Genomic DNA, 64365 nt, shown 5'->3' on the forward strand with positions numbered 1-64365 from the left:
GTGAACCGTGTTTGGATTCCAGGCGAGTATGGTGCACGCCGAAAAAAATAAATGAAGCTGTTGCGCTCTCTTTCTCGTCGGTTTGTGCTTAACAAAATAAACCCGTGAGTTTATATGTATCGTTCTATTTATTAATGGATTTTATTTTATTTATAAAAGTTGATTTTCATGCTTAATCTAACCGAACAAAACGTTCTCTAGAATCGTCGTCGGACATTCCTGAATATTTCTACGCACTGCGTAATTTATCTTGAGCGTTGATTTGAGTCCACGAAACTAAGTCACACGGGATTCACTTGTCGCAGCAAGTACGTTTTAAATTAAAAACCCAAAAAACTCGTTTCGGAAATTTTTCTTAGGCCTAAATCGCGGTGCTAAATAAACTCGTAACACCAGGGGTGTTACAATGTATTCCCTGAAGAATTACCGGGTATGCCACTAGACCGTGATGTAGAGTTCATCATTGATCTTTTGCCGGGAACAGGACCCATTGCCAAGAGACCCTATCGCATGTTAGTTGATGAACTAGCCGAGCTCAAGAAACAGCTTGATGAGCTCATCTCGAAGGGATATATCAGACCCAGTGCTTCACCCTGGGGATCCCCTATTTTGTTTGTGAAGAAGAAGGATGGCTCAATGAGAATTTGCATTGATTACCAGAACTTGAACGCAGTCACCATCAAGAACAAGTACCCCCTACCAAGGATTGATGATGTGCTTGATCAGCTTCGAGGTGCCAAGTATTTCTCCAAGATTGACTTCAGATCCGGTTATCATCAGATGAAGATTCGAGAGAGTGACATCTCAAAGATAGCTTTCGTGACTAGGTATGGGCAGTTTGAGTTCACCGTGGTGTCCTTTGGACTCACGAATGCTCCCGAATACTTCATGAACATGATGAATAAGGTTTTCATGGATGAACTGGATAAGTTCATGGTAGTATTCATTGATGACATCCTTGTCTATTCATCCACCGCTGAAGAACACGAACATCATCTGAGAACGGTGCTTGAGAAACTAGCCCAACATTAGCTCTATGCAAAGTTCAGTAAATACGAATTTTAGCTACAGGAAGTTGTCTTCTTAGGCCATGTACTATCAACTGAAGGTGTCACAGTTGACCTGGCCAAGATTGAAGCTGTGAAAGAGTGGGATCAACCACGTAATGTGACAGAAGTCAGAAGTTTCTTGGGATTGGCTAGATATTATCGCCGATTCATTGAGAACTTCTCCAAGATAGCCTGTCCAATGACCAACCTTCTGAAGAAGACTAAGGAGTTTGAATGGACGCCCAAGTGCGAGCAAAGCTTCTAGGAATTGAAATAGAAGCTTACCACAACTCCTGTGCTAGCATTGCCTTATATCAGCAAAGATTTCGTGGTCTATTGTGATGCATCCCGTCAAGGACTTGGTTGTGTACTAATGCAAGATGGAAGAGTGATAGCTTATGCTTCTCGACTGTTGAAAGAACATGAGAACCGTTACCCAACTCATGATCTTGAATTAGCAGCAGTTGTGCATGCCTTGAAGATCTGGAGACACTACTTGATAGGCAACAAGTGTGATATCTATACGGATCACAAGAGCTTGAAGTACTTTTTCACTCAAGAAGATATAAATATGAGGCAACGCCGATGGCTAGAATTGATCAAGGATTATGACCTAGAAATTCACTATCATCTGGGAAAAGCTAATGTAGTCGCAGATGCTCTTAGTCGCAAGAGTTACTGTCACACCTTGATCACTGAATCCGTACCACCTGAGCTCAAGGAAGAGATTGAAGATTTCCAGCTTGAGATACTACCGCATGGCTTGTTGAATGAGCTTCGCATACAGTATGATCTCACAGATCGTATCCGTCAAGCTCAGAAAAGTTGTGAAGAGATCGAATATCTCCGTGGTCTGATGAAACTAGGCTACAAGACCAACCACCAAGAAGATGAACAAGGAACCATCTGGTTCAGGCATAGAATCTATGTTCCATCTGACCCAGTACTACGAGAGGAAATTCTGTTAGAAGCTCACGATTCCAAGTACTATATTCACCCTGGAGGTTCAAAGATGTATCAAGACGTGAAGAAACACTTTTGGTGGAAAGGCATGAAGATAGACATTGCAGGACATGTGGCACGTTGTGACACCTACAACAGAGTCAAGGCTGAACATCAAAGGCCTGCAGGATTGCTAAAACCTCTTGACGTTCCTGAGTGGAAATGGGAGAGTATATCCATGGATTTCATAGTTGGATTGCCCCGTTCACAGAAAGGCAATGATTCCATCTAGGTGATTGTTGATCGTTTGACCAAGATTGCTCACTTTGTACTAGTTAAGACCAAGACTGATGCCAAAAAATTAGCAGATCTATATGTTGAGCATATTCTCAGACTGCATGGAGCTCCCTCTAGTATTGTATCTGATCGTGGTCCTCAGTTTGTGTCCCGATTCTAGGAAGCCCTACATAAGTCCATTGGAACCAAACTTGATTTCAGTACTGCTTACCATCCATAGACAGATGGATAGACAGAACGAGTAAATCAGATCTTAGAAGACATGCTTCGCGCTAGTGTACTGAATTATGGCTCTGATTGGGAGAAATGCCTACCCTATGTAGAGGTCTCTTACAACAACAGCTACCAAGCCAGTATCAAGATGTCGCCATTTGAAGCTCTGTATGGTAGACCTTGTAAGACACCTTTGATGTGGCCCCAACCGGGAGAAAGATCATTCTTTGATTCCGCTAAGATTCAAGATGCAGATGAAGGAGTTGCTCAAGTAAGAGAGAATTTGAGAATTGCTTAAAGTCGATACAAGAGCTATGCTAACAAAAGGAGAAGAGAACTTGAGTTCAATGTGGGAGACTTCGTCTATCTCAAAGTATCCCCGCTACGTGGAACTCTCAGATTCCATGTGAAAGGAAAGCTTGCCCCTAGATTTGTTGGCCCATACAAGATTTGCAAGAGGATTGGAAAGCTCGCCTACAAACTTGAGCTACCCGAGGAATTGATGGGTGTACATCTTGTATTCCATGTCTCACAGCTACGCAAGTGTTTGAAAGTGCCCGATGAAGTAGTTCCAACTGATACACTTGACATTCAAGATACACTTGAGTATAAAGAACATCCTATCAGAATTCTAGGCAGAGATACCAAAGAGACCCGAAGCAAGACCATTCCTATGTGCAAGATCCAATGGAGCAATCACACTGAGAGAGAAGCAACATGGGAGAAAGAGTCCGACCTCCGGCTACGATATCCTTACCTCTTCGAAGGGTACGTTACGCTTTAATCTCGGGGACGAGATTCTGTTAAGGGGGTAGGACTATAACAACCCAAAAATCCACACACTAAAAATACCAACTGCAAAATTTTTCTTAGAACTCCCATGTGATGATGAGTGTCATGTATAGTAACCCAACCTAAGAGATGCATTAGGTCTAACCCCAACCCAAGTCAACATATAAGCATGGCATGTCATTAGTTAATTGTGTTTATTTAAATTCTAACAAATAAAGTATTGCATACATTGTTAATTCAAAATGTGATTTGGATTTCCATTTGAGTTATGATATGCTTAACAACTCCAATAAAGTAATAAACCATAAAATAATTAATACTCAAACCAAAGAATAAAGGTTTAAAGAGAAAAACCAATTCTATTTTTGTATAACAAAAACCACACCTATTTTTGTTATACAAAATAGCTAAATAAATTCCTAATAATTTTTATAATAATGTTGTGGGCCTCATATCTAAAACTCCAAGGAATATGGTGCACCAATTTGGAATCCAAATTTAAAAATCAAAATTGAATTCAAATAAAGAAGAAGGAAAATAAAACAGAAAAAGAAAAGGGGAAGAAGAAGGCCTCGCAGGCTCGGCCTGCTCGGCTTCATGGCCCAGCCAGCAACCGGCCAGCCCCGCCAGCGCGCAGCAGCAGGCCGACCCACGAGCTCGTGTCGGCCCAGCAAGCCCGCACGTCGCTCATGCCAACGCGCCTCCCCGCCTTCGCTTGCTGTCACTGCCGCCGGGCCCCACGCATCAGCCGCACGCGTCCACTATGTCGTCTTCCTCCCCCGACCGCTCACGCCGATTCCCCTCTCCGACCGAGCCCCGACAGCACTAGTAGGGGCGGGCCAGGGGGTCATGCCCGGGGCATGGCCCTGTCTCCTTGGCGCCACGCTCACGCAACCACTCGCGGCCGTTGGATGCAAGCTCGCGCCCCCGATCACCCCTTGATCCCCATCCGCCGATCACAAGCCGTCCGCCATTGGAGCCTGGAGCTCTGGCTATAAAAGCCCCAGGTCTAGTTGCCCTAGTACATTCCCATGCCCGCCACCACCTTGCGGCCACCCCCCCTGCACACCCAAGCCAAGAGAGAGAGCCAAGAGAGGGAGAAGGAAGGGAGAGGGAGAAAGAAGGAGGCGCCGATGGAGCACCTCCGAAGCCGCCAGAGCAAGGACGACGCCACGACGCTGCACGGCGTCCGGAGCTGCACGGCCTCGAACCGCCACTGCATCGCCACCCAATCGCCATCGACACCAACGGTGAGCCCCCTCCCGGTCTCTCTCTGCCCACCGCCGGACCTCACCTTGTCGGCCATGGCGCTCCACACCGGGAGCGCGTAGGCCAGGGCCATCTCCGGCCTCTGGGAACACCCGCACCTACGCGCACACCCGCGACCATGCCGTGACCACCCCGCTGGAGCCCCGTAGTGCACCCGCATGCCTCGTCGCCGTCACCATGTTGATGTGGCCGCCGGGGAGCCCCTACCGGCCACCTGGAGACCCGAAGCCCCGCCTTGAGCCCTGGATGCCCTCGCCGCGTCCCCATGGATCCGTAGAAGCTTACACGCTCCACCGGTATGCTTCACCGTGGCCATAGCCACCTCACCGGCGCCGCCGTCGTGCCCGGAAGACTGCCGCCGTGGCCGGCACACCACGGGACCCCGCACGCCGTGTTAACCCCACCAATGAAGACGTCGAGGCTCGGCAGAGCTTCCACCCGCATCAATTGCACACTAGCGCCGCCACGAAGGCTCACCAGCGAGCTCGCCGCCAGCAAGAGCATAGCCACAGAAGAAACAGGGGAAAACTCCCCTCGCCGACCACCCGTGCATGCACCCGGTGCACATGGACCGCGCCTGAGAGAAGAAGGGTGGACTCGGTCCACCGTAGACCTGTCTACGGTCCATGGACCAGCGTCTCTTAGTCCACCGTGAGCCACGCTCATGCCCACAGCCGAAGACCACAGCCCAGTGGAGGCCCACGGCTACGACGTGGCAGCACCACAGCTTGCCACGTGTCTGTCCCGGCTCGGCCTAGATCGGCCCAACCCGAGCCCACCAGAGCCCGTTTGAGACCTGGCCCATGTTGATCATTGACCTGGCTCCACATGTCAGTGGTACAGACACTCTGGACCCACATGTCAGATGCTGACGTCATGCTGACATCACACGGGACCCACACGTCAGAAGCCAACACAGCAAGGGTGACGTCATGCTAACGTCACAATGACATCAGCTGCTGACGTCAACAGCCCTGGCCCCACACGTCAGTGACCCTAACCGTTGACCGTAGACTGTTGACCATTGACTCACCGTTGACTGGCGTTGACTTTGACCGGACCCACATGTCAGTGACCCAAGAGCCCTGGACCCATCTGTCAGAACTGATGACGTTGCTGACGTCATGCTGACATCAGCTGGACCCCACCTGTCAGCTCGGAACCGAGACGCTGTCGTCATGCTGACGTCAGCATGCCACGTGGACCAGTCACTGCGTGACACGTGTCAGCCTAGGATTAATTCAGCCTTTTTCCAATTTCAGAAATGATTTAAACTTCAGAAATTCATAACTAATTCATACGACCTCGGAAAAATACGAAACTAGGACCAAAATTCACCTAAAATCAAGCTCTATGCAATGAACCCATGTTTGAGTGCATTTGGCTCTTTTGAATTTCCATTGCTTCTTTGTGCTATTCTATAGACGTCGCTAACGCGACTATGATGCGATCGATGCAGACTCGGAGGAGAACCAGACAGACGAGGATCGTGAGTACCGTGAGGAGAACGGAGACGACTACACTGAAGGTGCCACATCCCACCCAATCTCGTAGCACCTATTACGCATGGCTAATATAGAACTGCTATTGCTGTACTTTACTGCTATAATCATACAATGATAGGACTTGCATGGTAGTATGCTTACTTGATGGTCTTTACCTTGATGCAACCTTACCCCTGCATACATGTGGGGGTATTAACCCCTATACCCTTACGGCTAGGCTTGGGCCGGCCTGGATCAGTGGGTTCGGTCCACCAAAAGACGATGCGCGGCCCGGCCAACCTGTTCGGAGTCCCGCGTAAGGAGTCAAGACGGATTTGGCGATCAAGCAAGATCCTAGTCGGTTAGAATAGGAATCCTTATCCGGCCACATATGGCAATTGTAACGGGCTAGGATTAGTTTCCAGATCTGTAACCCTGCCCCTCGGACTATATAAGGTGGGCAGGGGACCCCTCTAAAAAACATCTCTCATTGACATACAGCAATATAAATCAGACGCAGGACGTAGGTATTGGCGGCCGAACCTAGATAAAACCTCGTGTCTGTCTTGCATCACCGTCTTGTTTGGGGCTTACGCATCTGTCTGCCGATAATCTACTACCTTGAGCATACCCCTAGGTAGACTGCCGACCATATTTCGTCGACAGTGGCGCACCATGTAGGGGGTGTGTGTACTGCTCTCCAAGCAAACAAGATGGTCATCATCTCCAGCTCCATGGCTATGCCGAATGGCCTCATGTTCACCGTTGGCCAGATCACCTGGACCACCGGCTCCGACAACTCCATCGCCATGACCACGGAGGAGGCGTGGATTCAGTCCGCGCCGACCACTACTTCACCTGCATCGGCTACGGCTCCGACCATGATGGATACGGCTCCGACCACTATGGAGACGACTCCGACCACGATGGATCTGGCTCCGACCACGGTACATCTGGCTCCGACCACGCCTATGTCACCTTCAGCCATGCCGACAACCCGTCATCCGCTTCCCCGCTACAAAGGGAAGCAGATCGACAACACCGACCTGCTCGACTCCATCGATCGGGTCGGCACCAAACTCGCTGAAACCCTAGCTCTGGTAAGTACGATTCAAAGTCAACCTAATGAGTAGGTAACCGCTCCCCACAACAGATCTACCCGACCAGCTCGGCCCAGTCGTCCTGCACGACTTGGAACAGATCTCGTGGTCATATCTACTCCTGAGGGGCGCTCCGCTCGTCGCCAGCCAGCCTTCGCGATGGGTCTCTGACTCTCCGAGTACGAAGCCTCGACGGAGAACCACCAGGTCTAGCCCTACGGCCTGCGAAACGCTGCCTCCAGCTACGCGTACAACCTACAACACCGCTCGAGTCTGTGTTTTATGCACCGACCTCGGCCGAAGCCACGCAACTTCGTCAACATGATCCGGATTGAAGATTATCAAGAAGGATCCGTCTACACGGTCCAAGAGGGTGACTCCTAGCTCCTCGTCTAGCACCGCATCTGATGCCTCCGTCCACACCAAGCTCCAGCATCACGGAGATGAAGGCATTCGAATACGATCTGGATATCCCAGATCACGCCCCGGAGTTCCTGCAATTCCTGTCTTTCCCGCCAAGGCTGAGGGGGTTTGATCAACGTTGTCAGCAATGACGAACCACCGGCAGTTGGCGAAACAGAACAAGAAAGGACTGCACGCTGAAGCGCGCAACAATTGACCGGTTTAATTGCCGGCAAATCGAAGCCGAAGCAGACCAGGAGGCACAACGCATAAGGGTCCTAGCCACGTGACCTCAACGACGCTTTCGATAGGGTGGGAGACAAACAGGTCTTCAGGACTCCAAGTGCCAACGTAGCCATCGCCATGGCGATAATGCAACGGCTACCGAACACCCCGGAAACCCAAGCAGTTCGCGATGAAATACAAGCCTATCTGACGGCTGCTATGGCCCAGACCACGGAGATTGCAAACCAAGCTCGGGCTCCATCCGTATCAGTCGAGTCAAGCCACAAGCCGCCAGCACCCAAGTCGTTCACAGCCACTCAACCAACGTGGCTTGCGCAACAATGACCCATCAGATAATCGTCAAGGCGGAAATGGTGGCCATGATGGTGGCCAGAATGACAACCGCCGTCGGGACAATAACCACCGGGACAACCGCGACAATCGCCACGATAACCACGGCCGTAGGGCTAATCCAGATGGCAATTGAGATCGCCGCGATGGCAATAATGATCTCCGCCATTACCTCGGTGGACGCGACCTGCGTGCTCGCATCAACTAGAGAGCCGACGATCGAGCATCCTATGAAAGCTATCGCCGTATGGAGTATGACACTGTCCACGGCCCATCGGGTTTAAAGCAGTTTACTTCACACCTTCGCCAAGTCATATGGCCCAAGAATTTTAAGCTCAAGAAACTCCAGAAGTATGACGGCAAGGAAAACCCCGAATTATGGGTCATGCTCTACGAAACTGTGTGCAGATCAGCCATGGCTGACAAGCACGTCATGTCTAACTACTTCCCAGTCGCTGTTGGCCATGCAGGTCACCAATGGCTGGTCAGCTTGCCGGCGAACTACTTTGATTCTTGGCAGGAGCTTAAGCAAGCCTTCATCGACAATTTCATCGCTACTTGTGAACAACCGGGCAACAAGTACGATCTGCAACGGATCCGAGATCGGAAAGACGAGCCACTGCACGAGTACGTCCGGCGTTTCTCGGAGATGCGCATCAAGGTCCCATCAATCTCCGATAATGAGGCAATCGAGGCTTTCATCACTGGCCTCCGCTTCCACGACGCCCTAAGAGACAAGCTCCTCCGGAAGAGACCTAAATCAGTCACAACGCTCTTGGCCACCGCTAAGAAATATGCGGATGCCGACGACGCTAAAAAGATAATTGTTGAAGAAGCAGCAAGGGTTCCACACTCCGACCACCCTCCACACCGCGATGATTACCGCAGGCAATCGTGGTCGGAACTGACAATTTTGACCGCCGCAACCAGCGCAATGACTCCCGCGACCACTCGTGACCAACGTAATCAGCGGCGCAACCGCCGTGACGATTACAGGAGCAAGCGTGCTCGGGAAGAACGACAGCGAGGTCAATACCGTGAAAAAGGGTGGCGGACGTCGTAACTATGAAGACGACTACGCCAAAGCATTGAAGGGGCCCTGCCAGCTCCATCCTAAGTCAAACCATACCATGGAGAATTGCTGCATCCTCAAGACTATCTACACGCGTCAATAGGCTCCGGATACGTCCGACAAGCCTAACGACGTAGGGGAACAGCGCAACGTGGATAACGACGACGATGATGCAGACCCTCGTCATAAATACGTCAAGCCAACTGATCGCGTGCACACTATCATTGGCGGGAAAGTGTCCATCGAGACCAAACGAGAACGCAAGCTGCTCGCCCGCGCTTGCTTGAACGTGGCAAACGCCGACAACCTTCTCACCGATCCGTGGCTCCCTCTATGGTCTCACCGTGAAATCTCCTTCAGTAGAAAGGACCAATGGGCCGCCATACCTAAACCAGGACGTTTTCCCCTGGTCCTCGATCCTTGTATCAACAAGGTTCAGTTCGATAGAGTACTAATCGACGGCGGCAGCTCCATCGATATACTATTCAAGAACAGTCTGCCCGCCCTGAAAATAGCCTAGGCGGACCTGAAGCCATACGAGGCATAGTTCTGGGGCGTTCTCCCCGGACAGAGCTCTACACCTCTTGGGCAGATCATGTTACCTGTGCAATTTGGGACTCCGGACCACTTCCGCACCGACTACGTCAACTTCGTGGTCGCTGACTTCGACGGCACCTACCATGCTATCCTTGGTCGACCGTCGCTCACCAAGTTCATGGCCATACCTCATTACAGGTATCTGGTGCTCAAGATGCCTACTGAGAAAGGAGTTCTAACCCTCAGGGGCAACGTATACATAGCTTATACCTACGAGGACGACAGCTTCAAAATAGCAGAGGCCCACGACCTCTCTATTCGCATGGCCGAGACCATGCTCGACGCTAAGAAGACCTCAGCCGACCACCTGGAGATCCCAGAGCTCGAGGCTCCACGCAAGAACATTAGGTCCAAGGAGCACAAGGCGATCCAGCTGGTCGATGGCGATCCCAGCAAAATGGCCCTTATCGGGGCCAATCTGGATCCCAAATAGGAAGACGCGCTCGTTAGGTTCTTGAGGAGCAACTGTGGATGTGTTTGCATGGAAACCTTCCGACATGCCCGGTGTACCTCGGAACTTGATCGAGCACTCCTTAAATGTCAACAGCAAGGCCAAACCAATCAAGCAGAAGCTACGACTGGTTCGCTCGCTGACAAAAAGGAGGCGATTAAGGGTAGAAGTTACACGGCTTTTGGCAGCCGGATTTATCAAAGAAGTGTATCATCCGGAGTGGTTAGCCAACCCGGTTCTTGTACGCAAAAAGAATAATGAATGGAGAATGTGCTGTTGATTACACTGATCTCAACAAACACTGCCCTAAGGACCCCTTCGGCTTACCTCGCATAGACGAGGTCGTAGATTCAACTGCCGGATTGCGAGCTGCTTTCCTTTCTCGATTGCTACTCTGGTTATCACCAGATCGCTCTCAAAAAGGATGATCAGATCAAGACATCTTTCATCACGCCTTTCGGCACCTACTGCTACATGACTATGTCGTTCGGGCTCAAGAACTGCCGGGGCTACCTACCAACGCGCTATACAGGCCTGCCTCAACGATGAGATAAAAGACGGCCTCATCGAGGCTTATGTTGACGATGTAGTTGTCAAAACCAAGGAAGCACGTACCCTTGTTGACAACCTAGAACGCACCTTCGTAGCCCTCAATACGTTCCAATGGAAATTAAACCCAAAGAAGTGCATCTTTGGCGTTCCTTCTGGCATACTGCTCGGCAACGTCGTCAGTTACGACGGCATACGCCCTAACCCGGAGAAAGTCAAAGCTGTCTTAGACATGAAGCCCCCAAAAAAGGTGAAGGATGTCTAGAAGCTTACCGGATGCATGGCTGCTCTAAGCCGTTTCATATCAAGATTAGGAGAAAAAGGACTACCGTTCTTCAAACTGCTCAAAGCATCCGAGAAGTTTGAGTGGTCGGAGGAAGCAGACGCTGCCTTCATGCAGCTAAAACAATACCTTACATCACCTCCGGTCCTTACTGCTCCCTAGAGAAGACGAAACTCTCCTACTTTACATTGCTGGCAACCAATCGGGTGGTCTCCACTACCATGGTGGTCGAGCGCGACGAGCCAGGCCACGCCTATAAGGTACAGCGGCCAATTTATTTCATCAGTGAGGTACTCAACGAATCCAAGACCAGGTACCCACAGATTCAGAAACTGCTCTACGCCATACTGATAACATCCCGAAAGTTGAGACATTACTTCGACGGATATCGTGTGGTGGTCATGACCGAGTATCCCTTTGGGGGACATCATTCGCAATAAGGATGCGAACGGGCGCATCGTCAAATGGGCAATGGAGCTATGCCCCTTCTCCTTGGAATTTGCAAGCCGTACTACAATCAAGTCTCAGGCACTCGTCGATTTCATCGTCGAGTGGACAGACTTAAGCACGCCTGCCTCTCCAGGATCCGACGAATATTGGACGATGTACTTCGATGGCTCTCTCAACATTGATGGTGCGGGAGCAGGAGTTCTTTTCGTAGTCACCATCCAAGGAGCAGCTCCGGTACGTCCTCAGGATTTATTTCCCAGCATCTAATAACGCCGCCGAGTATGAAGCATGCCTGCATGGTTTACGCATTGCGGTTGAGCTTGGTGTTAAACGTCTCTATGTCTACGGAGACTCGGCTCTGGTCATCAACCAACTCAACAAGGACTGGGACACGACCAGCGAAAAGATGGACGCATACTGCAAATCGATAAGAAAGCTGGAAGGCAGGTTCTATGGCATCGAGTACATACACGTGGTCCGGGACAAGAACCAAGCAGCGGATGCGCTGTCAAAGTTAGGATCATCCTGAGCCAAAATCCCACATGGCGTATTCGTCCAAGACCTGCTCACGCCTTCCATCGAAGAGGAAGATTCCACGGTCGACAAAGCTCCAGACCAGCAATTGGTGGCTACGGTTCCGGCGCGAGCACCACCGAGCCGCCTCCGACCACTCATGAGCCCGACTGGAGAGTACCTTTCATCAAGTACTTAACAGATGGCAGCGGTTATACTGATCGGACAGAAAACGAGCGCCTGAATGCGTCGCAGTAAGCAGTATCTGCTCGTCGATGGCAAGTTATGGCGCAAAAACGCAAAGGAGGAAATCTTGATGAAGTGTATAACCCAGGAAGAAGGCGAACATCTCCTAGGACCAAATCCACTCTGGCTCCTGCGGCAACCACGCGGCCTCAAGAACACTGGTCGGCTAAGGCTTTCCGAGCAGGGTTCTATTGGCCGTCAGCTAGTAGCCGACGCAGAGAAGCTAGTCCGCCACTGTGAGGGTTGTCAGTTCTTCACCAAGAGAATCCACGTACCAGCACATGAGATCCAGACGATACCAGCCTCTTGGCCCTTCGCATGCTGGGGACTGGATATGATCGGGCCCTTCAAACCGGCTCCTAGGAAATTTACATGCGTCTTTGTGCTGATTGACAAATTTTCTAAGTGGATAGAATACATGCCTTTGGTACAGGCATCTTCAGAAAAGGCTGTCACGTTCCTCGACCAGGTCATCCACCGTTTCGGCATACCCAACAGCATCATCACCGATCTGGGTACTCAGTTCACCGGAACGCTTTTTGGGACTTCTAGCGATGAAAGGAGCATAGTAGTAAAATACGTCTCGGTGGCGCACCCTAGAGCTAATGGACAAGTCGAGCGGGCAAATGGCATGATCTTAGGACGCATTGAAGAAGAGGATGTACAGAGAAAACGACAAAGCTCCCGGAAGATGGCTCAAGGAGTTACCAGCCGTGGTCTGGGGCCTCCGAACTCAGCCCTAGTCGTAACACCGGCGTCTCACCATACTTTATGGTTTACGGCGCTGAGGCAGTCCTCCCACCAGATATAGCTTTTCAGATCAGCACGGGTAGAGAACTTCGATGAGGGCAAGGTCAATGAAGTACGGGAGCTAGAAGTGAACAGCGCAGAAGAGAAAAGGCTCGATTCTTGTGTACGTACGGCCAAATACCTTGCTGTTTTGCGCAGGTACTACAACAAGAACGTTAAAGAGCGGTTCTTCGTGGTCGGGGACTTGGTCCTGAAGTGGAAGACGAACCAGGCTGGTGTACACAAACTCGCAACCCCATGGGAGGGACCCTTCATGATCAAGGAAGTCACACGACCAACGTCTTACAGGTTAGCTCACCTGGACGGTACGGACGTACCAAACTCGTGGCACATCGACAAGCTTAGACGTTTCTATGCTTAACTACTGAGATATGTACTCCTCTTGTACTTTCGATTTAATTCAATAAAGCAATTATGATTTCTCCGACCACTCTAATGTGTCACTTCGAATTTTATGGTTATTCTACCTTAGCCAGTAAAAGCCGACCACCACTCCTTCTACGGTTTTCGGAGCAGGCCCTGTCTCCGGTTCCTCCCAACACGTGCATGGGATCCGCTCTCTACGTTACGGGTGATCGGCAGGTCCCCCTTGGTTTGACTTGTCCACGTCTACGTGTGCACAGGTCACCGGACCTCACACTCCGACCACATGGCAAACTAGGGCCGCACAAACTTTTCGGGATGATGTGTCGAGCACAATGGTACAACTAGACAGAACGTTAACATGTTCTTACTTAGTTACACCAACATAAAGTATCAAGCTTAAATACGCTTTATACAAAGCAAACAAGCTTATAATGATATACAGTTACGTTATTACAAGCTTGCCTGAAGAGGCTCAAGTTTACAATAACACAACTATGTCCTCCTTCTACAGCTCTAAGCCTATTACATTGGCTGGTCGGGGCGCATGGCACTTACTGCTCGCCGCTTCTGATATCCTACTCGAGTCTCGGGGACTCTTGTGCTAGTCGAGCTGAAGGGGATGGCCCCGCCGGTGCCTGGCTGGTCGAGACCGCAGGCTTCGTTGGTTGGCTTGCAGCTGATGGCATTTCCAGCTGACTTGTCGATGGCGTACCCTGTACAGGTGCTGTCCCACCTCCACACAGGTTAATGTCACCAATTATCTTTGATGACAAGTCCAGCTGGGCCGTCCGAAGCTCCTCTGCCTTGTCTGGGTCTACCTCCTTCGGGTACCCAGCCTCCAGGCGCTTGAGATCGATCAGGGGGTAGTGGGCACGCACCATGCTTAGTACATGGGCACCCATGTACTCACCCGCCTCCTTCACGAACTCTTGGAACCATCCCCACGCTTGTCTGCATCTCTCGACCAGTCCGAGCTGGGGCGTCCTTAGGCTCTTCCTCTATGAGCGCCGGGTCGATAAGGTCGAGGATGGGCACAATGCCAGTTGCCACTTCTTGGCACCGGTTCTTCCACGTGTCCCGCTCCTCGGTGGCCTCGAGGCATCGTGCTTTCCAGCCGTCACGCTCTTTGATCACGGCCTCTAGATGCCTCTTGGCATTGACTTTTAAAACTGAACACCGTACAAGACATCAAATGTAATGGCACGACAAGACAAGGCGGGCAACAGAATGAGAAAAAGTGGTCTGGAATACTTACTTTTCAGATCCTCCTTCATCTTGGTTGTGCTGGTCCTCGGAGTTCAGACTGGTCGCGCTGCCAGTTTCTCATTGTCCTCCTTCAGGCGACCACACTCTACGGTCACACTGGCTATTCTCCCCTTGGAGGCGGGTCACTTCAGCTTCTAAACCTGCATTACAGCTGTTACTGCCAAGAATGCAACAACACAAGTCCTGCACTTGCTATGATAAGATGAAAACTTACTTGTTTTCTCCCGCTCTTTGTTATTGAGCTGGCCGACCAGGTTTTGGTTCTGTGCTTCTCGCTCTGTCCTCTCCTGGTCGGCGGCTTCAAGTTGGCGGCCGCAAGCGTTCCACTTCGGCCGCCAGTTCTTTATTGGTCGCCGTGATCCCTTCAATCTGGTCGAAGCACCTCTTTCGGTACTTTGCTGGTTTTCATCAAGTCCTGCATATAGACAAGCTAAGTCAGACAGTTCGACTACATAACAGGGTCAAGTGGCCAAACCAGACATACCTGGACTTCTGTCACCAGACTGCTTTGCCGCTCGTTCAACTTTTAGGGTCTCTTTGACCTCTGGGATTTCTTCGTGCATCACCCACTCGTCGTTCCGCCAGCGCGACACATATACATGTTATCGCTTATCTTAGGGACGGCCCAGGACCTCTTCAACTTCATCCTCTTCAGCTTCCTGTTTAGGGGGCAGCACTGGTCTGGAGTCTGCAGTCTCCGCGACCACCATGGCTTTCCCATGAGCCGTTGCATTGGCAAGAGTGCTCTGTGCCGCCTCCGGCTGCTGCTCCTCGGCTTGGTCTATTTCCCTTGGCGCCAAGGTATCCACCTTAGCTGGATTAGTGCTCAGAACACTTGTACTTGGCTCGGCTATCTTCTCGACCAGCTGCTCGGGGACTATCGTCGGGCTGCTCGGCTGCTGAGGTTCCGACGGAGTTTCTTCTATAGGTCCCTCCATGGCTAGCTGCTGGGCAGTTTTTTCCGCCATTGCTGGCGAAGTCGTGCTGCACCCGGCTAGTTGGTCGGGATTTTCGGTGGACGCCGACCTAATATATAAGAGAAAAGTTCAGCAAACAATAGTATTCAATGCAAATTATAAGCTTACATCAAAGTTACAGATACTTACAGTTTGGAAGCGCGGAATGATGTGGCGAATGAGCGTCTCTTCGACCACCCCTGCTCCGCGTGCTCGGCAGGTTCCACCGGATCTTTTTCCACCACCGGTACAGGTGCTGGGGTTTGATGCTTGACATTTCCCCCGCTTGTCCTCTGTGTTGCAGTGGTCGGCGATGTGATCACTGCTGGCACAGAGGAGCCTCCCTGCTCTATCGACACCATTTGTCTCCTCCTCTTTCGAGGGACGAGACGGAAGATGTCCGCATCCTCTGCTTCGTCGTCTGAAAGGGGGAAGATGGCTTGGCGCCATTTGCTGGCAGCCGGCCGCTTGCCAGCAGCTCTGGTCGATGCGTCCTCCGCAACCTCGAGTGCCGCCCAGTGGACGTCTTCGGACCTGGCACTGGTCTGGGCGGTAGGGCCGGCAATTTGTGGCCAATCCACACCAGGGGGCGGAGACACGAACACGGCTGCTCAGTCACGACCATTATTCTGGGAAACATAAAGGAAACAATAGTCAATTTTTTGTTAACAACAAAATTCTACAGGTACAAGGAAACATCATTTACCTTTGGGGGAGGTTGGGCTAGCTTGAAGACGTGCTCGATGTCGTTTAACCAGACATAATTGGGATCGGCTAGGTTGAACAGCTCCCCAATCCTGGCCTTGACTTCTATCTTGTCGAGCACCTCTTTCCTGGTCCTCATTGGATCTGCGCTCCCCTGGTACTCGAAGCTAGGATGTACCCTCTTCTAGCAGGGCTGGATCCTTCGGCTGATGAAGTTCCCGACCACACTTGGACCATCTAGCCTTCCCCATGGGATCATCCCGAGCAGTTCTACGATCTGCTCCAGGTTCTTGGGTTTCTCTGACCAGCTGTTCTTCTTCTCCAGAATCAGCCCCATGTCGCACAGGGTGATTGTGTTCGGCTCTTCACGGATGTAGAACCACTTCTTGTACCACTCGTCCAGTGAGGTGTCCTAGGGGCAGTGCAAGTATTGGGCTTTTATACCGTCATGCAGATTAAGGTAGACGCCTCCGGCTATCATCGAGCCTCCGCTCCCTTTCTTCCGTAGACAGAACAGGTAGCGAAAGAGGTCGAAATGGGGCTAGAAGCCACCATAGGCCTCGCAGAGATGGATGAAGGTGGAGACAAGAAGAATCGAGTTGGGATGCAGATTGCAAATCCCAATCTCGTAATACAAGCAGAGACCCTGAAGGAAAGGGTGCACTGGAACCCCAAAACCCCGCTTGAAGAAATCCTCGAAAACCACAATCTCACCTGGTTGTGGATCGGGGAAGCTTTCTCCTTCCGGCGCACGCCATCCCGCGAGTGCCTTGTTGTGGAGCACTCCCATGGCGACGAGGTCTTCGATGGTCTGCTCATTGCTCCGTGACTTCCACCACTCCTTCGCCATGACTCCACCTTTCTTCTGGGCGTCTCTCTTTGCCATTAGTCTGTCCTTACTAAGGGGGTGGATGCGGTGGCAAGGGGATTGGTGATGATTTTCAGAGGAATAGGGTTCGGCAAGAGGAAGAAGAAGGTTGCGGCGGCGAATGGCAATGAGAATTGGTAAAAGTAACTTACCAGATCTATATTATAAATAACAAAGAGCTCCGTTGTTTCGTCCGCCTGAGATTCTTGGGAGACGTGCACACACGCAGCAGACGGTTGTTCACACCACCTCGAGATCTATGCCAATAAACGCGCCCCTTCGTTTCCAGTGTACGCGCCTCTTCATTGATAAAGTGAGAGGGCCCACACTGACGCACCTCCATACAGGTGCCAAGCGACTGTTTGCTAGAAAGAGTAAGAGGGCAGAGTGTCATGCTATACCTGTCTGCTTTTTTGACCAGATGTGTCAGATTGGACTTGGCAGAGTAAGAAGACAAATAAATACACCAAATAATAGTACAAGCGGCGCTCGTGAACGCGGATTGCCCCGACCACTACAATGCTCAGGGACTGCCCAGACCACTACTGTGCTCGGGGACTGCTCCGACCACTGCCGTCCTCGGGGACTGCTCCGACCACTACCGTGCTCGAGGACTGCTCCGACCATTACCGTACTCGGGAACTGCTATGACCACTGCTGTGCTCGGGGACTCTCCTGACCACTTCTTGGAGATCGCTCTCCTCGGCTACATGTGATTTGTACTCACATACAGTTGAGAGACATTTATTTAGACCTTACTACAAGGCTCATACTTCGCCTTCCAGCAAGCTCGGGGACTACGTCGGTACGATGCACCTGCCGGTGCATCTCGTTTTGCCTGTACGGCAATTGGATTCTTAACTTCAGCGGAAATTCTTTTTAGACCCTGGCACCACGTGCCTGCGTCACCTACTACCAGGCTCGGGGACTAAGTGGGCACACTTCACCTTGCGGTGAATGTGTTTGTTTAATCGACCCCTGTGCTTTGAATGATTGTAAGGATTATTAATGTGCTCGGGGACTGTCCCGACCACTGCTTGAATAATGGTTCTCCTTGGCTACATGTGGTTTGTACTCACATACAGTTGAGAGACATTTCTTTAGACCTTGCTACAAGGCTCATACTTCGCTTTCCAGCAAGCTCGGGGACTACGTCGGTACGATGCACCTACCGGTGCATCTCGTTTTGCCTGTACGGCAATTGGATTCTTAACTTCAGCGGAAATTCTTTTTAGACCCTGGCACCATGTGCCTGCGTCACCTACTACCAGGCTCGGGGACTAAGTGGGCACACTTCACCTTATGGTGAATGTGTTTGTTTAATCGACCCCTGTGCTTTGAATGATTGTAAGGATTATTAATGTGCTCGGGGACTGTCCCGACCACTGCTTGAATAATGGTTCTCCTTGGCTACATGTGGTTTGTACTCACATACAGTTGAGATACATTTCTTTAGACCTTGCTACAAGGCTCATACTTCGCCTTCCAGCAAGCTCAGGGACTACGTCGGTACGATGCACCTGCCGGTGCATCTCGTTTTGCCTGTACGGCAATTGGGTTTTCAACTAAACTAGGAATTCTTTTTAGACCCTGGCACCATGTGCCTACGTCACCTACTACTAGGCTCGAGGACTAAGTGGGCACACTTCACCTTGCAGTGAATGTGTTTGTTTTTTGACCCCTACGCCTCTGATGTTCAAGGACGCTATGCTTCAAGACCACTTACATTTCTTTTTAGAAATACAAGTGGGCACACTTCTCAGGACAGAAATCTTTTTCTTTTTTCTTAAGAGCACCATACATTCTTCGGACAACCTACTTCTCCAGTGATGACGGTGGTCAGAGACGTCAAGGACTCAAGCCCTACTTGTCGGAGAAGGTTAAAATGGCATGTCGCAGCATAATACATGATGCTTGGGGACTAGCTGTGGGGGTATTAACCCCTATACCCTTACGGCTAGGCTTGGGCCGGCCTGGATCAGTGGGTTCCATCCACCAAAAGACGATGCATGGCCCGGCCAACCTGTTCGGAGTCCCGCGTAAGGAGTCAAGACGGATTTGGCGATCAAGCAAGATCCTGGTCGGTTAGAATAGGAATCCTTATCCGACCACATATGGCAATTGTAACGGGCTAGGATTAGTTTCTAGATCTATAACCCTGCCCCCGGACTATATAAGGCGGGCAGGGGACCCCTCTAAAAACATCTCTCATTGACATACAGCAATACAAATCAGACGCAGGACGTAGGTATTACGCCTTCTTGGTGGCCGAACCTAGATAAAACCTCATGTCTGTCTTGCGTCACCATCTTGTTTGGGGCTTGCGCATCTGTCTGCCGATAATTTACTACCTTGGGCATACCCCTAGGTAGACTGCCGACCATATTTCGTCGACAATACCCTGCTATTAGGCTAGACACATGCTTGCTGCTATATTTCATTACTTATACTTCTACTATGCTCATACTACATTAATGTGTGGTGGAAACTGGTGTTATCTGAACTATGGGGAGAGTGCTGCGTGTGTGACTTGGGTGTGTGGAGGGTAAGGGTTATGTCGACCAAGTTGGAGTATACGACGAGCCTGGGGCAAGTCTTGTCATAGGGTGCTACCTGGGCACCCCTGGAATGGATACCTGTGGTGGGTAAATGGTATATGAGGTGGTCCTAGGTGTGAACCTGTGATGGGCGGAGCCCAGGATGGAGGTGCTGTGGTGGCACGATAAATGGAAACCCTGATGGAGACATTCTGACTTGGTCATCCCTAAGGACTTACTAGTACTCAGATTCACCGGGAAGCCTTACGTACCACTCGCCCTATATGGTGCGGGACGGCTGGACTACTTGGTAGGATATTGCCACTACTGCTAGGTTGTTAGCGGACAGTGTAAGGAGGTACGGGGCGCGGAGGATTACCCCCACACCCTTCCGAGACTTCATGGAGACCTTGTGGACCCGGCTCATGACTCACAGTTTTAGCCACCCCAGACTAGACTTGGGGGTGTACCAGGGCTAAATGGTAGAGTGGCATTATCCTAGGCTAGCAAGCGGCCGGAATCAGCCCAGTTGACGACGGTCGGCGAAGAAGGCAGATCTTGTGGTTATGTAAAACCTCTGTAGAGTGTATGGTTGATCGATCGATACATGTGCTGACTTGTCGGTTATGGACCTTTCCTGGGTTTCGCTTAAACTAGATAGTGAGATGAGTCCTTCTCTTCTTCCCCCGTGAGAGAGTGTCGGTCGTAGCCAGGGGCTACGGGCCTTGAGACAGTGCCGAGAGGGAGTTGGCCTGTTGACTGAGCGATGGTATAGTAATGGTATGGAGATGGTGGTATATCGATCCCAGGATCGAAACCTGGCTTGGAAAAGGAAATGGGGTGGAATGTGTGTGGGAATGGTGTTAAAACTTGACTATACTTATATATATACTTGATATACCAAATGCATAGGAAACCCCAGCTTTATAGGTTCCTGTTGACTATATCCAACTTGCATCCAATATCCACAAAGCAATGCTCATAGGGTTGGGAGTGGCCAGTACAAATCGTACTGATAAATTTTGGCACACAGGTTCTGCTGAGGAGTATAGCTCTGAGGAGATTGACGGTTGAGGGGTTCGTGCCTACGCTCGAGTTTGGCGATCTTATCTACAAGCTGTTCTGAATGAATGCTACTTTTGATTCCGCCAATGCGGCGATGTAATAATTTATGTAATTCCACACTATTTGTACTCTGATATTATCGTTGTATGGATGTGATATTCGACTGGAATTTAGGTAATATGATCTACAACGGTCTTATTACACTTCGACGCTGTGGATTTCCCTTCGTGGAAATCGGGGTCGTTTCACTTTTGGTCCTATGAATTCTCCCCCTTTGGAATCAAACACCAAAAAGGAAGACATTAGTAGCACAATGGAGGGTCAAACTTTGTGATCCTTTGTATGTAGAGTGAAATAGGTCATAAAATTTGACTCTCACATTATATAGACTAAGCTCCCCCTAAATATATGCATACATATGGTAGAAGACAAAGCATATGCATAATTGGCAAATTATTGCTCAAGGAAATTTAATCTATATAATGTATGGAGAAAGCATATATATATATATATAAAAATGAAATCAACATGATGATATTGGTTTAGAAATACCACATGTGGAAATCAATTTAATTTCTACCACTTGCAATAGGTGGTGGATATTTGAAGTATGATGCTTAACTCCGGGGACTCTATTTTTCTTGCAATGAGACTACTACACACATGATAAGCTTGAAAAGGTGTTAGTCTCAAAGCATCCAACTTGTAGAGTAACATCCCCCTAAATTGGTGCACACAAATGTGGAATACTTGTAGAAGACATGCACATTGATTTTAGAATCAATAATACCACTTGAAAGATGACATTACATGAATATGAGAATCGTTTTCGAAGATGATATTCGGGAGAAATTATCTACAATTTAGACTTTGGCACATATTAGATGAACAATTGTAAGACAAGCTATGTGCCGTGCTCCTAAACAATTTTAAACCATGTAGGTTTGCTCCAAGGGTTAAGAATGAAACCGAGCAAGCCTACCATAAGATATACCTAGTGTATGCATGACTAAAGATATAAGCATGCAAATGCAAACATAGGAATGAAAAGTAACTAGATGCTTAAAGATACCAATTTGTAAGAGATACCACTTGTAGAAAATGCAAATTGATACTACTTGAAGGAAATTGAATCTAGTTACCTAACATGGGAAGGGGAATTTGGGTCCATAGTATTCACTAACCCATTTGGCAATGATTTTGTCCATCATGATGCACCCCATGAAATGCACCTATACTTTGCCAAGTCTCCAAATTCCCCAAAGTCCATTGGACCTCTCAATTCCCTTTCAGGATCTAAACCTTCTTGGTGCTCTTCATGTCGGAAATGATTTCCTTTGGCACCCAAAAGTGTTTGACCCATCGATGGCTTGCTTGTTCACCTTGATGGCCACCACCTTGTTATTTTTCTTCTTCTTTAACAAGTATGGTGTGGAGGCCTTCTTGTCCACCTTGTTGGTGTAGGTGTTGGAGAGCTTGCTTGTTTGCTTCTTCTCTTTCTTCTTTGCTCCTCCCTCATTCTTCACCTTGCACTCATAGGACTTGTGACCTTCCTTGTGGCACACATAGCAAACCACAGTTTGTCCTTCATCAAGCTTCTTCACTCCCTTGACGGTGTTATCTTGATGAAGTTGGGCATACTTCGCCTTGCGTTTCACTTGAGTCAAGTCCTTGGTGAGGCGAGCTACTTCTTACTTGAGTTGCTCATTCTCCTTTGCAACCTCTTGTGTGCATGTATCTACAATAACTTTCTCAACACAAACTTGGTTGCACAGAGATGAGTCTAAACATACATCATTACAAGAAGTAGAGGCATCCTTTTTAGGCTTGTCAAAGATGGAACTTTTCTTTTTAGATTCCTTGGTGGGGGTTGTACTGATGGCTTCAAGATCAGCAACTTTACTAGTTAGATCATCACAATGTTTGCACATGGTTTCCATTTTAGCAAGCAAACTTTTATAAGCATCTTGTGATCTAACTAACTTTTCTTTTATTTTTTCATTTTTTTACAAGTTGCTCATCATTGATTGTGCATGCATTTGTTGTTGCACTAGCCTCAAGTTGCTCAATTTTAGTAGATAGTTCAACATTGAGATTAGCAAAGTTCTCATATTATTCAAGCAAAGTTTTGTATGCTTCTTATGAACTATCTAGCTTTTCTTTTAATTTTTCGAGCTTCTTTTGTTGACTAGTGCAAACTTTAGCATAATTAAGATTTTGTTATACAATTTCATCATAAGAAGGCATTTCATTATCACTATCACTCTCACTAGAGGATGAGCTTTCATTACCTCGTGCCATAAGGTACACACGAGAAGAGCTTGATGATGAGTGCTTGTGGCATCGTCTCTTGTGATGGTGTTCTTCTTCACTTGAAGAATCATCCCATGACCTTATTGATGTGAGGGCTTGGTTCTTGCATGCCTTCTTATTTGTCTTGGGTGTGGGCTTGTTTGGGCAAACTTCCACATAGTGCCCCAACTCACCGCATCAATAGCATCCTCTCTTTCTTTGCTCATTTCTTTGATTGGTGAAAATGAGATCTTGAATTTGGATGGGCACACCCTTGACATTGAGCCTTTAGATCATCTTCTCCACCTTGTTGATTAGTTTGATTGATTCTTCATCAGGGTCAAAGGTGGAGGAGGAAGATTGATCATCTTCACTTGAATCTTCATCATTATCATCATCGTCTTTATCTTCTTCTTCATCTTCACTTGAGGAGCTTGAGCTTGAGCTTGTCTCAACTTGCTTGCCCTTCATCTTCTTTTTCTCGCTACATGCGTGAGCTTTGCCTTTGCTTGATGAAGAGGCTTCTTCTTGACCCATCTTACGTGACATTTCAAATGCCACTATCTTGCCAATGACTATGCCCGGGGTCATGGTGCTTAAGTCCTCCATGTTGTGAAGGATGGTGATGATGCTTGTATATTTCTTTTGTGGTAGCACGGAGATGATCTTCCTCACGATGTTCGCATCATCTAGCTTTGTTAATCCTATTGAATAGAGCTCATTGATAATTAGATTTAAACGATAATACATATCACGAACAAGCTCATCATCATTCAATGTAAAGGAATCAAAATTTTGTTTAGCTAGACAATGTTTTTGCTCACAGACATTAGATGTGCCGTCATGGAGCTCTTAAAGTTTTAACCAAATTTCTTGTGCCGTATTTAAAGTGAACACTTGGTTAAATGATTCAAACAAGCAATTCTTAGCTCTAGCATTGAAATGCATTTCCTTTTCTTCACTCTTTGTGGGTTTATCGGGATTCTTAATGGGTTTCATCCCATCACGAGTGACTCTCCAAATACCCAAATCAACAGCCTCAAGGTGGCAAGCCATTATAGCTTTATAATAGAGGAAGTTAGTGCCGTCAAAGTGCAGAGGCCTAGAGGTATCCATCCCAACCACTCTAAATAGCATCGGCTCAACAACGGTTAAGCCAAAGGTTCAAATTGAGCCCACCGGCTCTGATACCACTTGAAGGGGACCGTGACGCCTAAGAGGGGGAGGGGTGAATTAGGCAACTTAAAATTCTAACTCTAAACTATGGCCTCTTTTTCTACTCTTAGCAAAACCTATGCAAAAGATAAACTATCTAAATGTGCAACTACGGTTTTGCTAGTGTGTTGCTATCTCTACCACAAAAGTAGTAATACAAACAATGTAAATGCGGAAGCTAAAGAGCAAGATAGAGATATGCAAACTCCCGTCAATGACTCCGGTATTTTTGCCGAGATATCGAGAAGCGCGCAAGCTTCCCCCTAGTCCTCGTTGGAGCCCCTCATAAGGAATCCCTCACAAGGGCTAAGCTCTCGGTCAGGTAACTCCGTGGATAGCCTCGGGCCTTCCCCATGCGCAAGTGGGTCTCTGATGTGCCTTCCGGCAAGCCTCTCCTGGATGCTCCCCACCATCTTCACTATCAAGCTTTCGGCCAAAACACCGCGAGCCTTGTTCCCTTCGGTACACGGTGGCGGCCACACCACAAACTCGGTTGGTGTGATCACGCAAGACTATAAGCCTCTCTGATATACAACAATGGTGCGCGCAAGCACCGAGTGGTAAGAGGTATGCAAACCTCACTAAACACTAGGCCTAAACCTAGAGCAAGCGCATAAGCGATGGTCTAATCAACCTAAGTACTTCGCAAAGCACCTATGCTAATCACCTTAATGAATCACTAAGCACTATGCAAGTGGAGATCACTAAAATGGTGTATCAACACCCTTGGTATGTTTTCTCAGCTCCACATTCCTCAAATGGCCGGTTGGAGGGTCTATTTATAAGTTCCACTGAGAAAGTAGCCGTTGGGGATGAAATCCCGCTTTTCTACTATTGACCGGACGCTGATCACGTCCTGACCAGACGCGTCCAGTCGTCCCGACTGTTAGAGCCACGATCAATTGATCAGACGCTGCCAGCGTCCGGTCACATGCCACTGGACGCATCTGGTCGCAACTTCGCCCCTCTAGAACCTTTCTGTACTCGATTGGACGTTGTAGTTCTGTGTCTGGTCGATTTGCCACCAGTGTCCGGTCCAACGTCCGGTCGCTGCTGCTGACACCTGCTGTAGTCGAGTCACTGATCGGAGCGTCCGGTCAATCGCCTTCCAGCGTTCGGTCCATCGTCCGGTCACTTCTGTGAGCTCGTATCTTCGTGATCTTGCGTTCAGCTTGGTTCCAATCTTCGTACTTGGACTTTGCTTGATATCTTGGGTCTTCTCTTGTGCTTCTAAGGTCTTGCTTATGGTGTTGCTCATCGGATCATCACATCGCCTTCGTCCAAGTCACGTCTTGCACCCTATTGAACTACAAAACAATCACATGCAAATTCATTAGTCCAACTTGGTTGTGTTTGTCATCAAACACCAAAATCAGAAGTAAATGGGCCTAGGGTCCATTTTTCTTACAACCTTCTTGCTTGTGTAGCATAGAAGTAGCTTCCTTGCGTGGCTAATTTGGTTTGTGTAATCTTATTAGTCACTTTGCTTAGTTTGTGTAGCTAAGTATTTGCGCTCTCTAATTTAGCATTGGTTGCCTTGTCATTGAGCATTGCTAGTGAGCTTAGTTGGCTTTGTGCTTTTGCTTACTAGCATGTGTAGGAGCTCCCTCATTGCTTGAAATACTAGTGGCATAGGTTTGTGTGACCTTGCTCCTAGAATTGGTTAGGTGAGCTCTAGTTAGCCCATCACCTTTGTTGCTTAATTAGAATTTTTGCAAGGTGCTAGAGAACATAGATAGAGTGGTGTAGTTTTGGCTAGACCGATAGTTTTAATTCTGCACTTGTTTCGGTTAGCCGACGCGATTAAGTTTTAGAAACGACTATTCACCCCCCTCTAGTCACCATCTCGACCCTACACAAGCCTAGCGAGCCCATCCACGCACCACCGCCGCAGCTGCTCACCGGTGCCTACATCCTCGCCGGACCACGCGCACCACCGGGATCCGCCGGCCCACAACCGGATCTAGCCTCCCTCTAGCGGAGACCCCGGATCCGCTACGTCCTCGTCGGGGACGTAGGTCGGAGATGCCGAATCCGCTGCGACCAAGCCGGCGCCCCACGCCGGGGCTCCTCCGCGCAGCCCATCCACAATCGCCGGATCTAGGAGAGGGATAGGAGAGGGTCGCTGGTGGGGGAGAGGGAGAGGAGAGGGTCGCTGGATCCATGCCCCGCCACCCTAGATGGCCTCGAGATCTGTGTCGCCACGACCGGGCGAGGCCACCCACGCCGCCCTAGTCGGCCACCCTCGCGCACGCCGCCCTGGGGAGAGGGAGAGGGAGGGAGGGGAGGACGCCGACGCCGCTAGAGAGGGAGGAGTGAGGGAGGCGAGGAGTGAGGAAGACGGGTGAGAGAGTGAGGGGAGAGAAGACCGATGCTGCGGGAGAGGAGACCAGCACCTCGGTCTCTGGTGTCTGCGGGGGTGAGGGAGAGAGTTGAGTGATTTAGGGTTTGTGTTCGCTTTATATGCTGGAGGTGGTAGTGGGCTGGTGTGGACTAGTGTGGGTTGGGCGCTGGGCCTGATTTACCGAGGCGGTTGAGTTAGAAAGCCCGCCTCGGTTAATGATTTACCGAGGCGATTGCTTTAAGATGCTCGCCTGTTAGGTTGCCCGCCTCGGTTAAGAATTAACCGAGGCGGTTGTTGGGCCGTCCACCCGGCCACGAATAACCGAGGCGGGCAACCGGCCCAACCGTCTCGGAGGCCAATTTGGAAACGCATCGCAAAAGATTTTATGTAGTAGTGGGGTTGGGGGGCACCGGATCCAGTCCCATGAGACTCGGGGATCCGACGCTCCTGTCTCACCGGTGGTCGTCCTTGGTGCCGAGGATTTCACAGTTTGGAAGAACAAGAGAAGGGGAGGAGGTGCTACAAGAGGCCTTTTTGAGCTCCGCGGCGGCGGTGGCCGGGGAGCCAACGTGGCGCGAGGTCCCGGCGATGGCGGCTAGATCGCTCCCCGAGTCACCTGATAGGATGAGGAAACAGTGAACCTCTTTTCGACTCTTTGCTGGTCATATCCTGCCAGTACTCGTCCATAAGACCATCGGCCTGTTCGCTGGTTCGATAAGCCGCTTGTGCTGGTTTGTACGGCTAATTTATTACGAGAGAAAAACACTGTACCGTGGCTGATAAGTTCTATCTGAAACCAACGAGCGAACAGATCCGGCGCGAGATCGGCCTGTAGCTGAAGCAGTGCGTAGGCCTTATCTGACGAGCACGCTGAGCTGTGAGCTTGCCCAACTAGTAAAAGATGATTTTTTGCTACGGCCAATATTGGCAGAGGGAAATGCAAGGGTTAGGTACGAGCGAACCGCAGCCAAGATGGGGCACTCCACTCGTTCTGGGCGCTGCTCTGCCCGCTGGCGAGACGATGGCAAGTCATACGTGGACACACAAGCGCCGAACCCCGCGAAAAAATAACTAACGTTGTTGAGACTTAAGATGACCAAGCATTGCACAAAATTTGAATGAAGAAAAAAAAAACATCCCATTTTGGGCTGGAAAATGTGCTGCAGCCTGCAGGGGGGTGGCTGTCGGCCTGTCGGGCGTGTACGCACCGCTTCCACATGCATCTCCCTCATCACCTCTAACCATACCTACCCCCTCCATCGCGCGCGCGAGCTCCCCCGCCTACCTCCGGTCCCTGCTGCCTGTTGCTGTATTTATTTCCGCCTCCGTCTCTTCTCAGCCTCAACAGCACCACTGCCGTGTAGCTAAGCCCGTGCGCTGGTACGCAATTTGGCAGAGGAAATGATCACGGTGGCAGCACCGGAGGGGCAGCCGCAGGTGGCGGGGGCCGTGGCGCCCGCGGCGCCGGAGGAGACCGTGTTCCGGTCGAAGCTGCCGGACATCGACATACCCAGCCACCTGCCCCTCCACGACTACTGCTTCGCGAGGGCGGCGGAGGTCGCGGACGCGCCGTGCCTCATCGCGGCGGCCACGCGGAGGACCTACACGTACGCCGAGACGCGCCTCCTGTGTCGCAAGGCCGCGGCGTCTCTCCACGGGCTCGGCGTCGGCCAGGGCGACCGCGTCATGATCCTGCTCCAGAACTCCGTCGAGTTCGTGCTCACCTTCTTCGGCGCGTCGTTCCTCGGCGCCGTCACCACGGCCGCCAACCCGTTCTGCACGCCGCTGGAGATCCACAAGCAGTTCAGGGCCTCCGGCGCGAAGCTCATCGTCACCCAGTCCGCCTACGTCGCCAAGCTCCGGCACGAGGCCTTCCCGAGGATCGGCACGGCGAGCGACGGCGGCGGCGAGGACGACAATGCCCTCACTGTCCTCACCATCGACGACGCGGCCAACACCCCGGAAGGCTGCCTGGCGTTCTGGGAGCTGGTCACGCCCGCCGACGACGCCGCGCTCCCGGAGGTGACCATCGCCCCCGATGACCCCGTGGCGCTGCCGTTCTCGTCGGGCACCACGGGGCTGCCCAAGGGGGTGGTGCTGACCCACGGCGGGCAGGTGTCCAACGTGGCGCAGCAGGTGGACGGCGCGAACCCGAACCTGTACATGCGGGAGGGCGACGTCGCGCTCTGCGTGCTGCCGCTGTTCCACATCTTCTCGCTCAACTCGGTGCTGCTGTGCGCGCTGCGCGCCGGCGCGGCGGTGATGCTGATGCCCAAGTTCGAGATGGGCGCGATGCTGGAGGACATCCAGCGGTGGCGCGTCACGGTGGCCGCCGTCGTGCCGCCTCTGGTGCTCGCCCTGGCAAAGAACCCCGCGCTGGAGAAGTACGACCTCAGCTCCATCCGGATCGTGCTCTCCGGCGCCGCGCCGCTTGGCAAGGAGCTCGTCGACGCGCTCCGCGCCCGCGTGCCACAGGCCGTCTTCGGACAGGTCAGTGTCTACTGTCTACTGTTCTGTTCCCTGTTTCACCGCTACCTTGCCAAGTAGACATTCTCAATTGTTTCGAAAAGAAAAAAAAAACTGTGAGGCATTATTTGAATCAGCTAATTTTAGCATGCTAGTGATTCTTATCATTGATAGCATCTTCCACCTTGTTAATTTTTACTGGTAGGTAACACACCTAATTCTCACTCTATCGACCCGTAAATAAAACATGACATCCTAGTGTTTAAATTTTGCCTAAAAAACTTGTTATTGTACTTACCCACTTGACATTCAATGTGCCATCCACAGTTACTTTAACAAAACACTAATTAGGCCTAGAGATGGCAGCTAATCTGCATGCCTAAATGAGGTGAGCGCATACATATGCTCGCTGCAGCTTCTCTAGTTCATGCTACAGTAGTTCATTGTTATGGAGCTGCAGTCACAGCAGAAGCTGCAGCGGCAGCCAAATTAATCAATACTTTAGGTGAAACATCTTTAATAAATAGGGTCACTGGTGTCATTTCAATTCTATATTAATCTGTCTGAAAAAAAATTAGAATGTCAAGTTTTATGAAATGAGGCAGACATGTGTATGGTTTCTAACTATATCAAGCTTGATCCAAACAAACATTCTATTGTTCAGTCTATAACGGTATAACTGTACAGACAGGCACTAACCTACATCCCAGAAATATTATACTCCATCTGTTCCTTTTTCGAAGTGTAGATATGATATCTTTGCTGGTTAGATTTTCTTAAGTTTGATTAGTTAGGTTTATAATTATCAATATTTGTATTTTCAAATAAATTTATTATAAAATATATTCAACAATTAATCTAATAATATTGATTATATACTATAAATACTAATATTTTTGTATATATATTTGATCTCAGTTGAGGACGTTTGATTCTTTGGTAAGTAAAAATAACAATTAAAAAAGGGAAGGGAGGGAGCAGGTACAATCACGTGATGGCTCCCTTTTCGACTGCGACTGGGTGATCTACCTGAATCGCACATGTGCTGTGTCTACGTTATAGGTGTTGCCCACCAGTGAGTACTATGCATCGTGCAACACGAGCAATGTTTTAAAGGCGAGGCGAGGCGAGCGACCTTCTTTCAGCCGCCTAGGTGAATAGGACGTTTATCTAGGCGACGCCATACATACAATTTAATATATAATATCAATAAAAATTCAAATGTCAATTCAATTTTAATATAGCCAATTATAAGCATAATATGTAGTGCTATTAGAGTTCTAGGGCACCACATAAAGTAGCAAGTAGCAAATATGAAATGTTTCATCTCTTAGTAGCCATAAACTAGTCTCTAATGGCATAAATAACTTAATTAGTAGTGCTGCTAGTGCAGCACATATATTAGCTTACAAAAGAGAAAATCTTTAATCTCTAATATCTCAAGTCATTGTCTTCTCCAATTTCATTGGCATTATTTAGATCATCCTCACAATCTATCACATCTGCATCATCAAATGGATCTGGATTTTCTTCATTGTCTGAACCCAACTCAGCTTCATCCACCATAGGTGCAGAATTTCTTGCACGCCTGTGGGCTGCTCTTGGAAAGTTCCGGCCTTGAAGTGATTGTGATGCTAAAACAGCTTCATCAACAAGGTTCCAAGTAAGGTCACACTCACACCCACGAGCACCTTGAGGGGGTACATGCAATGAGTCAGCCCACTCATTGTTCCAATCAAAGTCCTCAATAACCAAAGGATCAAAGTTTTTTCCTTGTTCTGGCGTAACTTTTGGAACCTAGATTTCATCTTTCGGTTGTAGGAAAAAAAGACAACAGAATTCAGCCTCTTATGCAACAATCGGTTCCTTTTCTTTGTGTGGATCTACAAAACCAGAAACACAATTGCAACCAAAAAATGAATAAACTGCTTGCTGAAATATTGGTAAGGGCAGCAAGCAAATAAGGAAATACTCACATATTCAAATTTGCTCCAATTTCGCTCACAGCTAGATGATGAAGCACAAAGACTAACCACACGCCTTGCAAACTTTTGTAGCTCAATAGCACGACCACCATAGGAACGCCACCAATCAACTAGAGCAAACAAATGAAACAATATGTTAGGAGCTAGGACCAAAAAATGCTAGCTGGAATCAAATTGATGTGATGTACACTTGCTGAAATTAAAATGGAAATGAAACACTTACGAGGACTCCAAAATATCTTGAATTCTGACAAGTTCCCTATATCTTCTAACATGAGTGTACGATCTATAGAAAGATAAAGGAGGCCTAGAGGGGGGATGAATAGGCCTGTAAAAATTCAACTCAAAACTCTATCAGAACAGAGGGCGGCACTGCCGGCCTGCAGGGCAGCACTGTCGCTCTATGAAAATAAATCTAACATAGCTGAGATTTTACAGAGATGAACCTGACCCTATTAGCTGCTTAATCCTGCAATAGAAAGATAAGATCCAGTTCGAAGACTGAATACTACAGAAACTCCACACAAGAGTGGATCGAGCAACCAAACCTGAACACCAGCTATGAAAAAGCTAAACCAACAAGTAAGCAAGATGAAGCACGCGAGACATAAGATTTATCCCGTGGTTCAGCTCACCACAAATGTTTGCCTAAGTCCACGTTGTTGAGGAAGCCACAAAAGGCTTAAGCTTATCACAAAGGCTTACCTTACCCTCGTTTTCAAATCAAGAGAATGAACTCTTGAAGTGAGAGGTGATTTCTTAGTTCTAAGAATGAGGTTACAAACCTCCCAAGGCTGCCACACGAGTTGGCAAGACCAAGGGTGACGCCTAGCTGGCTAGGAGCAAGCTCCAAGAGTAACAAACCCTAGAACCGCCGGCCAAACATGAACCAAATGCTCTTAGACTTTGGGAATCAATGGATCTGCTCTCCAATCGAGTTTTGCTGCCTTTTCTCTCAAGTTTTGATGGTTGGAATCAAGAATTTGTTTGAGGGATGAAGGAGCAACAATGGAGGAGAGAAGGTGAGCTTTGGTTCTGTTCTGTTTCGAGCAGAATGTCTAAGTGAAGAAGATGACCGTTGTGGGCTAGGCCTGAAGGGTATAAATACCCCTTAGGTCCAATAGTCAGTTAAGGGCAGCACTGCCGCTCTTAACAGGGTGGCACTGCCGCCCTAGCCAAAACAGGTAAGTTGAGGTGAAATTTGGCTGGCTGTTTTGATTAGGTGAGAGGATGTAAATCTAAGAATTTGAGTATCTGGTTCAACAGTTGACCAACTATCCTAAAATCCCTCTTAATAGTACGGCTTTCCCTAAACTTAATTTTAAAATATAAAAGAATTTAAACCTCCTTCAAGCTAGGTCTAGCCACCTTTTGTAATTAGGACACTTGCAACATGTACATCATCCTCATTTTTCGATTCCCTGCTTGTCATCTCGATAAATCTCATTAGTCCTCTAATTTGGTGGTCATCAATGCCAAAATCCACAATAGGGCTTGATTGCACTTACAATCTCCTCCTTTTTGGTGATTGATGACAACCCAATTAGAGCTTACAAATGATATAAAATCTAAACTGAGATTTTTGAACCATGGGTGTAGGAGCCTCCCCCTAAATATGTGAATAGAGATTTGAATTCTCAATTTGGCATAAGAGGTCACGATTCACATTTTAGGTGTGATGGGAACCTCTCCCTACATCCATGCCTGCTGTGGGGTGCTGAACAAAGTATCATAAGAATAAACGTGATGCATATGACAGGTTATATCAGTTCAAGCACACAAGACCCTGGCTGATACAGCACAGGGCGGCACTACTGGCCTTATAGGGCGGCACTGTCGTCCTGACTATTTCGGTCAGGTAGCAATCAGGTTCCTACAACAGATCATATGAATATAAAACAATCTAAACTCAGAATATGACAAGCTAAAACTGTAACTATGAATACATGTCCATATCCAAAACAAATTAAGTCATAAAGTAGCATATTTCATAAAATAGAGTTTTGAGCGACTCTCAAACTCAACCTAACAACTACTCTCATAGGATCTGGACATAAAGCGCAGCTGTAGAGAACTCATGGCATCAAAAATTTGTTAACCCCTCTAATTTTCTCCCCCTTTGGCATCAAGTACCAAAAGAAGAAGAAGAAGAAGAAGAAGAAAAGTCACACGTCACTGTCGGAGTCGATGCGAGCACGTCCTATGATGTGAGTGTGAGAAGTGAAGCGTGCTGAACGTCGCGGAGAAGATGCCCCAGCTGAAGTAGAAGGACCTGGCTGATCTGTCAAAGGTCGTGGTCTCCTAGAATATGTGTGAAACAAAATTGTCTGAACCTGTGGATCAGCCTCTGTGGAGTGAATCTCTGCACCAAGGTCCTGCTGCAGTGGGGGCTGCTCAAAATGCTACCCCTGTGGGTACCCGTAGTACTGACTGAACGCCTCATATGAGTGCCCATACTATTGATCATCTGGCTGTTCATAATGATGCTCATGTGGCTGATCCTGCTCTTCATCAGAGGAAGAAAGGCGAGGCAAGTTAGGAAACTGAGGTGGTGGCTGCACTGGTGAAAGAGGTGGCAGCCCCGCCAACTCCCTAGCATGCCTCACTGCTTCCCTGTTTTCCATTCTATCCTCATAAGCAGTCTGTGACACATATGCACAATGAGTAAAGATTGCCTTCATCCATGCACTCATCTTCCCCCACTTAGACTTCTTCTTTTATTCCCTAGTCCTGGACGGCTCAGGAATGTCTCTATGTTCAGCTCTAGAAGAGTGAAGGCCTGCTGCCCCACTATCTCCATGTCCTCCAAAACAAGTGTGCTGAGTGGCTGACCCAAGTCCCCCTAAGCCACCATGGGTCTTTTTGATCTTGTAAATAATGTGCTCACAATCCTTAGGGAACCACATGCCAGTCACTCTCTCAATCATAAACATGAGGTAAGGAGCATAGGGCAAAGATCTCCTCCCATCATCCATGGCATATGCTAGCTCAACACAAATAAACCTTGGAACATTAAACTTTTCACTACTGGGAAACCTAGACAATACATTGGTGATGTAGCCATTCAAATCTGTTGCATTGTCTTTAGGGTTAAGAGTGATCCTAACAAAAATTGTTCATGATATAATAGAAGCTCTTGAGCTTGGTCCTTGACCAATCAGGAACTGCAAGATTTTGATTCTCCCACATGAAGCTTACTTCCATTAGCTCAAGACGACATTCATTATGAATCCTCTCATATCCCCTGTGGATCTGTCCAAAACCAAGAATACAACAGAAGGTGACAAAATCAATGCGATAATGTCGCCCATCAGTCATCCAATGAAGCTCATCCACTTCCCTGTTCCAATATTAAGTGGCATGGAACTGTGCAAGAATCTCCCTATTCTAATCATACCTGAAACTCATGATATCTGTCATTTCAAAGCGGTCACAAGTCTTGATGGCTGCAGCAAACCCATGATCATCCCTGCTCTCCAAGTCACCAAAATCAATGTACATCTTGCTAATCTTGCCCTTTGGCTTGGATAGGATGGCTGTGGCATAAAAATCAGATTGGAAAGCATTCCAAAATCTATAATCAATGTCACTGGACCTATTAGAGGAGTAGGGATCAATCTCTCTAGCTTCACCTATCTTCTTCCAACTCATGGAATAATCAAGAACTATATGATTGTCACTGTTTTGGGGAGGATTAAGGTTGAACCCATCAGTATTTTCTCTCATGTAGCTGCTATCAAACTCTAAAATGTGCAGAGAAGAATCAGGCCACACATAAATAGTCATTCCCATCCTCTGAATTATTTCTTCTTTAGCAAGGTCTTCATCAAGATTTCTGTCACTGGGAATATAGCTTGCCTGTCCCCTGCCTCTCTTGACCTTTTACTTAGTTGACATCACCTTCCTTTTTCCTCGGTCCATCTATGCAATTAAATGAGACTTGATAAGAAACTGTATAAGATAATGAGTTAGAAACAGTTGCAAGCAGGCTTTAACAAGAAAAAGAATTTTGAAAATGACATAGGAAGCTTTGCTGGATTTGGAATCAGCATGATAGGGCGGCAGTGCCGTCCCCTGAGGCCGGCATTGTCGCCCTCAGTTGCTTCACTAGTTCATTTTCAACTTTCTCGTTCTAGCTAAATCCTACTTCCAACAGTGTCTATCCATCATCACAATTTCATAATCACAGTCTAAACGAAAAATATATAAAACCCTAGCCATGGATTTAAAAGATTGAGTATGAAAAACTTTAGAAACAATTTTGATAAAAGAAAATCATCAAAATCCTTTCCAAACCCTTCATACTCCCCCTAGAAACAAAAATCCATGACTGAAACTTTCACATTGCATAGATCGAATGGGGTTAGGGTTTCACCTTGCTTCCAAAATGATGGAATGGAGGGAGAAGAGGAGAAAGGGCTCGGCTAGGAGCTTCCTATAGGGGGCCAGCGACGAGAAGACTAGGCGGCTACAGGGGTGGCACTGCCGAGGTGGCAGACCGCAAGGAACGGCGACGGAGCGTGCTTGAGAGAGAAGAAGAGAGGAGCACGGGCGTCGGCGTCGGCTAGGAGAGAAGGAAAGAGTTGGGTCAGGGGCTAGAGAATGAAATAGATAGAAGAAAATGGGCCTCGCAACCCAGTCAAAATTGGTAGAAAACTGCCCAGTTTTCAGAGGGCGGCACTACCGGCCATTATGAGCGGCACTATCGCCCTGCCAATTTTGCAGGGATTACGCTGAAACTTTATGACCTTCTTTACCTCAGATATGGATATATATTATCTAAATATCATGACCAGTAAGCAATCAACAATACAGACAATGGTCATGACACTTAGTTGGCGTTTTGAAATAGTTTTGAAACACAATATAATATCTTTTTAAATCATTTTCCTATGTCGCTAGGTTGTCAAACTGAGGTGTGCCATATTTCAAACCACGTTACGAGAATCAAGTATATTTAGCTCACTACGCAAACCACAAAACCTTGACTCATCGAGAGGCTTAGTGAAGATATCGGCTAATTGTTTTTCGGTGCTCACATGACGAATTTTGATATCTCCTTTGGTTTCGTGATCTCTCAGGAAGTGATGTCGGATGTCTATATGTTTGGTTCTTGAGTGGCTTACGGGATTGTTTGCAAGCTTTATGGCACTTTCATTGTCACACAAGAGTTGGATTTTGGTGAATTGACATCCGAAATCATGAAGGGTTTGCCTCATCCAAAGTAGTTGAGCACAACATGCACCGACTGCAACATACTCGGCCTCAGTGGTGGAAAGGGCTACACAATTTTGCTTCTTTGAACTCCAAGACACTAGGGACCGTCCAAGGAATTGACATGTCCCCAAAGTGCTTTTTCTATCTACCTTGCAACCGGCATAATCAGAATCCGAATAGCCAAGTAGATTGAACTTGGAGCCCTTGGGATACCACAAGCCAAGGTTAGGAGTGTGTACTAAATATCTCAAGATTCTTTTAACAGCCACTAAATGACACTCTTTCGGGTTGGCTTGAAATCTAGCACACATGCACACACTAAGCATTATGTCCAGCCTAGATGCACATAAGTAAAGTAGAAAGCCGATCATGGAGCGATATACCTTGATGTCCATGGCTTTCCCTTCTTCATTTAGATCAAGATGTCCATTGGTTGTCATGGAAGTTTTGATAGGCTTGGCATTCACCATGTCAAACTTTTTAAGCATATCATGGGTGTACTTGGTTTGGCTAATGAACGTCCCTTTCTTCATTTGCTTGATTTGAAATTCAAGGAAGAACTTTAGCTCACCCATCATGGACATCTCAAATCTCTTAGTCATGATCCTACTAAACTCATCACAATACACATGGTTAGTACTACCAAATATTATGTCATCGACATATATTTGGCACACAAATATATCATTTTCAACTTTGTGAGTAAAGAGTGTAGGGTCAGCTTTGCCTATTTCAAAGCCTTGTTTGAGCAAGAATTCCTTAAGGCATTCATACCATGCTCTTGGTGCTTGCTTAAGCCCATAGAGCGCCTTTTAGAGTTTATAGACATGGTTAGGGAACTTGGAATCTTCAAACCCCGGTGGCTGCTCCACATACACCAACTCTTGTATTGGGCCATTAAGAAATACACTCTTGATATCCATTTGGTACAGCTTGAAGTCATGATGAGCAGCAAAGGCTAGAAGCATTTGAATTGCTTCAAGTCTTACCACCGATGTATATATTTCTTCAAAGTCTAAGCCCTCTACTTGAGTGAAGCCTTGGGCCACCAATCTTGCCTTATTCCTTGTCACCACGCCATTTTCATCTTGCTTGTTGTGGAATACCCACTTGGTGCCAATGACATTGGTATTGGGCCTTTTCACCAAGTTCCACACTTGATTTCTCTTGAAGTTGTTGAGCTCTTCTTGCATGGCCATGATCCAATCTGGATCTCCAAGTGCTTGTTCTACCTTGAGAGGTTCCAAAGAGGAAACAAATGAGTAATATTGATAAAAATTTGCTAAATGTGAATGAGTTGTTACCCCCTTTCGAAAGCTCCTAAGGATGTTGTCAATAGGGTGATCCCGTTGTATAGTTTGACGTAGCCTTGGATGCTCAACACCTCCTTATTCTTCTTCTGGACCTTTAGCTTCTTCTTGTTCAAAGATAGGCTCCAAGTTGAGCCCTTGAAGTGGTGGAGTAGGAGTTGAAGGAGCTACTGCTGAGGTGGATGGGGCGGCACTGCCGCCCTTAGGGGCGGCACTGCTGCCCTACTAATTTTTAGCAGGTGAGTGCTGCCCTTGTTGATGGAGTATGTCAGTGGAAATTTATGCAGCAACAGCCTAGGGATCCTCATCATCAGTGGCTCGATCTTCTTGTGGCCTAATGTTGCCTATAGCCATTTGCTTGATTGCCTCACATGGTGGATCCTCCTTTTCTACAATACTTGAATCAACTTGCTCCACTTGAGAGCCATTAGATTCATCAAATGTCACATCTACCATGACTTCAACTCTACCCATGGTTTTATTGAAGATACGATAGGCATGCTCATTTGATCCATAATCAAGAAGAATGCCTTCATCAACTTTATGTGCGAATTTAGAGGTTTTGGGTCTTTTGTTAAGTATAAAACACTTGCATCCAAACACTCTAAAGTATGACACCATTGGTTTGTTACCGGTTAGAAGCTCATATGAAGTCTTCTTAAGTTTCTTGTGTAAGTAGAGGCGGTTGATGGCATGACAAGCGGTGTTGACGGCATCACTCCAAAAGAGGTCCGACATCTTGTACTCATCTAGCATTGTCCTTGCCATATCAAGAAGTGTACAGTTCTTCCTCTCTACTACACCATTTTGTTGAGGAGTGTAAAGAGTTGAAAACTCATGCTTGATGCCCTCATCATCAAGAAACTCTTTAACTAGAGTGTTCTTGAATTTAGTCCAATTGTCACTTCTTATCTTCTTGATAGGAAGACTGAACTCCCTTTGTGCCCTTCTCACAAATATCTTGACTTTCTCTTGCACCTGGGACTTATCATAAACAAAGAACACCCAAGTGAAACAGGAATAATCATCAACAATAACTAGACCATATTTGTTACCCCCAATGCTTAGGTAGGCGACCGGTCTAAAGAGATCTATGTGAATCAACTCAAATGGTTGTGTGGTGGTCATAATGCTCTTTGGTGGGTGAGGTACACCTACTTGCTTTCTGGCTTGGCAAGCACTACAAATCCTATCTTTCTCAAATTGAATATTGGTTAGTCCAAGGATGTGGTTGTCTTTTAGGAGTTTGGCCAAGTTCCTCATCCCAACATGAGCTAGTTGGCGATGCCATAGTCAACCCATGCTAGATTTTACCACTAAACAGGTCTCAAGCTTAGCTTTACTTTTGTTGAAATCAACTAGGTAAATCTTGTTCTTAAGGTGACCCATAAAGACAATAGAGGAATCCTCCCTCTTAGAGACTTCCACACTCTTATCCGTGAAGAGACAATTGTAGCCCATCTCACATAATTGAGAGACGGACAGCAGATTGTACTTCAAAGATTCAACATGTAAGACATTTGTAATTGAATGATCAAGTGTAATAGCAATTTTACCAAGTCCAATCACACCCCCTTTTGAATTGTCACCAAATATGATATTCTCATCTGAATTTGTAGTTGGGGAGTATGATGAGAACATACTCCTTTCTCTGGTCATATGATTTGTACAGCCGTTGTCAAGTACCCAACTTGACCCACCGGAGGAGTATGCCTGCAACACAAGTTTAGTTCCTAGTTTTAGGTCTCCAAATATTCTTGGGGCCTTGCACGTTAGTCATAAGAACTTTAGAAACTCAAATGAAAGTATTAAGATAAACATTTTGACCATTGCCAACAAACTTGGCAAACACTTCCCCCTTGCTGTTGTGCTGCAAAATAAAGTTAGAATTCAAACATTGTTGATGTGTTTTTGCCTTTGGTTGATACACATATCTATTTAGAGTGACCCAGATAGATTTCTTTGGTTTCTGGACAACCTGATCAGGATGAGACACCTTCTTCTTGGGCTTGACATGAGCAGAGGAGGAGGAGGTGGTCTTCCCTTTTCTATGGGGGCGGCACTGCCACCCTTCACAGCGGCACTGCCGCCCATAGGCTATGGTGCTGCTCTAGGCTGGCCTTGTGCCACCATCTATGCAGACCTATCTATACCTTCCTGCCCTTTTCTCATAAACTGAACACACTCATATCCATTGATTACCTTTCTTCCATTGGTTTTACCTCCATGAGTGTGCCCAAGCCCATCCTTAATGTGTGGATTTCTTTCACCTTTGTATTGTGGCCTCTTTGGTTGTTCAACTTTGCTATCAGCAGTTTTTTTGCCTTCCATGCATCTTTTGCCTAACATTGCATTGAGCCTAGCAATCTCCTTTTTCATAACCTCCATGTTTGCAAGGTTAGTGGAATAAACATTTAAGTCAAGATTATAGCATTTTCCACACCCTTGGCTAGTGGAGGAAATAGAAGTGTCATTTGTGTTAGAGGGCAGTGGGGTGCTCTCACATAGAAGATTATATTGCTCCTCAAGTTTGTTGTGCTTTTCAACTAAGACACAATACTTGTCACTGAGTGCAATATTTGCCTTCTTTGTGAGACCATGTTCTCTTTGTTTTTTTGGCCAAGGCCTTGTTCAAAGAGTCCACCTCACTTATCTCTAACTCAAGAGGTTTCTTGCAGCCAATATACATCTTTTCGGTTTCCTCAAGATTTTCATCTCTATCGGCTAGCTTGGCTTTGACACTTTCTAATTCCTCCATTAGATTTATGATGAAGAGCTTGGTCTTAGAATCCAAATTTTTAGTTAATTTAGCATATTTCTCAACATCACTAGTTTCATCATCACTAGAATCACTAAGTTCACTACTAGAGATGTCACTAGGAGGTGGAGGAGATTTAGCTCTTTGTTTTACCTTCTCACCCTTTGCCATAAGACAAATATGAGTGGAGTGGTGGTCATCATCATCGGACATGTTGTTGAAGAGCCTTGGTGTAGAGGATGGCTTTTGAATGGCCACGGTTGCAACCTTCACACCCTCATCACTTGTCTCCTTAGTTGAGTCCCACTCATGCCTAATGTGTGCCTCTCCCATTTGTTTGTATCTCTTTTTGTGTTCATGCTTGCCTTCATTGTTGTCCTTGTATTTGTTGTCTTTCTTCTCATAGGGACACTTAGCAATGAAATGCTCGGTGCTGCCACAATTGTAGCAATTCCTCTTTTTCTTATTTGGGAACCTTCTTTTCACTATTTTATATCCATTCCTTTTTAGCCCCTTGTGATAGCTCTTCATGAACAAAGCCATGTCATCAATCTTCATGTAATCAACCCCATCATCTTCATCTTCACTTGAGGATAAACTTGGATCATCATTTTGTGGAGTTGACTTGATTTCCTTGGGCTGACTTGTTAATGCTTGCTTGCTGCCCTTTGCCTTGTTGAAGGTGCCTTGATTGCTTGATTTATTGGCCTTGAGAGCTACTTCCTTAATTTTCATGCCTTTTAGCTTAGCTTGCAACTCACCAAGTCTTCTCCTCTCATTGGCTTCTTCTCTTTGCATGTCAAATGTTAGCAATCTTCCAAGCACATCATTTGGTGTGAAGTGCTCAAACTTCTTCTTATCTCTAATCAAGGTAACTACGATCTCATTTCTTGGTAAGTAGGCCTCCAACATAACCTTCACCACTTTGTGATCATCAAGCTCATCACATCCATAGCCTCTAATCTTGCCTACCAAGGTCATCAATCTATCAAACATCTCTTGTGGCCCCTCTCCATCAATAATCACAAACCTATTGAGCTTGGCCATCAACAAATCAATCTTTGCTTTTCTCACTTTATCAACACCTTCATGTGCTAGATGCAAAGTGTCCCAAATCTGTTTTGTAATATTGACATTCATCACTCGGTTGTACTCATTTCCATCCAAGGCACTAAGAAGAATGCTTGTGGCTTGGCCATTGAGATGGATAGCAGCTAACTCCTCATTTGTTGGTACTTCGGGATCTTTCGGTGGTTGCAATCCATTCACCACAATCTCTCAAAGACCGGAGTGAAGACCTACAAGATAGGCACTCATCAAGTGCTTCCACTTGACAAAGTTTGTCCCATCAAAATGAGGCAACTTGCTCGTGGGTACATTGATAAAGGACCTTTTGTTATGGTTAGACAAATAAAAATAATTAAAGGATACGGCAGCATATTTGTTCTTGTTGTTGTTGCTGCCCTTGTCATCAATATCCTTCTTCTTGTCCTTGCTCTTCACCTTCTTGCTATCTTTTGAAGCATGGTATGACACATCATCATCTCCATCATCTAAGCTACTAGAGAGCTCACTAGATGATGCATCATACTCATTTTTCTCTTGCTCTTGAGCTCTTGCTACCCTTCTCTTGACTCTTGCCTCTCTTGTGATTCTTTTAGCTTCTTTTCTCTTCTTCTTGTCTTTGAGCCGCTACTCTTTCTTCTTCTTTTCTCTAGCTTCTCTTGTTGCGATCTTGGTGGCTTTTCTTTCTTTTCTTGCCTTTCTTCTTTCGGCATCGGTGGTCTTGGGTTCTTTGATGGTGGCATCACTTGCTGTCGACATGGACAGCTCGCTACTGCTACCGACATCCTCGATGTGCACACCACTTGCGTCCGCATCGTGAACGGTCCCCGAACCTCCTCCTTCTTCCATACTTCACGCGGTGAAGCGTATACGAAGCAACCTCGCTCTGAACCACTTGTAGGATCTACAGGAAGATAAAGGAGGCCTAGAGGGGGGGGGTGAATAGGCCTATAAAAATTCAACTCAAAACTCTATCAGAACAGAGGGCGGCACTGCCGCTCTACGAAAATAAATCTAACACAGCTGAGATTTTACAGAGATGAACCTGACCCTATTAGCTGCTAAATCCTACAATAGAAAGATAAGATCTAGTTCAAAGACTGAATACCACAGAAACTCCACACAAGAGTGGATCGAGCAACCAAACCCTAACACCAGCTACGAAAAAGCTAAACTAGCAAGTAAGCAAGATGAAGCACGCGAGACACAAGATTTATCTCATGGTTCAGCTCACCACAAAGGTTTGCCTAAGTCCACGTTGTTGAGGAAGCCACAAAAGCCTTGAGCTTGCCACAAAGGCTTGCCTTAACCTCGTTCTCAAATCAAGAGAATGAACTCTTGAAGTAAGAGGTGATTTCTTAGTTCTGAGAATGAGGTTACAAACCTCCCAAGGCTACCACATGAGTTGGTAGGACCAAGGGTAACGCCTAGCCAGCTAGGAGCAAGCTCCAAGAGTAACAAACCCTAGAACCACCGGCCAAACGTGAACCAAATGCTCTTAGACTTTGGGAATCAGTGGATCTGCTCTCCAATCGAGTTTTGCTGCCTTTTCTCTCAAGTTTTGATGGTTAGAATCAAGGATTTGCTTGAGGGATAAAGAAGCAACAATGGAGGAGAGAAGGTGAGCTTTGGTTCTATTCTGTTTCGAGCAGAATGTCTGAGTAAAGAAGATGACCGTTGTGGACTGGGCCTGAAGGGTATAAATACCCCTTGGGTCCAATGATCAGTTAAGGATGACACTGCTGCTCTTAACAGGGCGGCACTGCCGCCCTAGCCAAAATAGGTAAGTTGAGGTAAAATTTGGCTGGCTGTTTTGACTAGGTGAGAGGATGTAAATCTGAGAATTTGAGCATCTGGTTCAACAGTTGACCAACTGTCCTAAAATCCCTGTTAATAGTATGGCTTTTCCTAAACTTAATTTCAAAACATAAAAGAATTTAAACCTCCTTTGAGCTAGGTCTAGCCACATTTTGTAATTAGGACACTTGCAACCTGTACATCATCCTTATTTTTTGATTCCCTGCTTGTCATCTCGATAAATCTCATTAGTCCTCTAATTTAGTGGCCATCAATGCCAAAACCCACAATAAGGCTTGATTGCACTTACAATGAGATCCAAGCAATGCACAGCACATGGACTCCAAAATATTGTAGGAATCCTGACCATGAGAATCTTGCCTACAACCTTGAAGTTAGCACCATTATCTCTGACAACTTGAACAACATTGTCCTTCCCAATGTCCTCAACCTTCTTCTCTAGCAAACCAGCAAGAATGTATGCATCATGTACTTCACTTGATGCATCAATAGACTCCAAGAAGTAAGTCTCCTCCGGGCTGTTTACAAGGAAGTTAATTAAGTGGTGTCCCCTCCTATCAGACCATCCATCAGACATGAGTGTGCAGCCATAATGTTTCCATGCTCTCTCATGCTCCTCTCTCATGGTACTTGTGGACTTCACAGCTTCTTTAAGTAATGGATCCCCATGTTGATATGGTGATGGAGGCTTGTACCCTAAACCATATTGTGTTGTGGCCTCAACTGCAATCTGAAATTGCCTTGCTGCTGCCGCATTAAAAGGTATGCCACATTCATAGAAGAACAAGGCCCATTGTGTATCCACATAATGCTTCTCTTCCTTGATTTTTGTACTGGACACAATTGTGGGCTTATAAGACCTTGAAAGTCTCTCATCTACTATCTCTTCTGGTGTTTTTCGAAGCATCTCAACTACATATTTGTTTGCCTTTCCCTCTAGTTTAGTCTTGTTGCCAACAACCATGAATTGTAAGGATGCTTGCCTCTTTTTTGCTGTTGTCCCTGAACTAGGCTGTACCGCAGCAGTAGCCTCATTTGCTGCCACTTCCACCACCTCATCATCTAGAACCAATGGTCTTTTCCTCTTGTTTGCATCCAAGTAAGCTGCCATCTTCCTCCTAACTTCAGTGCTCACACCTGAACATATTTTTGCATCTCCATAACCTCTTGCCAAATGTTGCTTCAACTTTTTAATCCCTCCACGAACTGAGCCGCCACATAAGGTGCATGCCACCTCATCTTTGTTTTGTAGGTTCGGCCAATAGCCAAACCTCCACGCTGGATCTTTTGACCTTTGCGGCTTCCGGGCTGGATCATTCTTGGGATCATATCCGCTGACGATTGATGGTGGACTTGACATGGTTCCTGCTGCATAATTTTTATAAACCAAATGAGTTCAGAGTTCAGACTTCAGAGAATGGCAAAGTGTAGGAATCAGTAAACTACCAATTTAATTTTCTACTAGCAGTCTAGCACAGAGCACAAACAGAGCAGCAATAGCTAAAACAGAGCACAGAGCAAGAGCACCCTCCAGCCTAATAAACAAATCAAATTAGCATAAAAGGCAGTGCAATTAGCATATAAAACAGAGCAACAACAACTAATGTACTGCTCCATTTAGCATCTATGAATCAAAGCACAAATAGACAAAGCAACAACTGTACACATGTGTTATCTGCTCCTCTGAGCAGGGGACATCCACATGCAAGCTTCAGCCTTTCTAAAAGCAAACAAAGCAGGGACAGCAGCACATGCCACATGCAAGCTTTGGACCTTTTTAAGAGAAAGAGAGAGAGAGAGAGAGAGAGAGAGAGAGAGAGAGAGAGGAGGCGAGGGATACCTGGTCCTGTGGAGGGCTGACCTGAAGGCTGTGCGGAGCTGGGCACCGGTGAAGCCATCTTGGGTCCGCAAAAGAAGCTAGTTGTCCTGGTCCTCCTGGTCCATGCGGACGGACACACAGGTCCGCATAGAGGAAGCGGAAGACGGGCAAGCAGACGCACGCGAGAGGACGAGCGGGACCTAGCCGCGAGTGGGGAAGAAACTCCAGCAGGGTCTGCCTCTCCCTCTCTCTTCTCAATCCCCTATCTCTCACAACCCATCTCTATTCCCACGCAATTTCCTCTGCGCGCGCAGGAAACGACGGAAGGTGGGAGAAATCCCATGCGGGAGCGATTTCCCGCCCTGGATCCCTTCCCTTTCCCGTGCGCGGCTGCTCACGAGTATGGCGACCGCCTCAGGCCGGTTGGCGACGTCCCAGACGCCTAACGCGAAAGGCGGACGCCTTAGACGCCGAGGCGGACGCCATACGGCTCCTGGCTAGGTGACCCCCGACGCCCACCTAGACGCCTAGTCGTCGCCTAGGCGACGCCTTTAAAACATTGAACACGAGCGTTGGTTTGTTGGATGCTTGCTCGATGGAGAGTTGGAGACGCGCAAGTAGTGCAACGGTGCAAGCCGTGACAATCGCTCACTTTCTATCGAGTCATGTCAAGGATTAAACACCGAGCGCGCGTACAGGGTTAACGCCCACGCCTGCTAGGAACATGTGGCTTTTCTGTCAGTTATATAACGGCAAAGTGCTTGCCGACGCCTGCTCGTCCGAGTCGCAAGTCGCGACAATGAACAGAAAGATGGGGAAAAAAATTTCTACGCGGCGGTGGCGCACGAGAGCACGCGGTGCGACACCGCCAGGAATACATGCGCCAAGCAGTTTTTCCACCCCACGTGCTAATGAGTGGGCCCACGTGGTAATGAGCGGCCCCACAGCGCAGACGTTCCGCAGAGCCAGAAAACGGTGCTGTGCGATCCGACGACCGGTGTCTGATTGGCGATCGCAACGCGTCGCCCGCCCTGGGTCCCCGGAAACCGTCAGCAGCCCGTCACCACGCCTGACTGCCTGAGCCTCTCGTTCCACCTACCACCACACTACCCAGCTTGGGCGGGTGGCCTCCGGGCTCCGGCCTCTGGGCTGGGGCGGCACTCGGCCCGACGCGGCGCCAGGCCGCGATCCCAGTGCAGTGCACGCCTCCAAACCGCTCTGTTTCACCGTGATTTTGGACGAACCCGGCGCGTCAGGGTCACGCGATGGCGATGCTGATTGTCTAGCGCGCGGTGCCGGTGCTGCAGGGGTACGGGATGACGGAGGCCGGGCCCGTGCTGTCCATGTGCCCGGCGTTCGCCAAGGAGCCGACGCCCGCCAAGCCGGGGTCGTGCGGCACGGTGGTGCGCAACGCGGAGCTCAAGGTGGTGGACCCCGACACGGGCCTCTCCCTCGGCCGCAACCTCCCCGGTGAGATCTGCATCCGGGGCCCGCAGATCATGAAAGGTAATTAACCGCGCGTGACGCGCGTACGGTGCACGAGTGACCGGTCACTGATGGATGGACGGGCGCGTCCGTGTGGTGTGGCGCAGGGTACCTGAACGACCCGGAGGCCACCGCGAGGACGATCGACGTCGACGGCTGGCTCCACACCGGCGACATCGGCTACGTCGACGACGACGACGAGGTCTTCATCGTCGACCGCGTCAAGGAGCTCATCAAGTTCAAGGGCTTCCAGGTAACACCGCGCTGGTAACTCTTTCAGCCTTGTGCCTTCAAGTTTTCTGAGAGCCGTAGCTGTCACGCCCGTGCAGGTACCACCGGCCGAGCTCGAGGCTCTGCTCATCGCCCACACATCCATCGCCGACGCAGCCGTCGTCCCGTAAGACCAATCAGCTGCTTCGGAACCACCAAACACGGCAGGAAATTTGCTCGTTCTGAGTGTGTATGTGCATGGCAGGCAAAGGGATGACGCCGCCGGCGAGGTCCCTGTCGCCTTCGTGGTCCGCGCCGCCGACTCCGACATCGCGGAGGATGCCATCAAGGAGTTCATCTCCAAGCAGGTACTCAGTCACGCCGCCTTGGTTGCTAATGGCTTTTGAACGCTAGCCCGGCTCTTTTTCTGACATGACAGTTCTTGTGTGCGCGCGTGCGCCGATTTTCAGGTGGTATTCTACAAAAGGCTACACAAGGTGTACTTCACCCCCTCCATCCCCAAGTCGGCGTCCGGGAAGATCCTGAGGAGAGAGCTGCGCGCCAAGCTCGCGGCGGCCGCGACCGCTTGAGTACTTTGAGACTCAGACCCCATGCCTTGCTACGTGCAATTCATTTGGTAGTGCCATTTTGTGCCAATTCAGTGTATGTGTACGACCGTGAAACATGAAGTGCCGAGATTGCAACTTGTAAGATGCATCAATATGCTTTGTACGCGAATGCTTCCTCAGTTGAGGTCTTGAGGACCACCATTTATTTGTACCATGATTTTATTTCAACAAGACTGAGTGATTTTGACCTCACAATATCTCCCAGTTCACAGCGATGGCATATTGATTATTTGTGTCATGATTTTATTTCAACAAGACTGGGTGATTTTGACCTCACAATGTCCCAGTTCACAGCGCTGGCATATTGAGACCAGAGTGATATGCGGCATTACAAGAGAACTGCTCGATCAGCCAAAGCATAAGATATAAGATATGAGCTTGAAAAAAGGTTACTGTACCGAAGAACAAAGATTCAGCCACACTAGAAATTCCCCCCAGTCGAGGCATAATCCACCATCCAATACATTCATGATCATTGGGACTCATCCATGAAACAAGATTGAGAAAGTGCAGCAACTTAACTGAACAAACCGAAAGGGGCAGGTATGAATCGTATGCGAATAAACAATCGATTCAAATCCTAAGGAATCTTCAATCTACCGAGTGGGTACAGCACCAGAAAATAGCAAGTACTGGCTGCGATTATGGAGGTGTATTTAAAAGCTGATCAGGTCGTCCTTCTTCGGATCTGGCTTTTTCGGCCCTTCCTGGGAGGAGCTGCTACCTCCCTTCTTGCCAAATATCATCTCATCGAGATCATCAAGGATATCATCATCTCCACCTGACCTTGCTCTCGCGGCAGCTGGTTTTCTAACAAGGGCGTCTTCATTGCCGATAGCAGTCGAATCTTCATGTTCTGTGGCAATCGGTATGACAACTGGTCTCTGTTCTGCATGCTCCGAGGCCCTGGGCTGCTTCATCTCCTCGTACTTCGATAACACTTTCTGGATCTCATCGTTCACACTCAAGGCCTCAAAGAGCACAGCTTCATTGTCTCCAACGGTCTCAATAATCCTCTGGATAGTGTGTTGAGATTGGTAGCATTGTTGCACAAGAGTGGCTGTCAAGTCATCCTGTGGTGAGAACAAAAGTAGTCAAACAAGAATCTTTAGATAGTTTGATTTGTGCTAGTTCAACAAACAGCATGCCTATTAAAGTTTTCATTTAGCGAGAAAACAGTTGGCTTTAATAAAGGATGTTAAAGAACAGTGCAAAACAATACTACTTCAGGATGGAAACAACAGAAAAGGTGTGAATAATTGAAATATATACCCTAATCCAACAAAGAGCTGCAGTAGCTATAACTTCAGGATGAAGTGGATGTAATTGTTAACAGGGAAAGCAGTTAGCCAACTATGCTCAACAAAACATGGAGTACTTTTCCAATCATTCTGATTCCTAAGCAACTGTATAGAGCATGCACTATATTAACAATCAACATGAACAGCAAAATGTTTTCACTACATGCAATGAAGTAGTCTATCACTTTATCACCATAAATGCGGCACGATAAGCAAAATACATCCACCTGCCCTAAGTATGTTTCATCAGCAACATGACACAATAAGCAGTATCTTTTACTGCAAAAGATCCATAAAGGAAATCTCATGTGTGAAAATAGCTAATCACATCATGATGGTTGAGAACTTGACAAACAGAATAAGAGAAAAGTTAAATGAAATTGGGACACAGTACCTGCAAAGCATCCTGTTCGGGGGAAGACGAAAGAACAGTTGAAAGAAGTTCTACGCTGTTACGAGCTACATCAAATGCTTCTTTTGTTTCTTCAGCAGTATATGTATGAACATGGACGTCTTCGAATGCCTGCTGGGGCAAGCTTGCGTCAACATCAGCTTCGGCAACTGATCGTGGGGGAGTAAATATGGGAGCCAAGCTCTCATTGTCACGTCCAGGAAACCGCACTCCTCTTGATTTCAAGCTCTATACATGGAAATGGCCATGTTATACAGTGTTAACTTATGGACCTTGGTTACTAAAGTACAAAAACATTCTGTCAAAGGATAAATCATATTGATCTTCTGCAGCACTACCCCATGTTGTAAAGATTAAGCATGTCGTGTTTAGCATAGGATGCTAGTTTTCTATTTCTGGTACATCCTAGTTTTCAGCTAGAGTTTGGCTTGGTCACGGTGACCATGCCGAGTCGTGTGCGTCTGGGCGTTTTTCATGGCGCACGTCGCCCACGTTCTGTGGCCGTGGGATGGCACGGTGAATCCGCAGGCCGTGGGCGCGGGCGATCGTTGAAGACCGCTCATCTTGTATCCGTGTGAAAAAAAGGAAAGAAAAAACAAGAAAAGGCAGCAAGTTTGTGCGCTGCGCCATATCCTGAGTTCATCGTGAGTTCATCGAGAGCCAGAGAAAGATAGCGAGCGCTCCAGCAAGAACTGAGTGCGATCCTTTTTCAACAACAAACAAGCGCTCCAGCAAGAACTGAGTGCGATCCTTTTTCAACAACTGGCATCAGAGCCCGATTTCGTCGCTGGGATCGTCATCAAGCGATCACCGCAGCGTTCATGCCGAGGAATTCGCGGAATTCCCGATCGCCGGGGCGCCGGCGGTCTTGGAGTCCACCCGGCGGCCGCGCAGGAGGCAGCGGCGGGGGTGACCGTGGGCTGGTGCTTCACCGCACGGTCAAGGACATCGGCAATGCTGGGTGGCCTATGTTGACGAGAACAAACTACACCGACTGGGCGGCGCTGATGAAGGTGATGCTGCAGGGCCGGTACCTGTGGGACGCCATCAACGTGGGCACCAACGATTTCACCGACGACCGCAATGCGCTGGAGGCATTGTGCAAGTCGGTGCCGGAGGAGCTCCGAGGGAGCATGGCCAACAAGACCACGGCGAAGGCCGCGTGGGACGCGTTGAAGACGCGGCACATCGGCGTGGATCGTGTGAGGAAGGCCAGGGCGCAGTCGCTGCGTCAGGAGTTCGGCGACCTCGTCTTCAAGGAGGGCGAGTCCATCGACGACTTCGCGTATCGCATCACCAAGATCACCGATCAGCTCGCCGTTTTGGGTGACGTGATGGAGGAGGAGACGATCGTCCGCAAGTTCTTGCAGGTCGTCCCCGATCGGTTCGGTCAGATCGCGGCGTCGATCGAGACCCTCCTCGATCTCGAGGCGGTCTCACTGGAGGAGCTGGTGGGGCGGCTCAAGGCAGTTGAGGAGCGCCTAGATCGAAGGAGAGGCCGAGGCGGCGGCGGTTCAGGCGCTGGCGGCGCTTCCGGCAACGGCGGCGCCGGAAAGGAGATCGACGGCAAGCTCTACTTCACCGAAGAGCAGATGCTGGCCCGGTTTGCGTCCCGCCTCAACCTCAACAACGACGGGCCGGGCGCGCATGGCAGGGCGCAATCTGGCTCGGGCGCGCGCCGTGGCGGAGGTGGCCGCGGCAGGGGGCGCGGCAGGGGGCAGCCGCGCTCGGGGCCGTCCAAGGGCGGCAACAGTGGCAACGGCGACGACGACGCGTGCCACTACTGCGGCAAGTCCGGGCACTGGAAGCGGGAGTGCCGTAAAAAAAAGCGTGACGAGGAGAAGGCGGCAGCAAGCCAGCCGCAAGCCAACCTTGCCCAGGCGGAGGAGGAGTCGCCCTCCCTATACATGGCAGTGGTGACCCCGGCGGAGGACAACGTCCGCCGCATGCACCACGTCGAACACGTCTTCCTCAACGAGCGCAAGCTCGTGCCAGACATGGAGGAGGGTACCGTGCACGGGGAGATGAAGTGGTACCTCGACACCGGGGCATCAAACCACATGACGGGCGATGCAAGCATCTTCTCCGAGCTGAACCATGGCGTCATCGGATCCGTGAAATTCGGTGATGGTTCACTGGTGGAGATCGCGGGGCGTGGGACTGTGTTGTTCGAGTCGAAGGACGGCGGTCACCGGGCGTTCCACGACGTCTATCACATCCCGCGGCTCCGGAGCAGCATCCTCAGCATCGGCCAGCTGGACGAGAACGGCTGCAAGATCGACATTGACGACGGCGTTCTTCGGATGTGGGATCGTGGGAGCCGGGAGCTGTTGGCCAAGGTGAGGCGCACAGCGAACCGCCTCTACATCCTTCCACTCAAGCCCACCAGGCCAGTGTGCCTGGCCGCGAGCTACAACGACGACGAGTGGAGGTGGCACGCCCGTTTCGGCCACCTGGGGTTCCAAGCCCTGCAGAAGATGAGCAGCAGTGGCATGGTGCGCGGACTACCCTCCATCGAGCATGTCGAGCACGTATGCGACGCGTGCCTGGCGGGGAAGCAGCGTCGAGCATCATTCCCGCAAGCGGCCAAGTATCGCGCCACGAAGCCCCTTGAGCTGCTCCATGGCGACCTGTGCGGCGCGGTGACACCTCCAACACCTGGTGGTAAGAAGTACATCATGCTCGTCGTGGATGACATGTCCAGGTTCATGTGGGCGACCTTGCTCGCCAACAAGTCCGACGCCGAGGCAGCGTTCAAGCGTCTGCGCGCCGGCGTCGAGAACGAAGCAGGTCGGCGGATCCAGGCGTTCCGCACTGATCGTGGGGGGGAGTTCGTGTCGGCGAGCTTCCTCGAGTACTGCTTCGAGCACGGCATCAAGCGACACCTGACCGCGCCGTATACTCCACAACAAAACGGCGTGGTCGAACGGAGGAACCAGACCGTGCTCGCCATGGCGCGGAGCATGATGAAGGCCAAGAACATTCCAGCGTGGCTTTGGGGGGAGGCTGTAATGACGGCCGTGTTCCCCCTCAATCGCGCCCCCACGCGGAGCCAGGTGGGGCGGACGCCATATGAGGCATGGTACGGTACCAAGCCGGCAGTTCACTTCCTGCGCGTGTTCGGCTGCGTCGTCCATGTCAAGATCACGAAGCCGAACGCCGGGAAGCTGGATGATCGAAGCAAGAAGATGGTGATGATCGGCTACGAGGAAGGCTCTAAGGCGTACAGGGTGTTTGACCCTACCGCGAGCCGCGTGCACGTCACGCGCGACGCGGTGTTCGAAGAGGGCGCAGCCTGGGACTGGAGCTCGCCCAACAACAGTAACAACGGAGCGACGGGCTACAGTACCGCGCAAGGTGAGTTCGAGGTGGAGGACGAATGGGAGATTCCTGGCGAGGAGGAGATCGTCGCTTCCACACCGGCGGGACACGGATCCGCAGGGACATCACCACGAAGCGGCACTGCATCACCTGCGGCCCCTGCGCCATCGCCCCCACCTCCATCACCACCGGCAACCACGGCACTGGAACCTGCATCAACGACATCCTCGGCCACCACATCGCCACGCACGCCGTGGGAACAGGGTGGCCCCATACCCTGGCAAGGAGAGTTGCCGCAGAAGAGTCAGGTCCCTGTCGAGTTCGTGTCTCCGACCTCTGGAGCCCTGGAGACACTGGACGCTGACGACGATAGCAACGCCGCCCATCGCTTCAGGGTCGTCGACAACCTGCTGTACGACGATGACGAGCTTGTGGCGGACGGCGATCTGCTCCTTGCTGTGGATCATGAGCCTGCCACCTATGATGAGGCTGCAGGCGCGAAGGAGTGGCAACAGGCGATGGTGGAAGAGCTCAAGTCGATCACTGACAACAAGACTTGGACGCTCACTGATGCGCCGCGCGGTACAAAACCCATTGGGCTCAAATGGGTATTCAAGATTAAGCGCGATGCGGAAGGGAACATCACTAGGCACAAGGCTCGCTTGGTGGCCAAGGGATATGTGCAACGCGCAGGCGTGGATTTCGATGAGGTATTCGCGCCGGTAGCTCGCCTCGAGTCGGTGCGGTTCCTCCTTGCCATCGCAGCACATCATGGGTGGACAGTGCACCACCTCGACGTCAAGTCCGCATTCTTGAATGGTGATCTGGCAGAAGAGGTTTACGTTGAGCAGCCGCCGGGTTTCAGCATTCGAGGGAAGGAGCGGAAGGTCTACAGGCTGCACAAAGCGCTGTATGGACTCCGGCAAGCCCCACGAGCCTGGAACGCCAAGTTGGACAGCTCACTGCAGAAGCTTGGGTTCAGGTGCAGCACGGCGGAGCACGCCGTGTATGTACGGGAAGCCGGAAACAGCTTACTGCTAGTGGGAGTCTATGTTGATGATCTCGTCGTGGTCGGTGCAAACCAGGCGGAGGTCGATCGGTTCAAGAAGGAGATGGCCACACTATTCAGCATGAGTGATCTCGGTCCTCTCCATTACTATCTGGGAATTGAAGTTCAGCAGAGCACAAACGGGATTACTCTCTGTCAGAGTGCATACGCAGAGAAGATCATCGAGAGGGCTGGACTCAAGGGGTGCAACCCATGCAGCACTCCCATGGAGCCAAGACTGAAACTGAGCAAGTCTAGTTCCAATCCACCAGTTGATGCTACTCTGTACCGCAGTGTCGTCGGGAGTTTGCGGTACCTGGTACATACACGGCCAGACATTGCGTTCGCGGTGGGCATGGTGAGCAGGTACATGGAAGCGCCAACAACGGAGCACTGGAGCGCCGTCAAACATCTTCTCCGGTACATTGCAGGGTCGCGCTCTCATGGCTGTGTCTACAGACGCGGTGAGGGTGTGCTGGAGTTGATTGGTTACAGCGACGCTGATCTGGCCGGTGACTGCGATGATCGGAAGAGTACTTCAGGGGCTCTCTTCTTCCTCGGACAGAGCCCTGTGAGCTGGCAGTCACAGAAACAACGAGTGGTGGCGCTGTCATCGTGCGAGGCAGAGTACATCGCCGGAGCTACCGCGGCATGTCAGGGAGTCTGGCTCTCACGCCTGCTGGCAGACCTGACAAACAAAGCAGCCGTGGCACCGCTACTGTACATCGACAACAAATCCGCTCTGGCGCTGGCAAGGAATCCGGTGTTCCACGATCGAAGTAAGCACATTGACATCCGTTTTCACTTCATTCGTGATTGCATCAATTCCGGGGCCATCGAAACGGATTACATCAGGACTGGTGAGCAATTGGCGGATCTGCTCACCAAGCCGCTTCCACGAGAACGCCTTCAGGAGTTACGCGTCAGGAGCGGCATCGTCAATGTCTTCGTCGGCACGACATGATTAGGGGGGAGTTTGTTGTAAAGATTAAGCATGTCGTGTTTAGCATAGGATGCTAGTTTTCTATTTCTGGTACATCCTAGTTTTCAGCTAGAGTTTGGCTTGGTCACGGTGACCATGCCGAGTCGTGTGCGTCTGGGCGTTTTTCATGGCGCACGTCGCCCACGTTCTGTGGCCGTGGGATGGCACGGTGAATCCGCAGGCCGTGGGCGCGGGCGATCGTTGAAGACCGCTCATCTTGTATCCGTGTGAAAAAAAGGAAAGAAAAGGCAGCAAGTTTGTGCGCTGCGCCATATCCTGAGTTCATCGTGAGTTCATCGAGAGCCAGAGAAAGATAGCGAGCGCTCCAGCAAGAACTGAGTGCGATCCTTTTTCAACACCCCATTGTATTTTACAATATAAGATATGATATGACAGGCACTTCCATTAATCAGAAGAAGTAATGTGCAAAGACATTAATTAGACATTGTGTGGATGTCTAAAATAATCAACAAGAGATAATGTATTTCCATCAAATGTCATATCAAAACAACCAGTAAATTATTATGAATAATAAATCCAGAACTATAGGAATGATACAAGCGCTGCCTAAGGCGCTCATTATAAGTACTTGGTGAGCTCGGCTGGTTGCACAAAAATATAACCATAAAAATGTAAGTAAACTATTAAGTACAAAAGCATAACTATGTAAAACATAAATAGCTCAGTGATTGCACTAAAGTAGCCTTACTTCAGCATGTCGCTCCTAAATCTGATTGTTCCCTATAATTGCATCATGGAACAACACAGATTATTGTACTTTTATCTTTCGGCATGAACTAGTAGAAGAAAAATAAACCAGTGCAGTGTGGTAGTATGAGTTAACTGGAACAAGACACAAGTTGTGCAGTTGGTTTGGTTGAAGTTGCAAACCTTGTATGTTTCCTCATAGACTGGCAGATAGCGGAGTTCATCACCAGACTCCCCCCATGCTTCAATCAGCATAAGGGCCTTGTTCCTGTTATTCACCACGGTCTGAGGGTCATCAATCAACCTGACCATCTCATCAAGAACACGCTCGGCCGCAACCTCTGAGAAGGCCTTCTCACAGTTCTTCACAATAGTCTCAAGCAGGACCAAGGAGAGGTACTGGACCCTCGCATCCTTCAGCATGATCCTCTTCTTGATCCCACGTATAAGCTCCACACTGTTAACCTTCTCTGAGTTGATCAAGTCGCAAATCTCCAAGTTTGAGTTCCAATCAGGCCCGTCCAGATTCTCCGAGGTGGCGTCCTCAACAATCTTGTCAGCCGGAGTCTGCCCCTGGAACAACTCCTTCATCTTGAAACTCATGGAGCTCATTCCGGCCGTCATCTTCTTGCTGACCTCCGTCCCGGTGATCTTCAGGCGCTCACCAAAGGCGCTAACCTTGTCCATCAGGTTGTCACTCATTTTCGCTGCAGAAACCCCGAATTAGTCGAGAAAATGGGCATGTCGCAGTTCGATGACACATTTACGTGATGAAAATCTCATGGCAAACTTCAAGCGGGCGTTGAAAACCCCGAATTCTGCAAACTAAATTGCACAACCCCGAATTCTGGAAACTAAACTGCACCTTGGGTAGACTAATGTTGCGAGCTAAGGAAGAAAAAACTACTTACACCGTCTACATAGTTTCGATTAGTGAATCCGCAAAGCCAAACGAAATCCTAGGAGATCCCGTCCAAGCAGGCTAGGGTTTACTCACCACCACCAACAGAATCTAAAATAAGAGTTGATCCAAGCCGATCTCCACCCCACGGCAGTCCAGCACCAGTAGAGGGCGACGGTGAGGAAGACGCCGGTGGAAGGAGCCCTGCCGTTCAGCGGCGGCGGAAGAGACAGCAGGAGATGAAACGGGTTATGAGAGGGAAATTGGGGGAAACGGCAGGGGAAGATCAGGATACTGGACACGGAATTTTGGGGAGGGAAGCAGGAGAAGCGGATTAGGAACAGGGGTTGAGGGGCGTAGCAGGCCTACCTCCGCGACGGAACTGACGAACGGAATAATCCAACAAGAGCGCCTTGTCTGACCCGTGGATTTGTCTTTCCGCGTCGTTGCTTCCCGGTGAGTTCTCCTGCGGTGCCTTGCAGTTGCGGTCTCTTTTCTGCCACTCCGGTCAGCCGGTTGACTGTTTGGTATCGTCGGTTCGCGAGAAAGCACAGGTTGGTTTAGGTGCGAGAAAAATACTCTTCTGGTTGAAAATTTACGTTCATTTATGATAGGCCACGGTAGGCTTATTGCTTCTATACCAACCATAAACCCCGTTCCTCCCCGTCCTTTTCAATCTAACTGTATAATACTACGCTATTTCTGAAAATATTATTTTCCCCGATCGAGCAGTTATTTTTTTTATGATATGTGTGTAAGCCCTTGTTTAGTTCCAGGATTTTGGATTTTGGGGCTACTGTAGCACGTTCGTTTTTATTTGGCAAATAGTATTCAAACATGGACCAATTAGGCTCAAAACGTTCGTCTCGCAATTTCCTACCAAACTGTGCAATTAGTTTTTCTTTTCGTCTACATTTAATGCTCCATGCACAGGCCACAAACATTCGATGTGACAGGTACTGTAGCAACTTTTTGGAAGTTGGGGTGGAACTAAACAAGGGGTAATTATATACAATCATAAAAAATGAGTAGGAAACTCAAATTCCTTGTTGAACTGGCTCAAGCGGAGATAAGACAGTTTTCATAGGGGAAGTGATGAACTTATGAATTCAAGCTGAATGCTTCGCCAAATACTGCTCTTTCAATGGCTGATACAATATTTAGCCGTTTACCGGAGGCTCCGACTTTGGCAGCACGGAGAAGCATAAGCAGGGTCAACGGCGCAAGGCGTACACAGACGTACTCACGATGTCAGAAAGGTGCCGTGTACCTACCACCACACCACCGCCAAACATCACGACGCGCGGGGGCAGGCAGGCCGGTCGGCAGGCAATATCACAACAGCTCCGGCTTAAAAGAATTCACACATGGCGCCACGGACAACCCACAAGCACCAAACTTTATGGTCGCACTGCTTTAATCCTGCAATTAACAACTGGGGATGGAAGCTGCCACACGGCACCCGGATAAGCGAAGCTACTCGTGCTAGCACAAATGACATCCTGCCTAAAACAGCCTGCCAAAATACATGACGAATATCTGATCTGATAAGTTAATGCGACAGTTTACTCTTTTACCCAATTTTCTGCGTGACATCAACAGATTCACATACGAGCATACCGAAAGTCTAGCTTGAAATAGCAGTTACAAGCAAGACACAGTACAGACACAACTCCAGCAGAATATTCATAGTTGAAGGCGCACGGGCACCAAGTGATGCTTCAACTTGCTTTTTCTCAGACATCTATCTCAAGACGGCCATAGCCTACTACACTACGGTCTGGAATTTTTCGTAGATTGCTGCATGAGGTACCTGTAAACAGACATTTCAGATTCATGATGCTAACATAGTGTCATATACGGGCATTAAGAATCAAGTGTCATATACTGAATATTAAATGATAGAATTACAGGTGCAATTCAGTTTTCTAAACCTGGACTTTACGAGTTGGGATGTTCCAAACCAATTTAGGCAAATCAGTCAATTCAATTAATATAACGGTAAATAAGTCCTCCCTTTTATTTATGAAATAAAAGCAAGAGCTGCCTTATATGATAATGGAGACAAGTGAATGCATACCAACCCAATATGTTGGGACAACTACAAGTGCTGAGATGTGTGAATGATTGTTAGCAAAGAAATAAAGAAATTATTGCAGAGACCCATAAGAACAAGGCATCACTGCAATCTGAAAACATAACATTCAAGGGATAATGATTACCTGCAAGTGTAGAACCCAGCAGCATACCATGAATTTAAGAGCACAGCAAGATCACTATCAAGATTCGGGTTCTCGCCCGTATTCGTGCTTTCCTCCTTTCCAGTATCAGATTCGTTTCCTAGATTGAGGACAAAAGGTGAGTAGTGAGACGAAGTATATATGTGCATTACCTGAAGCAAGTTCACCTAATTGATATTACAAGGGATGTGAGTTTTTGGCTTATCCTTCTTATGTGTAATGTGTACGTTCATAGAACTAGCTAGTCTTGCAAAAATATTTTAAGACATTTGCAGAAGAACGCCACTACTTCAGACAAGAAGTTACTTACTTTGGGTGCCAGGCAGTCCAGATATCGTACTTCTCATAAAATTAAAGGCGCCTTCAGCAGTCATCATTGCAGCCTTAGCAACTTGATCATCATTGGTAGATACCTTTGTTGGGGGCTGCATGAAGTTTGAAACACTAGGGTATGCAGTGCTTGCACCTGGGCATTGCTCACCTGCAAAGGATTGTATTATGTAGTCTATTTACATGCAATGGCATAGGCACAATACATATGAACAGATGAAGAAGCCACAAACTAAGGCACCTACAAGTCAATGATACGCTGTAGCCAGCAGTAGGTGGCATACAAGCAGAACCTCCACTTGGTTGGCCAGCTGAACAGCAGGAGACAGATACCAGGGGAATGTTCCCATTGCAGCATGAGGATTGAGTGGTGGAAGAGTGAGGATCTGGTGCTGTAGCACTATAGACAGGAATTTGCCGCTGTTGGGTTGTGGAAGCATATCCTGGTGCTTGATAATTCCAATAGTTTGTTTGTTGGAGTTGCTCAAGAATGTTCCGACTCTTCTCCTCAAGCTCATAGTATTGTCTCAGCAATTCATTGTACTCCCCGGTTTGCTGGCTTGAGCTCAAATTTCCATCAGCATCAGTAGTAGCATCTGTGGAAAGCGTCTTTGCCTCTGAAACATGTGTCTCTTTGCCTGGATCAGTTTGTTGAAGAGGAGCTTGCTCAACTGTCTGTCTTTCTTCAGAGAGCTGCTGTTGTGTCTCTGATAGACCACAGGGTGTGTTGTCACAGTTGGCATCTTCCTCTCTGAACCTTTAAAATGTACAAACGAAATGATATTAAACTTGATCATATCTTCAAAGAATGTAGCGCCAAGAATTTAAAATTGGGAATATTGGGTAGACATAAAGGACAAATGAGCATTGCCAAATCATTGGGAATATCGGGTAAACAAAATAGCACATGTCCTTAAAGAATAATCCGTAACGCTCAAGTTTCTACAAGTTGCATAAGTAAATTGATGATCGCATGAAATTGTCATCCCAAAGCTTTAGTTGTCTCCATCAATTACAGTGTGAGTTCCAAACAGAACAGTTGAAACAAATATGGGAACAGCAAGCAGCTATTTCTCAACAGGCTACCCTTTTTATACCCGTGCCAACAATCATGCGATTCTAATAATGTAAAACAGTACATTTGATTTGGATAGCATAGACACAAGCTAACATACTAGTTCACCACTTAATCAAGCTACAAACATCAGTATACTTACCCATCCGCTGCTCCAGCAGTAATGGGCTCCACTTCTGCTGCAGCAGCATGTTCGGTCTTCCCATCCTCACTTGGCGCTGCTCGCTTGCTCTTGCAATGCATTTCCTGCCAATCATCAACAATTAGTCCGATGCAAACAAACATTTTGCAAAAAGGGGAGTCGACTGTACATAAATTTCCAATCACGATGCCTATATAAGGTAAAACCTCAGCTCTCCTTCCCCCAATCCAAACACCCCAGAGCACCCACCCCGCTTACCCACCGATGCAACCGACAGCCGCCTGACAAAGCCCCCCAAAACCCTAAACCCTAGCAGCTGCGGCGGCGAGAGGCAGCGGTCCGGGGAGTCATAGAAGCCAGAGACAAGCAAGCATACCTTGAAGGTGGACATGGCGCGGTCGAAGGCGTCGACCAGCGCGGAGTCGTCCCACAGCTCGCCGCCCTTGCCCATCCCCGAATCGCGCCGACCTCTCTCGCCCTCGCGGACCCTGCGGCTTCTCTTCCCTTCCTCGGCCCTCGGCAGCGCCGCCTTTCGAGGAGAGTGGAACGGAAAGGCGCATTCCCGATTCGCGAAGTCATCAGAAAAGGAAAAGGAACCGCACGTCCGTCCGTCCGTCCGCACCGGCAGGCCAGCCCATGTTTGGGCCCATCAAGAGGCCCATGGGTTGGTCCAGCAGAGCACATCGGGCCAGCGAGTCTCGTACTGGTCCTGGACCTTCTCTACCACGTTATCACCCGGTACACGCAACGGCCTAACGGGCCATTGATAACCCGAGCGAGGCCTGTGGTTCCTGTGGCCTTGTGAGTGTGAGTGACTTTGTGACGAGTCCCGACGGAACCAGCAGAAAGAAGAAAAGAATAACATTTGCAGAACCAATGGACAGAGCAACGCGTCGTGTCACGGTGGCGCGCGAGAAAAAGAGGAGAGGCAAGCACGACGCGAAGGTCACGTCACATCCATGCATGATCCATGGCCTCTTGGGCTTCCTTGTTCCTCTCGTGCACGGCCGTCCTTACAGTGCCGGAAATGGGCGGCGATCAGTTTCCAAACAGAGAGGACGATGGTTAGTCAGTTGCTCAGTCTCACGTCACGGGTTGCTTATGCTTTTATTATCTTCTGTTTCTTCCGTGGAAGCATTGCATTGTCCAAAAGCTTACACGCATGATCTCATCTCGCTTGCTTGTTGTAGCCTTGGAGCCAGTTTAGTTCCACCTCATTTTGCCAAATTTTTCAAGATTCCCCGTCACATCGAATCTTTGGACGCATGTATGAAGCATTAAATATAAATAAAAAATAAAACTAATTACACAGTTTAGACGAAATCCACGAGACGAATCTTTTAAGCCTAATTAGACTATGATTGGACACTAATTGCCAAATAACAACGAAATGCTACAGTAGCATTTCGCCAAAAAAATTGCCAACCAAACAGGCCCTTGCGTGGAAAAGGCAGAAGAAGATTTTCTACTCTACTGCAAAAGTGTGTGTGGGGGCTAAGAGAGAGAGAGAGAGAGTGTGTGTGTATAGGAGGTGTGTCCAGTGTCGTATGGGCCAGTATGGCAGATGCATGAGAGCAGAAAAGAAGGACAGGGGTTGAGGCCTTGAATGCCGGGCGGGTGGATGCAGCATGCACGCACGTCAGGTCGCCGTCAGGGCGGAGGACGGAGGGATCGGTCGTATCCGCATTGGGCGCCAACGCTGCGCGCCCTGCCGCATCCTGCTGCCTTCAATTGCCGCGATCGAGGCCAGAGCGCCCGCTCCCATCCCACAGCCCGGCACTCTGCCCGCGTCGCGTTCGCTTGACGTGATGAGACCTGAGACCTCCTCCGTCCTCTCCCTCCGTCGCCGGCCGGGCCGGCCACACTGTTGCGTCTGCGCCCTGCTGCGGTGCTGCTGCTGCCCCTAGGTAGCAGGCAGGCTACTAGCAGTAGCAGCAATTGTTTACAGCCGGTGCAGCCAGCCAGCAGCTGCTGCTGCCTGCTGGTGCTACTCGATCGCTTGTTGCTTCTCCTTGGGGCGCCCCACCCCCAATCATAGCGTAATGGAGTGCCTCATCATTCATTTCCTCCACTTCTTCTCTGTGCCCAAAGCCTTTGTCCTCCTCATCGGTCTGCGTGCAGTCTGAGGCTCTGAGCCAACCGCCCGCCCGTCGCCCACAGATTCTTCCTCCAGCTTGACTGCATGCTTGAGGATGAGGAGCACGCAGCTGGGCTTCTGCTTCTGCTTCTGCTTCTCATCAACAGGCCGAAAAAGAAGAACCGCCAGCTGCTGTAGCTTCTACCACCTCAATTTGCTGGGTTGTTCTACAGTGTTTAGTATTAGTACTTAATAATTCATTTCTGCCAAACTAATCAAAATTCTTGCTGTAATGACAGTGCATGATATGGAGGCACGCAAGGGCATGGGCGATCGAGTCCAGCCCCGACTGACCGACTGCTTGCTGCATCCTGCGTTGGTCGCACGAGCTCGGTTCCATATACTATCAGTGACAGACTGACGAGTCCACGTGCTGCGTCTGCGAACGCAAAAGTAAAACGCTAGCTAGCGGTGGTAGCTTTTGATGCAATGCATGCTTCAAAGTCAGTGCGAATTCGAACGCAGGCGGAGCAAGGCAACGGAGCAGTGCAAGCGGCGTGGTCCGGTCCGGTCGGGTCCCGTCCCGTCCCTCACGGACACACACGTATGGATGGCATTGTACGTACGTACGTGCGTGCGAGCTGACCAGAGAGAAAGCCAAGCCCCAGTGCATGGCGAGACCTGCTGCGTGCTGCATGGTGCCAGGACCCAGGAGCCGCCCGTACTAGCTAGCGCTAGCGCCGGCCGAGGCCGGCACTGCGACCAAGTGTCCCTGCGCTTCCCGCTGCGGCTGCGCCGCGTGCACACATGTGCGTGTCGTGTCGTCGCGGGCCGGGAGGCGGCGGGGCCCTTGCGTTGCATTGCGCTTGCATGCACGGGTGCGCCGGCATGGGCGTCAGGGCATGCATGGATCATCCCGCGGAAATCACGCGACGCTCAGACGCTGGCTGGATTCTTCTCCCTGTTCGTTTCGGTGACCCTGCATGGTGGGCATGGGCGTGGCCCGCGCCAGGCGGCAGTCGCGACGCGGTCAACCACGCAAGCTCGCTAGCTCTCCTCAGTCTGCAGACTCTACGCTGCGTTGCTTGTGCTGCTTGCCTTGCAGTAGTACGGGTTGCCGGCCACCGCTTGCTCTTAATCCGTGCATGCAACTGTGCGTACGACATGCATGCTCTCGTCTTTGAGTCTTTGCCGGCCACCGTCGTTAACGTTTGTACTGCAAATTCGCAGTGTGTTAGAGCTAGCGAAAATTGAAGTGCATATATATAGACCCAGAGACGACGATCAAAGCTATAGAAACGCAAATACAAGAGAGACAGGCTGATCGGGTTCGGTGGTAATACTGGAGTACTCTCGCCAGTAGTGGGTAGACTGGTAGTGACGTATACTGTAGTTTCGAAATGGTAAAAACGGGAGGATGGATCGGAGGAGCTGGGCACGGATATCGATCCATGGAGGGCCGGGCCAGGGAAGCTAGGAAACAAAAGTAGGCAGCTAGAGGTATAGGAAGCTAGTGAAGAGGGTAAACGGTGGTGGTCGTATCAAGGCTTTCCAAGAGAGGTCACTTCAGTCGGTCGGTCGATATATCACAGCAGGCGCGTCCATCGATCCATCGGGCTGGGCACGGGCCAGCATCAGCCATCAGCTGCATGCCATGCCACCACGCAGCGCCGGCGTCCCAACCTCCCTCATCTCAGCTCGTCGATCGTCCTTCTCGATCCTATACCCTCTCAAGAGATTTGACTTTAATTCCTTCCTCCACGCCGCACGCCTATTTTCTTCCGATCCCCGGGATTGTAAGTTTTTTCACCCTCTCCCCATCATATCAAATCTTTGGACACATGCATGAAGTATTAAATATAGATAAAAAATAACTAATTTCACATTATAAATTACGAGACGAATCTTTTGAGCCTAATTAGGCCATGATTAGACAATAATTATCAAATACAAACGAAAGTACTACAATACCAAATACTGATTTCTAACCCCAATCTAAACAAGGCCCCCTCCTCTCTCCTCCTCTTCTTCCTTTATTTATGATTTATGATTGACGCAGACAATTGCATGCCCGCATCCATTTCATGCATAGGGGTGTTCCCTAAATGGCCAAATTGGCATGCGACTGCAGGCTACAGCTAGCTGCGTACAAATATTATTGCAATATTACTTCATGCGTACTCCCTCCGCCCAAAATAAATGCCGTTCTCACTTAACGATGAGTTAATCACTTTTAACTTTAACCAAATATATATAGAAGAAAATATTAATATTTATAGTACATAACTAATATTATTAGTTATGTTGAACATATTTTCATAATAAACTTAATTAGAGATATAAATGTTGCTATCATT

The 64365-nt window shown here is 48.8% G+C and overlaps 4 protein-coding genes and 1 long non-coding RNA gene across 11 annotated transcripts; 1 reads left to right on the forward strand and 4 right to left on the reverse strand.

The window, feature by feature from the left end:
* The first annotated feature begins 27993 nt into the window (after positions 1-27993).
* On the forward strand, positions 27994-47666 carry LOC136477934 (4-coumarate--CoA ligase 2-like). 2 transcript variants are annotated; one of them, XM_066476205.1, is made up of 6 exons: positions 27994-29199; positions 46434-46653; positions 46740-46885; positions 46962-47029; positions 47108-47210; positions 47313-47666. In XM_066476205.1, the coding sequence occupies exons 1-6, from the start codon at positions 28111-28113 to the stop codon at positions 47430-47432; spliced, it is 1746 nt and encodes a 581-aa protein (XP_066332302.1). In that variant the 5' UTR covers positions 27994-28110; the 3' UTR covers positions 47433-47666. The 2 variants fall into 2 exon arrangements, with proteins under 2 accessions (XP_066332302.1, XP_066332303.1); XM_066476206.1 differs by having other exon boundaries at positions 27999-29199; positions 46455-46653.
* Positions 29206-38237, reverse strand: LOC136477938 (uncharacterized). Its single transcript, XR_010764152.1, has 3 exons — positions 31384-38237; positions 31152-31270; positions 29206-31058 (listed from the first exon to the last, which is right to left on the reverse strand). It is a non-coding gene; the product is annotated as an uncharacterized lncRNA (long non-coding RNA).
* Positions 38377-46423, reverse strand: LOC136477935 (uncharacterized). Of its 4 annotated transcripts, none has more exons than XM_066476208.1 (2): positions 45169-46423; positions 38377-44693 (listed from the first exon to the last, which is right to left on the reverse strand). In XM_066476208.1, exon 2 carries the CDS (start codon positions 41583-41585, stop codon positions 40251-40253), a length of 1335 nt encoding a protein of 444 aa, XP_066332305.1. In that variant the 5' UTR covers positions 41586-44693; positions 45169-46423; the 3' UTR covers positions 38377-40250. The 4 variants fall into 2 exon arrangements, with proteins under 4 accessions (XP_066332305.1, XP_066332307.1, XP_066332304.1 ...); XM_066476207.1 differs by having other exon boundaries at positions 38377-44696.
* A 151-nt stretch (positions 47667-47817) lies between the features above and the next one.
* Positions 47818-56670, reverse strand: LOC136477936 (TOM1-like protein 1). Of its 2 annotated transcripts, XM_066476211.1 has the most exons (5): positions 56514-56669; positions 56241-56348; positions 55427-55950; positions 49167-49412; positions 47818-48544 (listed from the first exon to the last, which is right to left on the reverse strand). In XM_066476211.1, the coding sequence occupies exons 3-5, from the start codon at positions 55943-55945 to the stop codon at positions 48128-48130; spliced, it is 1182 nt and encodes a 393-aa protein (XP_066332308.1). In that variant the 5' UTR covers positions 55946-55950; positions 56241-56348; positions 56514-56669; the 3' UTR covers positions 47818-48127. The 2 variants fall into 2 exon arrangements, with proteins under 2 accessions (XP_066332308.1, XP_066332309.1); XM_066476212.1 differs by lacking the exon at positions 56241-56348 and having other exon boundaries at positions 56514-56670.
* Positions 56671-57692: 1022 nt separating this feature from the next.
* On the reverse strand, positions 57693-60477 carry LOC136474615 (uncharacterized). 2 transcript variants are annotated; one of them, XM_066472173.1, is made up of 6 exons: positions 60308-60477; positions 59932-60035; positions 58960-59465; positions 58695-58865; positions 58367-58484; positions 57693-57957 (listed from the first exon to the last, which is right to left on the reverse strand). In XM_066472173.1, exons 1-6 carry the CDS (start codon positions 60380-60382, stop codon positions 57918-57920), a joined length of 1014 nt encoding a protein of 337 aa, XP_066328270.1. In that variant the 5' UTR covers positions 60383-60477; the 3' UTR covers positions 57693-57917. The 2 variants fall into 2 exon arrangements, with proteins under 2 accessions (XP_066328270.1, XP_066328269.1); XM_066472172.1 differs by having other exon boundaries at positions 58960-59471.
* Between the last annotated feature and the right edge of the window lie 3888 nt (positions 60478-64365).

Source organism: Miscanthus floridulus, chromosome 8 (assembly GCF_019320115.1).
Source record: "Miscanthus floridulus cultivar M001 chromosome 8, ASM1932011v1, whole genome shotgun sequence".
In the NCBI taxonomy this organism is placed as follows: Eukaryota; Viridiplantae; Streptophyta; class Magnoliopsida; order Poales; family Poaceae; genus Miscanthus; species Miscanthus floridulus.

Bases quoted from the DNA above. Each gene is read 5' to 3' on its own strand.
- LOC136474615 (XM_066472172.1), bottom strand. From the start codon at position 60,382: ATGGGCAAGGGCGGCGAGCTGTGGGACGACTCCGCGCTGGTCGACGCC. The intron at 60,036-60,307 runs GTATGCTTGCTT...GATGATTGGCAG, and splicing joins GCGCCATGTCCACCTTCAAG to GAAATGCATTGCAAGAGCAA. The intron at 57,958-58,366 runs GTAATCATTATC...GTCTGTTTACAG, and splicing joins GCTGGGTTCTACACTTGCAG to GTACCTCATGCAGCAATCTA.
- LOC136477935 (XM_066476208.1), bottom strand. From the start codon at position 41,585: ATGAATGTCAATATTACAAAACAGATTTGGGACACTTTGCATCTAGCA.
- LOC136477936 (XM_066476212.1), bottom strand. From the start codon at position 55,945: ATGAGTGACAACCTGATGGACAAGGTTAGCGCCTTTGGTGAGCGCCTG. The intron at 49,413-55,426 runs GTTTGCAACTTC...TTCCATGTATAG, and splicing joins TCTATGAGGAAACATACAAG to AGCTTGAAATCAAGAGGAGT. The intron at 48,545-49,166 runs GTACTGTGTCCC...TTCTCACCACAG, and splicing joins CCGAACAGGATGCTTTGCAG to GATGACTTGACAGCCACTCT.
- LOC136477934 (XM_066476205.1), top strand. From the start codon at position 28,111: ATGATCACGGTGGCAGCACCGGAGGGGCAGCCGCAGGTGGCGGGGGCC. The intron at 46,886-46,961 runs GTAACACCGCGC...ACGCCCGTGCAG, and splicing joins TCAAGTTCAAGGGCTTCCAG to GTACCACCGGCCGAGCTCGA. The intron at 47,211-47,312 runs GTACTCAGTCAC...GCCGATTTTCAG, and splicing joins AGGAGTTCATCTCCAAGCAG to GTGGTATTCTACAAAAGGCT.